The 58,957-nt window shown below is 39.6% G+C and overlaps 1 protein-coding gene and 1 pseudogene across 10 annotated transcripts; one reads left to right on the plus strand and one right to left on the minus strand.

Annotated features, from left to right (window-relative positions):
* The first annotated feature begins 2,639 nt into the window (after positions 1 to 2,639).
* Gapvd1 (GTPase activating protein and VPS9 domains 1) lies at positions 2,640 to 57,324 on the plus strand. 10 transcript variants are annotated; one of them, XM_033759041.1, is made up of 26 exons: positions 2,640 to 2,857; positions 5,668 to 6,511; positions 9,122 to 9,208; positions 10,540 to 10,674; positions 10,804 to 10,993; positions 13,236 to 13,316; positions 15,081 to 15,241; positions 18,159 to 18,288; positions 20,103 to 20,228; positions 21,268 to 21,441; positions 23,698 to 23,838; positions 24,997 to 25,131; positions 27,119 to 27,238; positions 28,663 to 28,740; positions 28,826 to 29,196; positions 32,096 to 32,183; positions 33,198 to 33,278; positions 37,240 to 37,362; positions 40,490 to 40,619; positions 42,766 to 42,875; positions 43,515 to 43,674; positions 44,713 to 44,900; positions 46,950 to 47,163; positions 50,287 to 50,359; positions 52,606 to 52,803; positions 54,478 to 57,324. In XM_033759041.1, exons 1-26 carry the CDS (start codon positions 2,673 to 2,675, stop codon positions 54,616 to 54,618), a joined length of 4,464 nt encoding a protein of 1,487 aa, XP_033614932.1. In that variant the 5' UTR covers positions 2,640 to 2,672; the 3' UTR covers positions 54,619 to 57,324. The 10 variants fall into 10 exon arrangements, with proteins under 10 accessions (XP_033614932.1, XP_033614933.1, XP_033614934.1 ...); XM_033759042.1 differs by having other exon boundaries at positions 20,139 to 20,228; XM_033759043.1 differs by having other exon boundaries at positions 18,159 to 18,225.
* On the minus strand, positions 25,412 to 26,748 carry LOC104854931 (annotated as a pseudogene).
* Positions 57,325 to 58,957: the final 1,633 nt, after the last annotated feature.

Raw genomic sequence — 58,957 nt, forward strand, 5'->3', positions numbered from 1 at the left:
TTTTTTTTTTTTTTTTTTTGGTACCAGGGATCAAACTCGGGCCCTTGTGCTTGTGAGGCAGGCAGTGGAACCACTGAGCCAAATCCCCAGCAGAGGCAGTTCTTACTAAATTGCTCAGCTTGGACTTCAATTTGTGATCTGCCTGGTTCAGCCTCCTGAGTGGCTGGGATTACAGGAATAGACCACTGCATCTGGCTCTCTTTTTTTAATTATGGAAAATTTCTAGACCAGGTGTAGTACATGCCTGTAATCCCTGTACTTAGGAGGCTGAAGCAGAAAGATGGCCATGAGTTTGAGGCCAGCCTGAACTACATAGCAAGACCCTGTCTCATAAAACCAGACACACGTGTGAGCAGGCACTCAGAGTTACAGGGGAACATCTGGTGGTGTGGGCTTGGCTTTGGTCAATCTGGTGGTATCACAGGATCCCCATGCTTCCTGGGATGGGTGGGTGAGATAAGCAGGAGCATGAGCCACTTGCTGGTGACAAAGCAGGGAGCATCACTCATGAAACATGGTGTAAAAGTGGGGTAGGCTCTGCTCCCTAGTGCTGTACACCCAGACACTTCCAGGCAAACTGAGGGGCCCCTGGAGAATGGAAATGAAGTACTGGTTCCCTCCCTGTGAGGGCCAGTCCCTCCTCATCCTTCTCTCTCTGAGGCCTCCTAGGACCTTCACATTGTAGGGAGTGCTAGGGAGTGGTGTTTCTGTCTCTCAGGGTCTGGGTCTGGGTCTGGCCAGTATTCAGTAGAAGCTCTCGTATTCAGGCATTTAGAGGGGGCAGAGCTGGAGGAAAGGCCTTGGGGAGGGGGCCCTCTGTGCCTGCCATAAGCCCATGGGTCTTTCTCTCAGGTGGCAGCTACAGTTCTTCCCATGGCTGCTGTCCCGGTCTAGGAAAGAGCTGTCAGAGTTGGGGCAGCTTAGAGCAAGTGGGCGGGAGAGGATGATGAGGCAGGGCAGGCATGGTGGCCCAGAGCAGCTGGAACAGGAGGAAGGGCAGCTGGAGTGAGGTTGCAGGATGGCCAAGAAGGGCTGGGCTAGGAAGGAGCAGTACTGGGCTTACTGTCTTGGAAGTGGACAGAAGTGGGTAGTGGCAGGCCACTCCTGAGATTCCTTAACTAGCTTCATTCATGATACAGGTTTTTAGTAGTGGCTAGACAGGTGGAGATTCAGGCCTGGCCTCCTTTGTGGAGCTCTTGTCCTCCCCCGTGCAGCCCTTGTCCTCTCCCCTTGGCTACCCCTTCGGCCTTGGGCTAGGGTGGCTACAGGCCTTCTTATTTGAAAGTGGACTTCAGCTCCCTGAAGGCCATTTTCTGCTGGTTCCTCTGCTTCAGTTGCTGCTTCTTTTCCTTCTGCTCTGCCTTGATCTCCTAAGTGGCTGGGCTTGTTTTTTTGTTTTGTTTTGTTTCTTTTGAGACAGGGTCTCCCTATGTAGTTGAGACTGACGTGGTACTCACTATGTAGCCCAGGCTGATCTCCAACTCACAGCGATCCTCCTGCCTCAGCCTCCCAAGTGCTGGGATTACAGGCATGTGTCACTATGCCCGGCTCTTTAGTCATTTCTTGACCCTCATCCTTAATGTACCTTGTGGAAACGTCTAGCAGAATATTCATAGCATTTGGTGGCAGCTGTTTGCTTGCATGCCTGCCTCATCCTCCTAGATTAGAAAGTCCTAGCATGTACTAGGTCTTGGGTTTAATCACTTACACCTGCCAATAAAAAAAAATAAAATTCTTTGAGGCACAGATTAGGGTATTTTTTTTTGTATGCATGTAGTAATATGTTTCTTATTCTTGGCATAAAATAAAAGCTGCTTTTTGCCTACATTTTATGTATTACAAAATTAGGGTTCAGAGAATGTACACTATATTGTCAGTATATAGAACTAATTAATGAAGCATTTAACAGCTCATTTCAGTACTGTTTTCATTGTGATACCTCTCATAAGTAAGACTATTAGACCAGTGATTCTGTTCTTAGCCTATGGATTAGAGTCCTCTTGAGGTGTTAAGAGCTCCCATGTGGAAGTCTGCAGAGTTGATGTGCATTTTCTATAGACTGTGGTAACATAATGTATGTCTATATGTCACCATTTTCTTTCAGTGTGCACCACGGCTTTGTAGTGAAGTAGACATACTGATAATATTTTCAAAGGAAAGTGATACAAGGGACTTAACAATGGAAGAAATTTAGAATAAGGGCTTTGTATAGTTAGTTGGGAAATTGACAAAGTATAGAAAGTGTTTCTTGGAAGCAGTAGGTTAGATGGTAATACTCGAAACTTTCCCAAGTTATCAATAATTTATTAAAATAAAAAAGTTGGACACAGTGGCATGTGCCTTTAGTCCCAGTTAGTTGGGAGATTGAGGCAGGAGTCCCTGGAACTCAGAAGTTCAGGGCCAGCCTGGGCAACATAAGTGAGAGCCCATTTCTTAAAATAAACAAACAAACAAATAAGAAAGACTGTTCAAAAATTGATGAATCATAATTTAAAATTGTTAATCTACACCAGGTGTTGTGGCCAACGCCTATAATCCAAGCACTGTAATCTAAATCTTAATGTACTCTCCTAACCCCTTTGATGTTAGAAAATAATTTCCATGATGTAAACTTTCAAAATTTTGTCTTTTTCTCTTAGTGATTGGCCTTTGAACCTTTCCCACATCTGAAGATGGTGAAGTTAGATATTCATACACTGGCCCATCACCTCAAGCAGGAGCGCTTGTACGTGAACTCTGAGAAACAGCTCATTCAGAGGCTCAATGCAGATGTACTTAAGACTGCTGAGAAGTTGTATCGTACAGCATGGATTGCGAAGCAACAGAGAATTAATTTGGATCGGCTCATCATAACCAGGTAAAGAAAAGATTTTCAGATCATATATTTTGTGAACCATTATAATTCTGTGCTGATTGTGAACTGTAACTAAATGAAGTACACACTACATACTTTAAATCAGTGTTAAGATGAGTCTTTGCTTATAAAACATGCATACTTTATTAGTTAAATGTGGCTATAGAAAACCATAGCTTTGCTGGGCATAGTGGCACATGCCTGTAATCCCAGTACTTGAGAGGCTGAGGTAGGAGGATCACTGGGAGTTTGAGGCCAGCCTTGGCTACATAGTGAGTTCAAGGCCAGCCTGAACTGCATAGTGAGACCTCATCTCAAAAAAACCAACAAAACAAAACAAAAAACCATAGATTAAGCATTAACATTTTACCTGACACTAAGTTAGTTTTGTGTCTTTGTATATGTAACATTCTGTTGCACAGAATAGTCTTACGTTTTACTTTTCTTGTATTTAAATATACATTTTTGTATTTTGATATTGTGTATCTACTTTTCAGGTTTAGAAACCATTTATACATTGTGTTAATACCTTATTTTCTGTTGTCTTAAGCAGTTTTATTTTTTTTTATAGCATTTTTAACTTTAAGAATAATAGTGTTAGCCAGGTGTGATGACGTATGTCTATAATCCCAGTTCTATGGGAGACTAAGGCAGGAGGATCCCAAGTTCAAGTCGCATCCTGTGCAATTTAGTGGCTTAATGACACCCTTTCATTAAAAAAACAAAAGACCAAAATCTAAAAACTGGGAAGCTGGGATGTAGTTCAGTGCAAATGCTCCTGGTTCAATCCTCAATAAAAAAATAAAAAGTAATGCTGCAGTATGTTAAGAAGCCAGATACAAAAGAATACTGACTGTATGATTCTATTTATATGAAATTTAAAAAGAGACAAGAGCTGGGCATGGTGGCACACACCTGTAATCCCAGCACTTGGAAGGCTAAGGCAGGAGAATCATTGGGAGTTTGAGCCATTTGAGGCTACATAGTGAGTTCAAGGCTGGACTGCATAGTGAGATCCTGTCTCAGAACACCCCTTAAAAAAAGAGACAAAGAGGGCCAGGAATTTAGCTCAGTGGCACTGCGCCTGCCTTGCAAGTACAAGTCCTGAGTTCAATTCCTGGTACTGGGGAAACAAAAAAGACAGGAATAATCTTTCAAAATGGAAATCAGAGTAATGGTTATTAATGTCACAAAGTGATACTAACTGGGAAGGGGCATGCAGAAATATTTGGGGTACTCTAAATTTTCTTTTGAACACATGAAATGAAAAACACATTTTACTGAACTTGACTTACAAGAAGATAAAACTTTTCAGAGCCAGGGATATAGCTCAGTGGTGCTGCACCTGCCTGGCAAGCACCAGGTCCTGAGTTCCATCCCTGGTACCGAAAAAAAAAAAATCAAGAAAATAAAACTTCTTAGTGAATTAAACCATAGGCACAGTCCCTTTAAAGGTTGTTTTCCTCTTTCATGTCATGTTGTTACATAACTAAAATTAACCAACTTGAATATAATTGTTTTAAATCAGACTATAAATACAACAAACAAACAAACAAAAAATAAATAGGAGGAGGAAGAAAGACTGTCCAGGATACACTGTTAAATCATTTCACAGTGCATCTTGAGCTGTGGCTCCTGGAGAGTGAGGTGCACTATCTGACTTTCACTCTTCACTGATTTGCATGTGGTGTCCTTCACCACAGAGACTCATCCTTCTTCTTTTTTGGTGCCAGGGATCAAACTTAGGTCCTTGCGCTTGCACAGCAGGCGGCAGCACCACTGAGCTAAATCCCCAGCCCTAATCCTTCCTTTTTGGTCAGTTACTCCGCAAGAACACTTTAACAATTGTTTTCTCAAATACTGTAAAATGTTAAGACTGACCAGCACCTTTCGTTTGTGTTTATATATCTTAAAAATATTTTGTCAATTTTACTGAGTACATTTATTCATTTACCACATCCCTTAAAAAGTTTTCCACAGCTCTGTTCCAAGGAATGTGTTTTAATTTTTTTTGCCCATATTAAAGAAAATAAACTTTTTATGCATTCTCTTTACCTACAGGAAAAATTCACTCTTTATTATTTGAAACTCTTCCATTCTCAGCTTCCTAGAGGCACAGATGGTCCAAGTTCAGTGGTAAAAACTTTTTTTTCCGTAGCCAAACTAGAGCAAATTTGGAATTCAGTCTGGGTATTGTTTTGTTGGTGAGATGAGATCTTACTGTGTTGTCAAGGCTGGTCTTAAACTCTGGGACTCAGCTGATCCTCCTACCTCAGCCTCCCAAGTAGCTGAGACTATAGGCATGTGCCACCGTTTTTTGTTTGTTTTGAGACTGAGTCTTTCTATACATAGCGTAGTACAGTGTGGTCTTGTACTTGAATATTTATACACTTTCTTGTGTCCATAAATAAGCATTTTTGTTTGTTTTTTGTTTATTTTGGTACTGGGGATCGAACTCAGGATTTGGCGCTTGCGAGGCAGTCGTCAGAACCACTGAGCTAAACCCCTGACCCCAACAAGCAGTTTTTAAGTGTAGCAAAATTTAAATTTAATTCATAGAGTGCAGCCATGGCAATAGTTGTTAGAACCTATAAACTGATACTTTTTATTGAACTTAATATGAAGGATTGGCCTTTTTTGTACTTTTTAGTTTTGTCTATCTTTACTCATTCACATCATATTAATCTAAAATATTGTAGTAATTGAGAGTGGCCCCATTCTTGGGACTATAATCTGCTCATATTCCCATGTTTCAATATAGTATGTGTGTTATATTATTACTGATATTATTTTGCTTGTTTCCTTTTTTTCAGTGCTGAAGCATCCCCTGCTGAATGTTGCCAACATGCCAAGATTTTGGAAGATACACAGTTTGTTGATGGATATAAGCAATTGGGATTTCAGGAGACTGCTTATGGCGAATTCTTGAGTCGATTAAGGGAAAATCCTCGTCTTATTGCCTCCTCTTTAGTTGCTGGCGAGAAACTTAATCAGGAGAACACACAGAGTGTTATTTACACAGTTTTTACCTCCCTGTATGGCAACTGTATTATGCAGGAAGATGAAAGCTACCTCCTTCAGGTTTTGCGATACTTGATTGAATTTGAACTTAAAGAAAGTGACAACCCCAGGCGACTTTTGAGGAGAGGAACTTGTGCCTTCAGTATCTTATTTAAACTTTTTTCTGAAGGACTGTTTTCTGCCAAACTTTTCCTCACAGCTACTTTACATGAGCCAATAATGCAATTGCTTGTTGAAGATGAAGATCATCTAGAAACAGATCCAAACAAGCTAATTGAGAGATTCTCTCCATCTCAGCAGGAAAAACTCTTTGGGGAGAAAGGCTCAGACAGATTCAGGCAAAAGGTTCAGGAGATGGTGGATTCCAATGAGGCCAAACTGGTGGCTCTAGTGAACAAATTTATTGGTTATCTCAAACAGAATACATACTGCTTTCCACATAGTCTCAGGTGGATTGTATCACAGATGTACAAAACCCTGTCCTGTGTGGACAGACTGGACATAGGGGAGGTCAGAGCGATGTGTACCGATCTCCTGCTGGCTTGCTTTATTTGTCCTGCAGTTGTCAATCCAGAACAGTATGGAATAATTTCTGATGCTCCCATTAATGAGGTGGCACGATTTAATCTGATGCAGGTATGCTTTTGCTATTATTACTTTAAAATCAGTTTATTTGGGTAGGAGGCATGGGAACAGAAAATAAGACAATGTTTATATCTTCTTGCCATACATTTTTCTCAAACTATGCTGAAATGAAAGCAATCATACTGGGATTTTTAAATACTGTAGTTATAAAACATTCTGTGTTTTTAAATGGAGTCCTCATACTTAAATGTGTAGCTGGTTCAATTTTCTAAAACAAGTTTTTACCACCCCAGCCCCCTTTTTTTGATACTGGAGATTGAACTCATGGCCTTGCACTTGTGAGGCAGGCGGCAGAACCACAGCTAAACCCCTGGACCCTGTTTCCCCTTTTATTGAATTCACTGTGTAGCTCAGACTTCTTTGAACTCATGGCGTTCCTCCTTTCTTAGCCTCCCAAGTGCTGGTGTTACAGGAGTGCACCACCATGCTCAATGACTATCCCTTTTCTATAATTTAAAAATCCACAACTATTGAAAGCTGAGTGTCCTTTATACCTCATTTGGTAAAGGAAACCTGAGCTGAACTAATATGAGGCTATTTATAATTGGTATTCCTTTTATTGCTAGTGAATATTTAGGTTTTGTTGTAATGTGTTTGACTCTAGGGCTCTACAGTACTAGATGTGATACACTCTTGGATTTGATACACATTGCCTTTCTAAAAACCTCTATTTTTTTCATTGAGTTAATTGTTACTTTTTTTTTTTTTTTGGAGGGTACCGGGGATCGAACTCAGGCTCTTGCACTTGCAAGGCAAATGCTGGAACCACTGATCTAAATCCCACTTTAAAATGACTTTCTTTTTTTCTTGGTACCGGGGATCAAACTCAGGACCTTGCGCTTGCAAGGCAGGCAGTGGAACCACTCAGCTAAGTCCCCAGCCCTTTATTGATACTTTTTAAGTGTACAGTACAGTTATATTTATCATTGGGATCTTGTACCTTTAAATGACAGATCTTGGTTCTCATTTTTTTCCTCATTCCTCTGCCTTCCCTTCACCCCCTCCACCCTTCCCTATTTACAAAGACTTTGTTTCCTTTTTTTTTCTTTTCTCAGTGGAACCACTCAGCTAAGTCCCCAGCCCTTTATTGATACTTTTTAAGTGTACAGTACAGTTATATTTATCATTGGGATCTTGTACCTTTAAATGACAGATCTTGGTTCTCATTTTTTTCCTCATTCCTCTGCCTTCCCTTCACCCCCTCCACCCTTCCCTATTTACAAAGACTTTGTTTCCTTTTTTTTTCTTTTCTCATATGTTTTCTTTTCCCTTACTTCCTTTCCCCTACCCCTCCCACTTTCCCTGCCTTTCTAAAATCTCTAAATGCTGAAATCTCAAATACTTGTAGATCTAGGAGTTTCATAAAGAGGATATTTTGATGTCTGTTCCTGCTATCTCTGATTATCTGAACTACTGAAGTCATGTCTTTATTTCTGCTGGGAATATTTTGATCATATTTTAATGTGTTTGTTGGTGCTGGGAATTGAACCCAGGCACACATAATAAGAATGTGTTCTACTACTGAGCTTCACCCCCAGCCTTTTATCATATCCCCCACTGTAGTGAAGAGATCAGATAGACCATCTTTGGATTTATTTTTTAGGTAATGAACCTTTTTTTTTTCACGATTCGTTGTGTCATCTTGGGGTATTCAGCGATTCACTGTATAGAAATCCCTAAAATAAAATTATTAATTTATTGGCATCTGTGAATCACATTCATAGTTTTACTTTCACCATTTCTTTTTTTTTTTTTTCGGTACTGGGGATCAAACTTGGGACCTTGTGCTTTCGAGGGAGACGGTGGAACCACTGAGCTTACTCCCCAGCCCACTTTTCATCCTTTCAGTGAAGATTGAATTTCTATTTTCAAAATGAGTGGAATGAGAGTTCCTTTCAGATACTAAAAAGATGATTCTATAGTGATATTTACTTTCAGCATGTTGTCCTTAAAGAGATTGGATTAACAGTTACTTTTGGCAGTAAGAAACTTGCTCTGTGCATTAGCATTTACTTAACTGTTCTTTTTTTTTTTTTTGATACTGAGGATTTAACTCAGGACCTTGAGCTTGCAAGGCAGGCGGTGGAACCACTGAGCTAAATCCCTGACCCCAACATTTACTTTACTGAGCAGCTTATGTTCTGTGGGAATTGTTTGCTTTTATTAGGTAAAGACTATTCCATCTTGAATGCTTGCTTTAGGGACCCTGTAGGAAAAACTTCTTCATATTAACTTGAAGTAATTTAATGAGTAATTTTTATAAATTTAAAAATTCCTTTAATTTAACATGTCAGAAGCAAATGTATTATATTTTAAATTTTCTTTACTTTTTTTTTTGATACTGGGGATTAAACTGAGGACCTTGCGCTTGTGATGCAGGTAGTGGCACTACTGAGCTAAAAACCCGGCCCTCCTCTCCATAACTCTTAATCTGACATGACATGATTGGTACACATTTTATTGGGGAGACACTATTTTGAATGCCTAATCATATTGGTGTAAATATTATGAAATAGATTTTAAGATGAGAACAGGAATGCTTTCACAGAGCAGAAGCTGTAAGTGTGTATAGCTTGTGTATGCCACTGTTTTGGGCTGCAGGTTGGCCGCCTGTTGCAGCAGTTAGCAATGACTGGCTCCGAAGAAGGAGATCCCCGAACGAAAAGCAGCCTTGGAAAATTTGACAAAGTAAGAATGAGCACTGTGCTCTGTGAAGTATTGTTCATAGAATACCTTTGTGAGGTATTAGTGAACCTGTTTTCTTTTATTTTTTTCTTTCTTTCTTTTTTTTTATTTTTGAGACAGAGTCTTGCTTTGTAGTTCAGGCTGGCCCTGAACTCACTATGTACAGCTCAGGCTGGCCTCAAACTTGTGGCAGTCCTCCTGCCTCTGCTTCCTGAGTGCTGGGATTACAATTCTGTGCCACCACGCCCAGCAGTGAACCTGTTTCCTTTATTAAATCTTGTCCTTAGATGATATATAAATAAATAAATAATACAGTAATTATATTTTTAATTAGCTACATTATTGATTTAGCAGCATTTAAATTTAGAACAGTTTGACTAGAGATTAGTTTTTTTTGAAGCAGGGTTTACTTTATAACACAGGCTGGCCTCGAACTTGCAGCCACCTTCTTCGTGTCCCAGCCTCCTGAGTGCTGGGATTATAGGCAAGTGCCACCACGCTTGCTTGGCTCACTAGAGATTACTAACTCTCCTTTATTAAAGTAACAAAGAGTTGTCATTGTAAGAAGAATCAAAGTACTATTATTTTATTTTTTAAAGTTTATTTTAAAAAATTGCCAGGTGAGCAAGGTTGGTACACACCTGTAGTCCCAGCATCTGAAAAGGTGAAGCAGGAGGGATCACTGTGAATTCAAGGCTAGCCTGGGCTCCATAGTTCAAGGCCAGCCTGAACTATATAGCAAGACCCTATCTACAAACAAATAAACAAAATTGCCACTAAATTAAATCTGTAGTTATATCAACCATCAATAATTTGTATAATTTTTAGTGTCTTTCATAAATTAACATTTATGCATTGTTTAGTTTGCTTAAAATAAAAATTTTATCAGATTTTAAGTAGGCTATACAGAACATTCAACTTGGTACTTGGTTTAAAAAATTAAAGATTATACAGTGAAATTTGCCTTTCATTTTTCATCTCTAGTCTTTACATCCTCCAAAAGGTTCTGGAAGTTACTAGTCTTTTGTGCATCCTTCTAGAGGTCTGTAATTATATAAGCAAATTCCTACATATATTCTCCCACTCACCACTTCCCTCCGTTTTTCAGAAATGGTAGGCATAGTGTGTATAATGTTCTGTAATGTTTGTTTTGCTTGCCAGAATATTTTGAGAATATTCTGTATCAATACATAGTTTCATTTCTTTAAATGTTGGATTTTTAAATAGTTTTCAAGACCTCAAACTTTTTTGGTGCTTCTCCACTTTAATCAGAAGTTTTATTCTAGTATTTTAAAGTTGAAGTATTTTACTTTGATCTTTTTCTAATTTAACAGAGCTGTGTTGCTGCTTTCCTTGATGTTGTGATTGGGGGCCGTGCAGTGGAGACGCCTCCAATGTCCTCTGTTAATCTTCTGGAAGGGTTGAGCAGAACTGTAGTTTATATAACCTACAGCCAGCTTCTTACTCTGGTAAATAGAATTTTCTCAAAATTCTTTCAGCTAAGAATGAGCAGAGTAATAGATGAGTACCTTGTGTCAGAAATACATACTATACTTGAAAAATTGATTCCACTGGCTAATGTCCTTTGCTTTTGCCAGGTGAATTTTATGAAGAGTGTGATGTCTGGAGATCAACTGAGAGAAGATAGAATGGCTCTTGACAATTTGTTGGCAAACCTACCCCAGGCTAAGCCAGGAAAAAGCAGCAGTTTAGAAATGACTCCCTACAGTACTCCTCAGCTCTCTCCGGCAACCACCCCAGCAAATAAGAAGAATCGATTACCTATTGGTAATGAGGATTTCTTATAAGGCTTTTCTTTAATACTTCTTTATTAGCCCTTCTTTGTGTTTTGCAATATAGTTTTAAATATTTTGGAAATGTCTTTCTCTTCATGTTTATTGATGGTATTTTAAATTTTAAAAGCCATACCAGATTAGTTAAGGTTTATCTGTAGGCTTTACTTTTAGCTAGACGTATTTTTCATAATTTATTGAAATCATGTCACCTGAAGTAAACTTTGGATTTTAGTGTCTTTTCTTTAAAATATATATCATTGGTTGTAAGTAGTCTTTTTTTTTCCCCCTCAGTGCTGGAGATTGAACTCAGGACTTTGCGCTTGCGAGGCAGGCACAGTACCACTGAGCTAAATCCCCAGCCGTAATTCTTAAAATTAGGTAGCACACTCTCTTCTACAAAGTTCCAAGTAATGTAATAAACAATTCTTTATGTGTGTGTATTTATGGCACTGGTGACAAACATCCAAAGCCAGTAATGGCAAATTTTTTAGAGCTTTCAGTGATACAGACAGCCAGCTGCAGGACACGTGCCATAGGTTCACCGTCGCTGTTAGCTAGGGAGATGGTTTACCACTGAACCATACAGAAAGTCCCTGACCTACAAACCTTCAAGTTGCAAACTTTCAAGAGGTGCTGTGAGCTGGGCGTGGTGGCGCACACCTGTAATCCCAGCACTCGGGAGGCTGAGGCAGGAGGATCACTGTGAGTTCGAGACCAGCCTGGGCTACACAGTGAGTTCCAGGTCAGTGTCAAGTACATAGTGAGAGTCTTGTCTCAAAAAAACCAAAAAAAAAAAAGAGGTACTGTGACTCACTGTCAGCTTACAAACAAATCCAACTTACAAGCAATTCTCTTGCAATGAAACTTGTTTATAGTGGACCTACTACTATATTCCCAGTCCAAAATAACATTCTTGTGAGTTTCTATTAATTAAATGGGAGATAATAGTTGCCATTTTCCTTTATTGTTTTTATTACTAGTCAGTCATTTATCAACTGAGCTAAGATTTTTTTTTTTTGGTATGGAGATCGAACTCAGGACCTTTTGCTTGCAGCACAGGTGGAGAACCACTGAGCTAAATCCCTGGCCCTAGCTAAGATATTTTAATGTTATAAAATAAAGCATTTCATTTTATCTTGTCATGTATTTAAGAATTAGATTTAAGCTTTATTCATCTTGTAAGTATTTGTTGTGTGTTTATATAAACAAAAAGTTAAAACGTGATAGGTGGGCCAGGGTTTTAGCTCAGTGGCACTGCACCTGGATTGCAAGCGTAAGGTCCTGAGTTTGATCCCTGGTACTGGAAAAGAAAAAAACAAAAACGTGATACATTCTAGACATTGGATAAGCACTTTATAAAAGTCATTTAATTTAATCGATTCAAACATCCTGTGAGGGTGACATAGTCACTGTCCTGCACACGAGGCACTGTGTTATACCCTGGGACACTAAGACCTTTAGGACACAGTTATCCTCAAGTTATCTGCTGGTAGGCGAGTGGGGAGAACAAGCAACCAGTGTCCTTCAAGGTACTAAGTGTTCGGTGGGGATAAGCTTGAGGGGTGTGGAAAGCCAAACTCAAGTGGCAGTGGTATCAGAATGGTTTCCAGGTGATTTTTACACTCTCCTGGGATGAATGGGAGTGAGGCAGAGTAAACCCCAGGGGAAAAGCAGTTAGACCAGGCAGCAGGAGTGTTTTAGTGGCTGCAGTGATAAGAGCTCAGCAACATTCAGTGAGCATGAGTAGTCATGATGATGTATACATCTTGAAGAATGAGATTTCATTAGAAATTTCTTAAAATTAATCAACCTTACATTTAACATGAGGTGGAGTCACATCACCAATAGGAATGTAATAGCACATTCTTCAAGTCTTTTGTTTTCTCTGTCATCCCAAAATGTTAGTTTCATAATTCAAAATGGAAAAAAATGATGTTTTACACTTAGCAATTTTTAATAGTTTGGGGTATTTATATTCTGTTGACATGAAGAAATAAATGCTTTTTGGTAAATAGATTTTTCCCCATTGTTTATTTCCTTACATTAGCTATTTTATTCTCTGTCATTCAAAAGTGTCATTAAATATGGATCTAAGGGAAAGTAAATTTCAGATGTTTGCCTAGTATAACCTTGTGTAGTTATGTCACCTGGTCATTGCATTTTTTCATATTTAAAAAGTGTATCCATTGTTCAAAGGGTTGATTTTCTTTCTATTTAATGCCTTCGCAACCTAGGACAACAGTTAGCAGCCATCACTGCCTGGGATTCCTCAGCCTCCAATCTTACTGCTCATATAACACTAGTAGCCCCATTTGGTGGGTAATAGGCTATTCTCCCTCTTCTTATGTAACCTTTATTTAAGAAATGATTTATACAAGTGTATTCCATGTGCATGTTGCTTTTGCTTTATGTAAGTTTGCTACATGAAATTTGATCGCTTGCATTTTTACATATAAAGTTAAGATTAATGGATCTACTCATGAAGTAGAATTCAAGTTCATGATTCAGTAGAAAATGAGAGCCACAAAGAAAGATGTGAATGGACCTATTATTTTAGACTTAGAAGTTGTTGGCTGCTATTGTTTTTAAACTAAAAGTAACTAAGGAATAGATATATTAGTATTATATTTCTACCTCTTTTTGTCTTTTTTTTTTTTTTTTTGTACCAGGGATTGAACTCAGGACCTCGCGCTTGCGAGGCAGGCAGCAGAGCCCCTGAGCTAAATCCCCGGCCCTCTACCTCTTTTTGTAAATTGAAGGTAACTGTTTATATTTCTGCCTCTTTCTTGCAAGGCAAGCGACAGAACCACTGAGCTAAATCCCCTGCCCTTTTGCCTCTTTCTTTAAGGAGGCAAACTATCAAAGTTTAAAGGACTTATTACTATGGAGTGCTTTCACTTTTGTGTGTGTGTGTGTGCTTTGATTATGTTATAGAGAAAGTGGGTTTTAGTATTCTGATTATATTGAATTTTGTTGGTGTTTTAGAAAAGATGAAACTTATTATAGAAGACCAAAACTCTTAGAAACATTATCACAAGCAATAGAAATCCTTCAGTGTCTGAAGGTTCTTAAAAGATACATAGGCCAGATTATTTTATTTTATTGATTGATCTTTTTTCTTTTGTACTGGTGATTGAACTCAGAACCTTGCGCTTGCAAGGCAAGCAGCTATTGATTGATTTTTTTTTTTTTTTGAGTGGTAATGTCTCATTATATAGTTCACACTGGCCTTGAACTCACTATATAATCCAGGATGGCCTTGAACTGCAGCAGTCTTCCTGCTTTAGCTTCCTGAGTGCTAGGAAGGATGGATTATTTTAGAAATGAGTAGTGCTTGTTTAATTGTAGGTAGAAGGAAAACAGTAAAATAATTGAATCATTTATTAATTTAAAATGTTTCCATAAAGCAGAAAGGACCTCATAGCCAAGCATAAGAAAATCTCTGTATCTTTGGAAAGAGGTTAATACCTTTCAAGGGGGGTAAAAATGTGTTTTCAAAAACTCTTAAAAAAACAAAAACAAAAACTGACTCTAGTTTTGTCAATAGGTGTCTAATAAAAATATATTACTTTATATGGTTATTAGGTTTCCACATGGAAGTTTCTAATGCTTGTAAGTTATTAGTATGGAAAACTTTTATAATATTTTTATTAGTATATATTTGTAGTTCATAGTAATTACATTCATTGCTGTAGTATGAGAAACTTACGACATTTAAAGTGTTTTATAGGAAAAAATTGTTATCTTAAAAAGATAAGAAGCAAGATAATGCTTTTCTTGCTACCCCAAGGTCTTAAATTGATTAGAATATGTTTGCTGCACTACAGATGTGGTCATTAGCTCTCCCTGTCTAGTGGATCTGAATCTTTATTTCTAATGATCAGTTTTGAAGGAGTTACCAAGGATGGCTTGGGGTAGAGTCTAGTTTTTAGCTTTGCTTTATTTTTTTTCTTGTCCATATTTTCACATTTTTCTTGGTGCATGTGCAATGTTCCAACACAATTAGGAAATACATTTTTTATTGTGTGCCATTTTTCATTTTGAGTTTATCTGAATTACCTTTTTTGATTTTTTTAAAGCAACTCGGAGCAGAAGCCGCACTAATATGCTTATGGACCTGCATATGGACCATGAAGGATCATCTCAAGAAACCATCCAGGAGGTACAACCAGAAGAGGTGTTGGTCATTTCCTTAGGAACCAGTCCCCAGCTTACTCCGGGAATGATGTCAGAAAACGAGGTATGAATGTATTACTACGTTTAACTTATAGTCATCAATGTTAAGAAGCAGGTTGTTCTCTTCCAACTAATGGTTACTTGATTCTATAAGTCACTGCTTATGTTCATACTGCTCTAAAAAAAATACTAGAGGTTGGGTAGTTAATAAATAATAGAAATTTATTTCTTGCAGTCCTAGAGGCTAGGATGAACAAGATCAAGGGAGATTCAGTGTCTTGTGAGGTCCGATTTGTGGTTTATAGATGGCTCTGTCTCACTCTGCTCTCACATGGTGCAGAGGGCAGATGAGGTCTCTTGGGCTTAAGGGTACTCACTAATCCCATTCACGGGTGATCTGATCATCCACCTAGAGGCCCCACCTCCAAATACCATCACTTCAGAGGTTAGAGTTTCACCATGTGAATTTTGAGAGAACTCAAACGTTTAGATTATAGCAATGCATTTAATGCATCTTCCTTATTATCTTCTATGGGCCTACCATGACATGTCATCAAATGTTAAGCTCCTTGGAAATAATGTAATTGTGGAGGAGGCCCTGCACTTTAATACATCTGTAGCACTGGAGTTGGCAAACAGACCATAGTAAGAGGGATTTTCTTAGCAATAGAAGAGACAAGAAGCTATGAAATTGTGATTTGGAGATTGAAGAGATTTTTCAGTGATCCATAGGAAATGTTTTATGTTATTTTTCTTTCTGGTGGTTTACTAGCATTGTAAAGCTTTCTACTTTACAGAGCTAAAAATTGTGTTTGTTAGTTTTGTTTTTGGGGTAGGTTCTGGGGATTGAACACAGAGCCTTTGTACTGCGTAACATCCCTAACCCTTTTTTACTTTTTGAGACAGTGTCTCATTTAGTTGCCTACCTGGTCTTAAATTTTCAGTCATTCTGCCTCATCCTCCCAAAATGTTGAGATTATAGGTGTGTGTTACCATGTTTAAAAAATTTTTAGTTGAAAAAAAATTCTTTAGCTGTTCAGGAAGAAAATGTAAGAGAAGACTAAAAGAATAAAGTCACTTTTTAAAAAGAAATAGGCTTGATTATATGAGGATCAGTTTTAAGTTGTCTATACAAAATCATGGCATAAAGGCAAATGGGAAGAAGTAGAAATCTTGACTCTCTGAAGAAAGAAGGGCCTTCTTACAGAGTGTCTACCTGAAAAGGGTACAGCATCTTTACTCAGTAGTGAATGCTTATTTTTAGTCTTTTTTTTTTTCTTTTTTTGATACCAGGAATCAAACTCAGGGCCTCAAGCTTGCTGGGCACATGGTGTGCCGCTGAGATACATCCCCAGTTTTATTTTTATTTTATTTTTGTTTTTTTTGGTTCCGGGGATCAGACTCAGGACCTGAGTCTCTTGAGAGGCAGGCGGCAGAACCATTGAGCTAAATCCCTGGCCCTTTTTTTATTTTGAATACTTTTTTGTGTTTGGTACCTGGGATTGAACTTGGGACCTTGCGCTTGCGAGGCAGGTGGTGGAACTACTGAGCTGAATCCCCGGCCCATGAATGCTTATTTAAAAAAAAAATCATTACTGGCCTGGGAAGAAATGACCAGTAGTAGTGATGTTGATAAAGTGATGGTGGTGGCTGGTGAACTGTTAAGGATTGTGGTGTGGTTGATAGGGAAGAGAACTGTCAGACTCCAGAACTCCACCCCTGCACACACAGACAAAGGAGCAAGCTGGCAAAAGCTGTCAGAATCCACTTTTTTGGAATTGTGGAATCTAATAAAAAATATAACCAACGGAATGCTGAATGAAGAAAAAACTGCAGCATTTTGTCAAGAGAGCTCTGTGACAGTTTACCTTACCATCCGCTTTCCCCACTCAGTAGCTCCCCAGAAGACAGCAGCTTGTGTTCCTACGTAGTTTGTTGGTACCTGAGAGAGCACTTTGAACTTTATTCTCAAAGAATCATGCCTGTGTGGTTTTTGGTTTTTTTTGGGGGGTGGGTCCTGGGGATAGAACTCAGGACCTTGTGCTTACCAGGCAGGTGCTATACTGCTGAGCTAAATCCCTGGATACCTGTGTATTTTGATCTGTCTGGTGGATCCCTGAAGAATCAGCTCAAAGGCTTGCCTTTATTTCAGTCACCTCTTCCTGTTCCTAGGGCTGAAGCAGCTTCTTAGTTGACATTTGTCAGAAGCATTGAGAGGCTGGGAATGTAGTTCAGTAGTGTGTGCTTAGCATGCATGAGGCCCTAGATTCAGTCCCAGTACCACAACAAAAGAAAGAAAAAGTGATGAAAGGCAAATACTTTAGTTGCTATTGCCTGGAGCAAGAGATAACAATTGAGGAAAGCATCAGACTGACTGAAAATCCTGGGGAGGAAGAGTCTGGGAAAGCACATTCTAGGAGCACAGGGCTTTCACGTATTCCAGGAACTTGGGAGGCTATATACATGCTCAGAAAAGAACTTTGAAGGCCTACAGATAAGAAGTGAAGGCCAAGGCACAGGTGCAGAATAGCTAGCTAAATGTTGAGGAAATGTCCTAACATTGCCAGTGTACAAGACTTGAAAGGTGTGGGATAGTTTTTGTGTAGGATTCCAGGTGTTAAATCTGTCAAATCACTTGCTAACTGTTAAGCTAACAACAGACTTCAGTGGCCATACATGATATGACAGCGAAAAGACACCAAAGCCTTCTAATTCTAGAATCTCAACCACTATTCATTCTATGTCTGATTGTTTAATCTCTGACACTGGTAGGTTGATGGCAAGGCATAGCCTCTGCTATTTAACTGATGTTTTTTAGTTTCCTTCATTTTAAAAGCTTGCTAGCCCTTGTAAATGTGTTTTTACCTTTAAATGATTGTTTGATACTAAGAAGAATTTAAATATGCATTTGCTGTCATTAATTTTCTTATCAGTAGCCTCTTTCATTTGTGATAAACCAAAATTGACATTGTCCTTTTCAGGTCCTAAACATGCAACTTGTGGATGGAGGACAAGGAGATGTCCCTGTTGATGAAAACAAACTCCACGGTAAACCTGATAAAACCTTGCGCTTTTCCCTCTGCAGTGATAATCTGGAAGGCATATCTGAAGGTGAAGGGTTACTTCATTCCAGGAGTTGTGTGATTCAAGTAATGTTTTGTGTTCTTTAAAGGAGCCTTATAAATTATAATTAAACCATCTGCGCCTCTCACGGAGGAGAGTAATGAAATTTTCCTCTAATGAGCTTGAATAGTTTTCTCTAAAGATTATTTCCTTAAGTTTATGAGGCTATATGGTTATATAAATGAAGAACTCAAATAGAATAATAGCAAGCATTTTCTCAGTATTAATATATACAAAAGCTTATAGAGCTCCTTTAGAAGGATATATTGCATGTATAAAGGGGAAAAACTGAACTTACTAGTATTTCAGGAGGTTCTGTGTACTTTTAATGATCTGTGTTTCTTTTTTTTTTAAATGCTTTTTTTAAAACAGCTTTATGAAATAAGATACAATGGAAATAGGAACTTTGAAAAATCATAAGCCAAGATTGTAGCTTGTGAATGTGTCATTACACATATTTGGATAATTTTAAATGTTACTTTTATTTTTTTATTTTTATTTTTTATTGAACTCAGTACCTTGTGCTTGCAAGGCAGGCAAGGTGTCACTAAGCTAAATCACTGGCTCTCAGACAATTTTTTAAAATATAAAAATATTAAAGTTTACTAACATTTAAAAGTAAAGATATCGCTTCTTAGTCTTTTGGCTAAGATCAAGTGTAAAAGTAAAGATAAATGTAATTCTTCTCTCTAACTTTTCCAAAAAAAAAAAAAACTACAGTAAGTCCCCGACTTAAGAATGAGTTCATTTCTGGGAGAATGTTCATAGGTTGGATTTGTTCATTAGTCGGACTACACCTTTGACACAAATATACAGTGTAGAGCATAAGAAAAAAAGCACACACACACACACACACACACACAAATACTGTAAATAAACTTTTACCAGTAGGTACATGAGTTACTTCTGTGATTTGTATGCATCTGTGAAAGTTCCTAATGTGAAGTTCACTCATGTCTGTGGAAGTTCACAACTTGAATGTTTGTAAGTTGAGGACTTACTGTAATGTTCATTCTAGAAAGTGTAGAATAGAAATAGAAGCATCTGTAATCTTACCATTCTGTTACTAGCATTTTTACTAGCAATTTACATGTTGACTTACATATACCAAAATTATGTTTATGATATTTTACAACTTTTTTTCTTTAATTTCAAATGGACAATGTAAAAGTTATGTCAGCATTCTATAAAAAATAAGAAAGCTTCTATGTTAATGTATTAGAAGACAATGATGGCAAACATTTTAGAAAACAAATGCCAAAATTGCAATCCAAGATCCACTTATTTATCTCACAGTGTCCACACTTCAATTAAACCTGAATACTGAGGTTTTAGTTTAGAAAAAAACAACTCTTACGTTAAGATCCTTTGTCTTAAACGAGAAACACAATAACAAAGCTTTCAGTGATACAAGCAGCTTTTTATTGAAAGGTAAAAGTTTGCATTTGGCATGCTTTACACAGTTAATGTGACCTTTGTTGATGTATGCATGCTGATAATTTGGCAAACTTTGGCCAGGCAACTTGGCTCTCTTGTCAGCATGAGAGAGTTCTGTGTACCTATTGGGGCACTTGTGCCACCACTGTTATTAGAGGTTCTGCAACAGGCAAATTTAGATTAGATTTGGATTAGTTTTTTTAAAGTCCTAGAAACAGAATTCCTGGCTCAAGGAACATGTATTTTTTTCATAATGTTATATTAAAAGAACTTTAATCTTTACTCTCTTATGGAGACAATAAAAAATTGCATGGTGGCTAATGAATGTTTTAAAAAGGTTGCTCACAGGGTAAACATTTCTTTAGGTCCTTCAAATCGCTCCAATTCAGTGTCTTCTCTAGACTTGGAGGGAGAGTCTGTATCGGAACTTGGAGCAGGACCTTCTGGAAGTAATGGAGTTGAAGCACTACAGCTCTTAGAACATGAGCAAGGTAAAGTTGAACACAGTTATACAACTAGAAAAGAAATTACCTGATTTCAAGATAAGCAATATGTTTGCATGTAAGTTGGCTTAGCCTTTTTTTTTTTTTGTCACTGGGACAAAATATCTGACATTTGCATTTAAAGGAGGAGAAGGTTTATTTTGGCTCATGGTTTCGGAGGATTTGTCCATGGTTGGTTGCCTTGACAGTAGAAATGGCAGGGCAGAGAGCATGGTTGAGGAATGCTGTTCATCCAGTGAGAGCCAGGATGCAGAGAGAGTTGAGAAGAGCCAGGGATAAGAATATACCCTTCCAAGTCACACCCACCTCCCACCAGGCCATTCAGCTATGAACTCCTCAGTGGATGAGTTAACCACATGAAGTGAAAAAACACTTTGTTTGTTTATTTTGAGACAGAGTCTGTCTATGTAGTTCAGGCTGGCCTTAAACTCACTATGTAACCTAGGCTGGCCTTGAACTTAGGGCACTTCTCCTGCTTTAGCCTTCTGAGTGTTAGAATGACAGGGGTGTGCCAGTATTCCTTGCAAAAAATACAGTAATAATATATAGTAAATATACCACCCCAGACATTTGTGTTTGCTCTCAAGTATGGGTCAGCTGGTTGATTTTTGTTTGGACTGGGCGCTCTCATACATCTACAATCAACAGTGGTTGGCTGGGGAGCCCTTCTGATCTTAACTGGGGGTGATGTGGTCAGTGGGGAGCAGGCTGGTCTAGCTAGATCTGAGATGGTCCTACATGCTTAGTAGTGATAAAGCAATAAAATATGTAACGAAGTTCAAAGACAGTTTAGAAGTCATGGCTGTACTACCATTTTTAGTATTTATTTATTTATTTATTTGGTTTTTTGAGACAGGGTCTCACTATGTAGTTGAGACTGACCTGGAACTCACTGTGTAGCCCAGGCTGGTCTTGAACTCACAGTGATCCTCTTGCCTCAGCCTCCTGAGTGCTGGGATTACAGGCATGCACCACCATGCCTGGCATGTATTACTATTTTTAAAATGCTTTGTTTTGTTTTTGATAGCTACAACACAAGATAATCTTGATGATAAACTAAGAAAATTTGAGATTCGTGACATGATGGGACTAACAGATGACAGGGACATATCAGAAACAGTGAGTGAGACCTGGAGTACAGATGTCCTGGGGAGTGACTTTGATCCTAACATCGATGAAGATCGCTTGCAGGAAATTGCAGGTAACTGCTTTTCAGCATCTCTGTAAGATTACTGTTTAATGATCCCGATCCCCCCAACATCATGTGAGAGAGTTGTTAGTGCTCTGACCAACAGGAGGTGTGTGTCAACTGTTACTGGAAATAGAGGTACTTGTGTGGAAGAAGACATTCCTTGCATACTTTTAAAAAAAATATAGGCAGTGTTTTCCCCTTTTGCCTTTTAACACCTCCCTTTCCCTAAAAAAGAAAAACCAATATTTCAAATTAGCTTCTGGTTAAATCTTATTTGTAGGGCACAGTATATGTTCTTAGTTTATGATTAACATATTCTGAAACTAAGCAGTTTATCTTAAGAGTTCTCACAGAGGATAGCCACAGAATCTCAAAATAAGATGATATTGAAATCCTCTGCAAACAAATTAATCCACTTCTGGAAGATTAATTCTGTTCCAAAGGATATCCAGTTTTTTTCTTTTTCTAAAAATGTCATTTGTTAACTATAGTTTACATACATTACAGATTAGCCGTCTTTCAAATACTGTTATATAACTTCTAAAAGATTCATACAATCTTGTCATTACCATCTTCATTTACATGTCAAACAAGTACGAGAGAGGGTGAAGTGAGCATGCTATACCTACACCGAGCTTTAGTAGTAGACGTGCATGGCCGGCTTTGTTTTTTCTGTTCCCCACTCGTTATCCCCTGCTTCCTTCTCCCCAGTATGTTTAGGTTAGTTTTATACATTTTTTAATTTACAGTTTTATGATACATCTTTTTTTTTGTACCAGGGATCGAACTTAGGATCTTGTGCTTGCGAGGCAGGGACAGTGCCACTGAGCTAAATCCTCAGCCCTTGCTTTTGTTTGTTTTTGAGACAAAGTCTATATATGTAGTGGCTGGCCTTCAGCTTACTATTAACCCAGGCTGGCCTTGAACTTGCTGCAATCCTCCTGCCTCAGCCTCCTGAGTGTTGGGATTATAGATGTTCTCTGCCACACCTGGCTCACAGCCCCTTTTGATTTTTTATTTTGAGAGAGACTCAGTAAATTGCCTAAGCTGGTCTCAAACTTGCTATTGTACTGTTTCAGCATCCTAAGTAAAGAGGATTATAGGCATATGCCTCTGTGTCCTATAGAATTATTCTTTTATTAGGTTTAATTGAAAGTAGTGGGAGATTCTCTCACTCTTTTGTTTTGTCCTGGAGATTAAACCCAAGACCTTCACACTAACCTGTATCTCCAGCCCTTTAAAATTTTTCTTTATTTTTCAGACAGGGTTTTACTAAATCACTAAGTTGCCCAGGCCTGGCTCAAATTTGTGATCCTCTTGCTTCAGCCTACCAGAGTTCTGGGATTATGAGTGTGTGCTAGTATGCCTGGGTTCATCTTGAGTACAGGCACACAATGATGTTTGGTTCTCTCTGTTTGTATTCTTAAGTAGTGTAAATACATTTCTTAATTGGTTTTGCATTACTTTGTCCCAGATGCCAAAACAGTATTGTTCTTGGCAGTAAGCTGGATTTGAGCAGTGACTATATTTGTAGTTCAGTGCATGCTGTGAGGAGATATGTATTTTCCTGCAGGCGTATTCTGTTGCTCTAAATATGTGGCTAATGTGCCAGAAGTAAACATATTTGGCCAGCATAACTTTCTGTGGTTAATCTTTCTGTTAGAGTGTTTGTAATCCCTGTAGGACTGTACATTTTAGAAAGATACTAAGAGCATTTGCTGAGAAACCCAAGTGAATGCAGGTAAAATAACCATCTTAAGAAGTGTTTTCTCTGTGGAGAATCAAAGGTGAGCAACTGGTAAAAAGAAAGTTGTGCCATTGTGCTAAGGTAGAGACTTGGTGTTTTTAGTAATGCGCTTTGTAGAATTCTTACATGGCTTTTTTCTTGTGGATAGAAGAAAGATTATATATTTGGTTTTTGGTTTATGAGATGGGGTCTTGCTGTGTAGTTCAGGCTGGACTTAAATTCATTGTGTAGCCCAGGCTGGTCTCGAACTCGCAGTAATCCTCCTGCCTCAGCCTCCTGAGTGCTGGGATCACAGGTGTGCACCACCACATCTCTAGAGGAAAGGTTTTGTTAGTTTAGTGTAACCTTTCTTCACTTCCACAATTCTTCACTTTTTTTTTTTGGTACTGGGGATTGAACTCAGGTCCTTGCCACTTGCGAAACAGGTACCGGAACCACTGAGCTAAATCCCCTGTCCCCTACTTCCACAATTCTTTCCCTCAGGTTTTGTTAATGTTTTTCTACCTGCTGGTATACAGGTGCAGCAGCAGAGAACATGTTAGGCAGTTTGCTGTGCCTTCCGGGTTCAGGGTCAGTTCTCCTTGACCCCTGCACTGGTTCTACCATATCAGAGACAACAAGTGAAGCTTGGAGTGTAGAGGTATTGCCAAGTGACTCAGGTTAGTATCCTGTCAATTTTTGCTTTTCATTTACACAAAAATTTTATACGTAAGGTACCCTAATTTCTGTATTAGGCATATTCATATTTCTAAGAATTTCAAATTAAAAATTAGGGCATTTTTCTATCCATTTCAAAATAATGCAACATTGGACTAAGATGACTGCTGCCTTCTGACTCTGTTAATTATTTTGGAAGCAATGGTTTGTAACTCATCAGGGTTCTTTGTGGATCTTTGAGTTCAGTATCTGGTGCCAACTTGTCCCAAGATAGGAGTAGCTACACAGCTCAGACCCTGAGTGGTTGACCTCCTGGTGAGCGTGCTTACTAGATTTATCTCAGGGAACAACTTGGCTCTTTAAAGATATTTAATGTATTTTTGAAAAAATTTGAACTAGAGATTATAGCCTTGAGAATTCTTATGTGTAAGTTTGTTATAAAAAATATCTGAAGTCTTTTGTGCTCTTATTTCTTAAATATTGTATTTCTATGGGCTGGGGATTTAGCTCAGTGGTTCCACCACCTGCCTCACAAGCACAAGGACCTGAGTTCAATCCCCAGTACCAAAAAATAGAACAAAACAAAATATTGTTTTTCTACTTTTTTAAATTATGATGACATCTTTGTCTTCAACTAAATGTCAGCTTCCAGAATGTAAATATAAGTAACTGTATAACTGCATTATATTTTATCTGACTTACTTGGCTTAATAATAATTAAGTTATCCTGATTTGTATTTAATGGTGCTGTACTAAAGCATTCACACATGCTAACGTTATTTGCCTGGAGACAAGTGGAGACCATAGGATTAGTTTATGATCTTTTGAATATCCATGGGAGTTGTTTTTTAGAAAATAGTTGAATTAATGTTAAACTCTTCTGTATCTTCTTGCTCTTGTCCAATTTACATATCAACCAAAGCGTACTGTATGATTAGTGATTTAGAAAAATTTCTCACCGTGAACAAGCTTATATACAGTGAAATCACAGCCTTGATTTCTGTAACACTTGATCTAACTCACTGTGCTAACTGGCCTAGACTTAGAATTCTATTTACACTGATTTTATCATATCTTGATACATTTGTTTATCTGGGCCATAAAATCTGAATTGTAGCATGTTAGCAGAGTCACTAATATGACTCCTGTTTTCTGTGTAGAGGCCCCAGACCTAAAGCAGGAGGAGCGCCTGCAAGAGCTGGAGAGTTGTTCTGGACTGGGCAGCACGTCTGATGATACGGATGTCAGGGAGGTCAGTTCCCGCCCGAGCACACCAGGCCTCAGTGTTGTGTCCGGTATGTCTGTTTTGTTTCAAGAAATAGGAATTTGAAGCTGTTCTCCTTCTCTCCCTTTATAAAGTAGGAAGGTGCTAAAGTGACATGTTTTATTTCAGAGCTTAATAGTTTTCAGGAAACAAAATTATTTCTATGGCCTCTTAAATGTTTGAGAATCAGGACCTTGTGCTTGTGATGCAGGTGGCAGAACCACTGAACCCCCAGCCCTGTAATACGAATTTTTATTAATACACATTTGTCAAAGTCTCTACAAACCAAAACCATCCTGAGTTTTGAAATGTCCATTATTATAAACATGCAAAAAAACCCAAAAAGTGTTACCAAAAGTTAGCTATTTAATTTCATGGTAAAGCAGTGTCATTACTTTTAAAAAATAAAATGCATTTGTTCTGTGACTTCTTCATGGGTTTTCTCCATTTGGTTCCTTTCAGCCCTCACTTGAGATTCCTGGCACTGAAAATCAGTCTTCAACTCTTTAATCATCTTCTCTTTCTCTGACATGATTGATTCTTTGCACCATCTTCTGAGTAGCCACTGCTGCCTTCCACTAGGCAGTGATGATAAGGTGGTCAGTGCCTGGAGAGTCCAGAGCCAGATCTGGGGAAAAGCTGTCTCAACTAGTTGTGATTCACTTGCACTTGGATTTCTTTCTTTGGAATTTCATTTTAAATTGACGATGTAGAAAATGTTTTCTGACTATTAAAATGGTTGCTACCTCTTAGAAAGGGAGGGGTGGCAGCCCACTTTCCACTCCTCCCCCCTTTTAGACAGAAGGTTTCTTTTCCTCAATCATTTTTTCCTACTCTTAAAAAAAAAAATGGTTGCCTCCACTGAGGTGTCTATACTCCTCCTCCTGGAGGTTGGCACAAGAAGAGCTGCTCAGGTGCTTCTTCTGCTCTGTGGTCTTCTGAAGGACACGTTGGTGTGAAAGTCAGCACAGCCAACACAGGTGTTTCCCATCTACCTTTTTTCTGTCACCTTTCCTGACAAATGCGCACTGCTCTTTGTGCACGTTCCTAAGAACATGGTGGTCCATATTTCTCTGAATTTGTTCATTGTTGGCACTAATTGGCACAACAGTTACATGGCAGTACTGACAAAGTTAGGACTTTGTGTATAGCTGTACATTCCAAGCACATTTCCTGCATAATTGGTTTTACTCCTGCTGGCGCTCAGTCTTGCAGTTAGGTCTTCATAGTAGAGTGTGCAATCCAACATTCTTGAGACAGCACCTTAAAGGTAAGTACTGGTGGTACTTGGTGCGGGTGTAGAGTGCCACTGTGTTTGTCCCAGGCTGTGCTCACTTCTCTGCTGGCCCAGCCCCGTTTTTGTTTTGTCTTTGGTTTTAGTTTTTTGTGAGGCAGGGTGTTGCTGCTATGTAGTTCAGGCCAGCCTTGAACTCACTATGTAGCCCAGGCTGGCTTCAAACTCACAGTGGTTCTCCTGCCTCCAGTCTTGTTTTGTCTGACAGATGGGGGATCAGTTTGGTGGCAGCAGGGGTGACTTGGTCATTTGGACTTTGGGAAAGAGCCAGACTTGCACAGTGCCAGATACAGTGAAGAAGGTGGACGAGGATCCATCGTGTTTTTATGAACCTACCTTGACATTGGACGGCATTTGGCAGCAGCAGTCACTGCATTTTTTATCCCTTTTTGTAATGACAATGAGGAAAGAGGACTTGGAAATTGCTTTACAAAGTGGCAAGAATGATGATAAGGTGTATTTGAAGCAAGAGGGAGTACTTTTGAGGAGATAAATGGCAGTATATCTTTTACTGAAATAAATTTTTAAAAATTTAAGCATTTGTCATATATTTTGATCACCCCTTATGTATTTGGGCAGTAGTATGATAAAGGATATAATACTAAACAGTTTACATATATAGGCACATGTAGGATATATACAATTTGGAAATGTTTAAATTTTTCTAAAATTAATACACTTTTTGTGTAATTATTTTGTTTTTCTTGCTGTTTATTTTTTAAAGGCATAAGTGCGACCTCCGAGGATATTCCCAATAAGATTGAAGACTTGAGATCTGAGTGCAGCTCTGATTTTGGGGGTAAAGATTCAGTCACTAGTCCAGATATGGATGAAATAACTCATGGTAAGAAGAAGAAATAAGACTCACTTTTAAATATGTTCACATCCGTGGTTGAAACTGGTACTCTTTTTTTAAAAAAATTTATTTTTATTGAGACAGAGTCTCAGGCTATTCTTGAACTCACTTGGTAGCCCAGGATGGCCTCAAACTCAGAGTGATCTTCCTTCCTCAGCCTCCTAAGTGCTGGGATTACAGATGTGCACCACCACACCCTGTGAAACTAGCACTCTTAAACATTGGTGTTAATAATATCAATTAGGACCGGGGATTTAGCTTAGTGGTTCTACTGCCTGCCTCGTAAGTGCAAGGACCTGAGTTCGATCCCTGGTACAAAAAAAAAAAAAAAAAAAAAAAAAATCAATTAGTTTAGCACTTGGAGGCATAATTTGTCAAGGCATATTTAAGATCTTAAATGTTCACATTCCAAATTTGGCCAAGCTTCACTTTTAGAAATCTGTCATAAGGAAATAATTTCATGTATGGACAAAATCTTATGCACCAACATGTTCTTTGTAACATTTATATTGGCAGAAAATTGGGAAACAACTTAATGGAAAAGATAGAATAGCTAAGTAAATTTTGATGTAACCACCTTTTAGAATTTATGCACATATTATTTAGATGGAATAACTTGGAGAAATACCCAAAATATAATATTACATGAAAAATTTGACAGACTTTTATATACAAGATAATAAACATACATTGCATAGTGGGTATTGACATATCTTTTCTTTTTTGCACTTCTTTTTGTTCTATGCTAGGATTTTAAAACTCAGTGCTATTGATGTTTTAAGCCAGGTAATTGTTTGTTGTGGCAGCCTGTCCTATACATTATAGGATGATATAAGTAGCAGTAAAGCAACATTACAAGCTTCTACCAGTAGTGTGTACCTGCCACCCCAACCAACCAAACCAACCAACCAGCCACCCTTGCCAACCAAAAATGTCCCCAGACATTTCCAAGTGATCTTTGGGGGTAAATAGCCTTCAGTTGAGAACCACTGTTGTGAAGCAGGAATCCCACAGTGTGGTTTCCATGGACCACTGAGCATCCTCAGGATGCTTTTGAGGGTAGGGAAAATGCAAGGGCAAATTGCTTTGTTCGTTTGTTTGTGGGCTGGTTTGTAGCTCAGTGGTGCGTGCTTGCCTCGCGTGTGTGAGGCCTTGAATTTGATCCTCAGCACCAAACATGAAGAAAAAGTAATAGGAACATGGGTGATAGACCCCATAAATATGAAAATCCATAGATAAAAATGTGAAATAAATTTGAAATAATCAGAATTTGATATTTATTAGTTTCATTTTCTCCTGGTTTGCCTTCAAGTCCTGGTTGATCGAAAGAGAACTGTTGACAACATTAGACTCTTCACGCTTCACTCTGGCTGAGTTCTGGCTTAGTCTCACAGCTTGTCCTCCTGTTCTAGGTGCCCATCAGCTGACCTCCCCTCCTTCACAGTCAGAGTCTCTGCTTGCCATGTTTGATCCACTGTCTTCACATGAAGGTAAACTGGTGAAATAGAAGAGGGAAACCAGATCCTTTGTGAACGCCTTAAGTGGATGTTAGCTACAAAGTTTTATGTGTTGCAGGGGCTTCTGCAGTGGTAAGGCCAAAGGTTCACTATGCCAGGCCATCACATCCACCTCCAGACCCTCCAATCTTGGAAGGAGCAGTGGGAGGAAACGAGGCCAGGTTGCCCAACTTTGGTTCACACGTTTTAACTCCAGCTGAAATGGAAGCATTCAAGCAAAGGCATTCTTACCCTGAGAGACTGGTTCGCAGCAGGAGCTCTGATATAGTATCTTCTGTCCGGCGACCTATGAGTGACCCCAGCTGGAACCGACGTCCAGGGACTGAAGAGCGAGAACTCCCTCCAGCTGCAGCCGTTGGTGCTACTCCTTTGGTGGCTGCGCCTCACTCATCGTCCTCATCCCCTAGCAAGGACTCCTCGAGAGGAGAGGTATGGAATCCAGGCCATGTAGAATTTGCTCACTGAGTGTTCCATCTGCTGGGTTCGCTGGATGTTGGAAATGAACATGCACTCTGTAAATCCAGAATTAATGATGGGCTATATCTTGATTGAAGATGATCTGTCAGTCTAGTATGTCTACCACTATAACCATTAGGAAACCTTTTGTTTTGTAATAATTCTATCTTATATACATATGACACTTTTTAAAAACTTACCTGCAAACAATTTTGTATTTAACTGAACATACCCCACTTCCCCCAGCAGTGGAGATTGAAGTTAATGCCTTTGCATTTTGAGCTGTATCCTCAGCCCTGTAAATTTTTTTTTTCATATTTTGAGATAGGGTATTGGCAGGTCACTAAGTTGCCCAGGCTGGGCTCGGACTTGAAATCCTACTGCCTCTGTACTGTTGGTGTGGGCCAGTACATCCAACTTTATTTGCATTTAAAACTCACATTTAACTATCCCTCTGAGATGGTTAGAGGAAGTATTATTGTTTTATTTTTAAATAGTCACAGAGTTACCCAAAAAGTTGGAAGTACAATAGAAACACACTTCTTCCTGATTTGAGAATGAGTTGCCAACCTGCTGCTGTCTCTCTTGCCTCTGAAACCTTTAGTGTGAGTTTTCTACAAGCCAGTACATTCACCCAGACTTCAGCATCAGGAAAGGAACGTGATGAGTCATACCTTCTGATTCTCATCCTGTTCGTGTGTGCACAGTTGTCTATAGCAGTTTAGTTCCTGGTCAAAGGACCCCACAAAGAATTGCATGTTGTTTTCAGTTGTCATGTTTTTTTCAGTCTCTTTCAGTCCAGAACCATTCTTCAGTTTTCCCTTGACTTTTCTGACCCTGACACTAGAGTATGTTCTGTAGTGTTCCTCAGTTTGGGATTATTATTTTCCTGTAATTAGATTTAGGTTATTCATCTTTGGTGGGACTTTCATTAATACTATATTCTTTTCACTGAATCCTACCAGGTACCACAGAGCTTTAATTTTTCTCATTACTGTAATATTCACTTGAACGTGATGTCTGCTAGGCTCCACCACTGAAAAATTACTGTTTTTCCCTTTGTTAACAAATATTTTTATTAACATTCATTAATGTAGGGAGATACTTTGAAAATATATAACTCTCTTGCCGGGCATGGTGGTGCATGTCTGTAATCCCAGCACTCGGAAGGCTGAGGCAGGAGGATCACTGTGAGTTTGAGACCAGCCTGGGCTACATAGTGAGTTCCAGGTCATTCTTGACTACATAGTGAGACCCTGTCTCAAAAAAAAAAAGAAAGAAAGAAAATATATAACTATCCTGTTCTTTAAATTTAAAATTTTACCTGGTTACTAATTCTATCTGTGGTCTCCTGGTTTTCTCTTAGTCAGTGGGTTTATTACTCTGTTTGATTTCAAGCTCAGTTATATGTGATCTGGCTAGTGGGAGCCCTGTCAGGCTTGTTTCTGGGTTCTTTAGACAACCTCTCCCCTTCTTTGAACATTTCTCTGCTTCTAGGCACAAGATATTACAAGCTTATATCGTACTTGGTCTGCTCTAATCCTAGAATCAGACCTTTCTCCAAGGAGCTCTGGTTCATTTTAGCGAACAATAGCTTTTAGAAATTAAAATGAATCAGTGCTCATCACTGTAGGCATGTTGCTGTTTCTGGAACCTCTCAGTGGACAGAGCTGGGGAGTGTGTGCATGTGTGGATGTGTACACATTTATCTGTGTTCATTTCCATATCTTTCTTTCTCTTTAAATATAGAGAACCACAAACTCACACTGACGTGTTCAGTCTAGAAACAAGCGTGTCTCTGTCTTTCTTTCCATATTTGTAATTTCCTCCTCTAACGTTGAGAACCTTGCTTCAATTGTTACCCATGTGTCCAATTAGTTGGCCTGTGTATGATCTGTTTCCCTGCCCTGCTGCTGACTCTCACTGGCACAGAGGCCTCTGCTCGAGGTCTTATTGTCTTTCCATATGCGTATTCCTAGAGAAGATATTTTTAATCCCAGTTTTGTAGATGAAAAAATTAAATTTAAGAGATTTGTCTAACTTGATAGGTTGAAAAAGGAGTTAGTCTTTTCTTTGTAGCCTGATGGAGTTGATAATAACTGTATACTATAATCATGTTCAGAACCTTTGCTGTTGGTTTGGTCTGGGTTTGAATCTCAGCTGTGCTAGGTTGTATAGTTTGGAGAAGATAGGGAGATAACCTCGATTAACTCAGTATTTCTTATCTGTAAAAAGAACTTAATAATAAGACCTACCTGCTAAGGCTACTGTGAGGATTACACATACATATATGTATGTATGTGTGTATGTGTATCTTTATGCTCAGCACTTGGCACGCAGTACACACATTGTTTTATTTTGAATACCACTGCTACTATCTCTACTACTTTAGAGTTGATTTGTGCTGTACTCATCCCATATTTTGTTGTTGTTTTTGTTTCTTGGTACCGGGGATTGAACTCGGGACCTTGCGCTTGTGAGGCAGGTGGTAGGTGGCAGAAATCCTGAGCTAAATCCTCAGCCCTATGTGTGTTCTGTTTTGTTTGTGCTAGAGATAGAACCCAAAGCTTTGCGCATGCTAAGCACATACTTTACCAGTGAGTTACATCCTCATCCCCTCCATAATTATTTTTGAGTACTTGCTCTACACCAGATTTGTGTTAAGCATTCAGTTTATAAACAGTAATGGGATACACTCTGATGCTGGAAAGGTATACTCCCCTGTTCTAGAAGTTGCTTGCATGGTGATCAGAGCAGTTTTACTTGAAGGCAGATAGGACTGGTGTTTGTATTTCACAGACTTACTGAAATCCTTATCATATAATTTATCTTGGTTCTTAACTCCAAATAAAGCATCAAACTTTTTCTACAGACTGAAGATCGCAAAGATAGTGATGATGAGAAATCAGACAGAAACAGACCTTGGTGGAGAAAACGTTTTGTTTCAGCCATGCCTAAAGGTAATTTTTATATAATTTTGGAATGCCATCTTAGCAAGAAGCAGCAAAGTTCTGCAATCTCTTACAAGAGCCAATATCTCAATTCCTTCGTGAGGCTTCTGGCTTCAGTTTTTACTGTTTTGAGAGTGTAGAAAATGGTTTCACTCAGAAGAATGCTAAGGCAGAGCTTTAGAAATGTTCTTGTTCTTTGCAGGAAGTAGTAGCATTTCAGAAATGGAAGTCGTCATGCTAGTCACTTTTAAATATCATACACCATTCAAGTTAAACATACAGTACTTTTGACACATGTATTGCTATTAATTATTGTAGGAAAATGGGGTGCTCTTGGTAATTTAACATTGAAAATTCGTCATTTCTGGAATAAATTTAAGCTTTTTATGTTTATGTTCATTGTATATGTTTATACCCTAAGTATTAGTGAGTGTTTATATTGGGAGGTAGTTGTATAAAATAGCTTGCTCTTTTGGTGAATAGCCTGGTATCATTTGAGTTGGTGAGAGCCTCTCTTTCTGAGAGGAGAGATCATCCAAAAGCTAAGAACCTCTTCCATGGGCCTCCCACAGTGCTGTGGCATTCAGGTACCAAGGAGAGCTGTCTTCCTGCCATACTCAAGCCCACTTGATAGGGAGATGAGAACAAGACAGGACTTTTTTGTTGTTTTGTTTTGTTTTGAAATAGGGTCTTGCTATGTAAACCAGACTGGCCTCTAATTCGTGATCCTTGAGGCAGGAGGTTTGAATGTGCTGTTTTTCAGAAGAGGCAGTGGTTCTGATTTGGTCCCAATGAATCTCTATTAAATCATTCTTCCTACAACAGACAACTGTAGAGCAGATTGTGAAAGTTTCTTTCAGAACCTTTCAGTGATATTTTTAGAACAATTATCAGTCGACACTTGGGATTTCTTAGCTTTTAAAATTTTCAGCCTCCTTTCACTTAGAAATGTTGGCACACCAATTAACTTCCGAGTAGTGCAGTATGTTATATATCACACTACTGACTTTATTTAATTTCCAGCTCCTATACCATTTAGAAAGAAAGAAAAACAAGAAAAAGACAAAGATGATCTGGGGCCTGACAGATTCTCAACACTCACAGGTTTGTAGACCATGGACTTCCTGGCTCCTTCATTCCCAGAGCACATATTTCATAACACTTTTTCTTGGGTACCATAAGCGTTGCCTTTTTAGAAGAGTTTGTCTGTGTGTGTACAGTGGGGAGTATGTTCTTCATAGCTCTGTGGCTTCTGGTTGGTGGCCACAGTGACTCTCAGTATGCTCTTCCTGCTGACTGCCACCGCCATCATCATCCTCATTATCATAACTTCGGTTTATGATGAAGCCCTGATCCTGATCCTCCAACTCGCCGTCTAGTGGGATGACACAGTGCTTGTGGGAGAGTATGGTGATGGTTTTAGGGCTGTGCATGCCATATTTTTGGATCATTGGTTGAACAGTTTTCTCTAACACTGACCATAGAATTCTAAATTTATTTTCTCTATAGTTTTTGTTTATTCAGGATCACATATGAAATCATTTTATCTGATCATTTTCTTTTTTTTCATGATAAAGTGTTCAAACAATGTCATAAATGTCAATCATTATAATAAAAGTTTTATAAACTTTACTAATTTCTTACAACTTGAACCATTGTAACATTGCTGGCTGACCCAAGGAAAATACAACCAGGGATTAGGTTCTTTTAGGTCTTCCCTTGCCACATTATAAACAAGGAAAGAATTTGAGAGGTGGTGTTAACAACCCAACCCTGAGTTTGATAGCTGGATATTGTTGCCTAGGTGCTGTAGAGCAACTAGAGGGAAGTTCACTTCTCACCTCCTTTTTTCGTATTTTGATTTTAAAGTATGTTATCGTACTATACTGCTGGGTTAAAATAAATATTTTTAATTAAAAAATAGGATAGATTTCAAATGAACATCCTTCTCAGAGTTCAGCATGGTGTAGGTAGCATCCTATTTTAATGCATATTGTTCTAACGTCCAGCTGCATATATTTAGGTGTCTCCATGTCCCGTCTAGCCGTTCATATTTAGGTGTATCTCCATGTTCCAGCACATACATCCCTGCTCTGTCTGATATGGTGACATCCCTGGAATAAAGGGTTTTAAACAGCAGAGATGTGTATAAGGCCACACTTCTGCTAAGAGCAGCCCAGTCTTCCCTGTTACTCAGCAAATACTTGCTGACCATCTGACTCATTCCAGGCACTGTGCTAAGTGTTGTTGGTACTAATTCAGACCACACATGACCTCCATTTGTCAGGACTTTACCGTCAGGTTGGGGAAGAGTGGGAAAGATATTATGTCTTTGACAAGGTATTTATGTATCCTTTCCATGTTTGTCGTTCCTACTGTTAGAAGAACACAAGCATATAAAAATAGAATTACTCTGGGTGAAATCACTTTTGTACTTAAAATTAACAGCTTGAGAGAAATTATAAATTATTAAGTCTTTGGGCAGCATATTCTTGATTTTTGAAGCTGAAACTAGAAACTGGATATTTTTTTAATAAAGTAATTCATTTTCTTTGGTTATGGTTCAAGTAGTTAAGCTTATCTACTGGTGCAGAAATATGTACTCAGTCCTAAATACTAACCCAGTTATCGCTGAGTCACTCTAAAATGTTGTGAAAGGTCATATGCTAACAGTCTAGCTATAATCCTACCCAACTATTACCTTTTTCATGTTTTCAGTGTTTTTCCCTTTTTTTTTTTTGTTTCTGGGGATCGAAATCAGGACCTTGTGCTTATGAGGCAGGTGTGGTTCTCTAAGCTAAATCCTTGGCCCTCCCTTTTTCTTTCTTTTTTTTTTGAGACAGAGTCTCGCTTTATAGTACAGGCTTGCCTTGAGCTCACTATGTAGCCCAGGCTGGCCTTGACCTCAAGGTGATCCTCCTGCGTCAGCCTCCCAAATGCTAGGATTATAGACGTATGCTACCATGCCCAGCTTTTTTTTTTTTCTGTATTTTTACATGGTTGTGCTTTCATGACTGAATTAGATGATGTATGTAACTTTGTATTCTGTTTTGTTTTGTTTTGGGGTGGTACTGGGATCAAGCCAGGGGCCTTATGCATGCTAGGCAAGCATTGTACCACTGAGCCATACACCCCCAGCCCTTTTTATTTTATTTTGAGACAGGTTCTCGTTAAGTTGTCCAGGCTGGCCTGAAAGTTGCAATCCTCTTGCCTCAGCCTCCCACGTAACTGGGATTACAAGTATGTACCACCACACCTAGCACTTTTATTTTTTTACCATGCGTCATTTTATAACCCTCTCCCGATTTCTACTAGGTATAGTTGGATTTTAAATCATTTTTTATTGCCTATAATCTGGTTCTACTACAGTGTAAACTTACTATTGGATATGTAAATTATTTCTCAATTTTCACTATAAAAAGTGTTCACAGATTTGTATATAGAGCATTTTTTTGTTTTAATTATTTTTCTGGGATAAATTAAGAATGATATTAAGAATTTTGTTCATACATAATTTTATGGTTCACAGTGTTTAGCCAGATTATGCTTTCCCTTTTTTAGACCCATCATCAGCACTCAAAATCTTTACTCAAAAAAGTACTTTTCTTCCGAAACAAGATTCTGTGATGATAAAGGTTTTTATTAGTTTACATCTGGAAAAAGATCAGTTTGATTTAAGAATTGCTTGTCATTAATTCAAATACTATTTTAGCAAAAGTCTTAAATTACTTGGAAATCCTCTTCTGCTGTAGATAAATATAGTTTTACAGAGACATGAATGTTAAATATCTGTTTCATGCAAACAAGAAGAGCCCATGAGCATACTGCTTCACTTTGTGTGTCGATTTGCTGTGCTGTCAAATGGGTTAATAGCATCCTCTCTAATATTTGGTGATTAATTGAGATAGTACAGTTAAGGTGCTTAGCACATTTTCTGGCATATGATAGATGCTCAATAAATTTTGATGTGACTTTAGAATGATTTAAAAAAATAGGATTCTAGCCAGGCGTGGTGGCACATGCCTGTAACCCCAGCACTTGGGAGCCTGAGGCAGGAGGAGCGCTTTGAGTTGGAGACCAACCTGGGCTACACAGTGAGTTCCAGGTTAGTCTTAACTACATAGCGAGACCCAGTCTCAAAAAACAAAAACAAAATAAATAAATAAATACAAATAAATAAATAAAAAATAGGATTCTACCAGATGTAGACTCATTGGTTACCTTTTATTCCAGATCTCTCAGAAGTTTGTGCTCCACTAGGAAACTATTTTGTCCTGTAAATCTGTTGCATTTCTCTGCTTTGACAGCCTAGTTAATTAATGACTACCATTTTAGACTCCAGGAAAACATTTTTGAAGTGCTGAGTCTGTTGGTGGGAAAACAGTCCTGTCAGTAAACAGAGCTACACTGTGGTTGTGGTAATCTTGTCTGTGCATCCCAGCTCCTGTTCCAGCACCCCCAGAAGCCTAGATTCTCTAGGAGTGCCTATGACCCTTTGGCCATTGCATGCACAAAAGCACTCTGTCCCGGCAGCTGCACTGGTGAGATCTAGAGAGACAGAATGAGTATCTGTGGCTTTCAGATGTCATATAGAGAAGGATTCATGGAGAAAGAATGAAGAAAGGCATTTGTTCATTAAAAAGGGCTTAAGTCTTAAGTTTGAATAGTTTTTCTTCTCCTTCAGCATGGAGATGTCTGATTAAATGAAGTCTGCATATAAAAATGCATTGTTGGAAGTGTTGGAAGTTCTGTTGGCTTGAATTGCTAATAACAGTGATTTGAGTGTAAGCCTTTAGAAACCTGTCATCCCTTCGGTCTGCACTGAACTTTGACACTGTTATGCAAAATTCTGGTGATGATGAGAAGGTGGAACAACTCCTAATTTTTCTGCTTTGGCAAAACTTGTAGCCCTAGGCAGCTGCATGGTGCCTCTTAACATTGAGATATGTGCTCTTTTTGAGTCTCACCTCCTAATCCGCCTTTGGGATTATGCTACTGGTGTCATACTAACATCAGAATCGGCACAAAGCCAGAGAGCTGATTCTTACTTTTCTTTCTCCTGCAGATGATCCCAGCCCTAGGCTCAGCACACAAGCTCAGGTCGCCGAGGATATTCTGGACAAATACCGTAATGCCATTAAAAGGTCCAGCCCCAGTGATGGAGCAATGGCAAACTATGAAAGTGCAGGTGATCATCATGCTAAAGATTCGAATACTGATTTTTTTATTATAGTGATAAAGGTAGTCTGAATTTAAGTAGTCTTTAAAAGAAAGGGCCGGAGATTTAGCTCAGTGGTTCTGCCTTCTGCCTTGGAAGTGCAAGTTCCCAAGTTCAATCCCCGGTACCAAGAAAGAAAGAAAGAAAAAAAAAAGAATAGCTAGGAGAATCATAATACTATTTCAAAATTACAGATTTTGTAACCAAACTAGATTATGATGTTTCTCCTTGTATTCTCCTGCTAAGCCTGGGCACATCCAGATCTTCTGGTGAGGTGGAGCTGTTGCCCATGAGTCTGGGGTGCCTGCCCAGCAGGAATGGTACATGCTTTAGTGGGAGGGCGTTCTTTTTTGCTATCCTCAGAATTCTAATTTCATCTGTTTACATCCTCTGGACATTGCTGCAGCAGTAGATTCCCAGGACAGTTTCTCCATTATTGCTTGGTACTTAGTTTTAAAGGATTCTATATGCCTTATAGTAGAATATCAATTAGCTGCCAGAAAACTGGTATAGTCCTCAAGGTTAATTAAAGGGAAACAAGTGTATAAATCATTAGTAGTATGCAGCATATATTTGTACCTGTGTGTTCAGAGTATGTTCTGGAAGAATTTTCAGCAAACTGGTAACCAGAGTTGGCTCTAAGAGGTGTGAGAAGAGAGGAGAGCTTATACACAGAATTGAGAAATAATACAGTGCACCTTTGACTTACAAACTCAGTTCGTTCACACACAAACTCTATTTGTTCTCAAAGGCTGGTTATAACTCAGGTTGGTCAGTTGAAGGCTCGGGCTCTTTTACACAGTCTTCAAAGTCTGTCTCCTGTATACAGGCAGATCTTAGAGTCCTTAGAGAGACACTGGCCCAGGATTTCTCAGTTAACACCACATGAGAAAGGATAGAATGTGCCTTCCAGAACTCTTTAAGGGTTAGATCTTATCTGAGACCATCTGGAAGCACAAGTGGCTGGTATTGAGTGGTAACTAACTCAAGACTTTGGTCATAAATTAAAACCAAAATTCTAGGACTAGAGATTTGGCTCAGTGGTTTTGCTACCTGCCTCACAAGCACAAGGACCTGAGTTCGATTCCTGGTACCAGAAACAACAAATTCTAGTCATAAACCAAGTTGTTCATATGTCAGGCCAGTCGAAACTCAAGGGTCCACTTTACAGTGAAGGTTTGTATACCATCAGTGTAGACTTACACATTTATTAACATTTTGTCCCATTTTCTGTTTTTTCATGAAGCATTTGAAGTTGTCTTCTAAGACTAAGGACATTTTTTTATGTAAACATAGTATCTTTAGAGCCAGGGATTTAGCTCAGTGGTGCCACACCTGCCTCAAAAATGCAAGGTCCTGAATTCCATCCCTGGTACCAACAAAAAACAACACAGTATCTTTATTTTTTTTGTTTATTTGTTTTTTGAGACAGGGTTGCACTATGTAGTTGAGACTGACCTGGAACTCACTATGTAGCCCAGGCTGGTCTCGAACTCACAGCGATCCTCCTGCCTCAGCCTCCCAAGTACTGGGCTTACAGGCATGAGCCACCATGCTCGGCTATTAGATTTGGGAACTTTTTGTTTCTTTTGATTGTATATATGCGTGTATTATCTATTCATAGTTAATTAAAAACATAACAGCTGTGAGAGCCACAGACCTGGCCTTGACTGCATTTGTGAGGGTCATTCTTGGGCACTATGGGCAGGCTGTTGGGAGCAGAATCAGGAGACCCAAATGCTTGGTCCACCTGAGCCATTTGGCCACACACGTTAGATGAGATTGGGCTTGTTTAGGATGTTACAGCCATAGACACCACAGGATTTAGAGCAAGGGATTTTCTGACGGGGCAGGAGTCTATGTCTATAAAATGACAATATTGTGCAAAATGATTTTTGAGATCTTTTAGTTGTGTGGTTCAGTGATTCTGATGATGGAATATTAACTTTATTCACATTTTCACTGTTTGGGGTTAAGATTGGGATAACAGGTAAAACTCTCTTCTCAATGCCTGCTCTCTTGATACATTATCATTGCTATGGATAACTTGGTTAAATGTTTGGTTTGTTTTCTTTCTCTCTGTTTTTCCCCAAAGGACTCTTTTTTTTTGGTACTGAGATCGAACTCGGGACCTTGTACTTGCGAGGTGGGTGATGGAACCACTGAGCTAAATCCCCGGCCCCCCAAAGAACTCTTTTTTTTTTTTTTTTTTTTTTTTTTTTTTTTTTTTAGTTAATTGAGTTTATTGGTACATTTTAGGTAGACAGTACAGTTACATTCATCATTGGTATTGTGTACCTTTACATGACAGGTCTTGGTTCTCATTCCCTTGTCCCTGCCCTCCCTTCACCCCCTCCTACTCTCCCCGTTTAAAAACACTTTGTTTCCATTTTTTCATTTTCTCATATTTTTTTTCTTTTCCCTTATTCCCTTTCCCCTACCCTTCCCATTTTCCCTACACCTTTAGCCCTTTTCTTCCTATTTTACATTGTCATTTATCTCATTAGGATCTTATGTACTGTTATAGTTTTTCACACCAGTGAAATTGTTCGGTATTTGCACATGTGTGACTTATTTATTTCACTTAGGAGTATATCCTCAAAATGTATCCATTTTCCTATGAATGAATCTAATTTCTCATTCTTTATGGCTGAGTAGTATTCCATTTTATAGAAAAACCACATCTTTTTTATCCAGTTTCCAACAGATGGGCAAATGGGCTGTTTCCAAGTTTTAGCTATTACAAACTGTGCCGCTATAAACATAGGTGCACATATATCACTGTGATTGCATTCTTTTAGTTCTTTTGGAAAGATACCCAGCAGAGGATGGCTGGGTCAAATGGAACCTCTAGTCCCAGCTCTTTGAGTTATCTCCATATTGATTTCCATAGTGGTTGCACCAGTCTGCACTCCCACCAACAATGGAGAGGGTTCCTTTCTCCCCACAACCCCGCCAACATTTGTTATTGTGTGATTTCTTGATAGTAGCCATTCTTTCAGGTGCTAACTTTTCAGAGTTGCTCTGAATATCTCCTAGTATCAGAATATTCAAAATTAACCTGGTTATCCTTTTCTTGGGGTTGGGTTTTGTTCAGAGGTCATTGGTGATGGTGAAAGTGCACATGATTCTCCTCGTGATGAAACGCTACAGAACATTTCAGCTGATGATCTCCCAGACTCTGCAAGCCAAGCAGCCCATCCTCAGGATTCAGCTTTCTCTTATAGGTATTTCTTTTGTAGGACTTTTGAGTTTGGACTTTTTCATCATCACTGCAGTCACAATTCACTAAGTCACTTAATAAATGTATAAAACATACAAATAAGAATGAAATGCTGCTGGGATTTAGCTCAGTGGTTCTGCTGCCTGCCTCGCAAGCATAGGGTCCCGAGTTCAATCCCTGGTACTGCAACAACAACAACAAAAGAATGAAATGCTGTTTATTAAGAACACTTGCTTCCCTTGTAGATATTATTTATCAAAGGCATTAATTCAGGGATTCAGAATCCGCATAACTGACTTAAGTGAAACAAGTAGCAGTGCCCCTGCATATGCAATGCCACTGTTGGTGTGTGACACAGCTGCGGAGGACACAGGTGGTTAGGAATCATCCTGCACTGGGATCAGCACAGAGTGACAGAATCATTTGTTGTCCCAGTAAACCTCCTGGAGCCCTCTTTTTGCCATCCTCTCTGTTCCTTGGATAGGCCTCAATTTCTGTCAGGGCTGGAGAAAGAAAATGACTTCCAGATTATGAGATGTTTGCCTTTGACAGGGAGCCTTTGCTTCCCAGAGAAGGAGCACCTGCTTTAACGCCCCAGTTAGTGTAATGATGTGCCCATTATCCAGATGCATTTTGACCTACTGTAGTTATTTCAAAGTAAAGTCAAAATAGCATATCATTTTATTTATAAATATTTTGAAACTATTTTTTTTCTACAGTAAAATTATGGAAGAGTAGCCAACATAATTTTTATTTTCAGCCACATTTTATTTATCATAAGATTTTTGAAACTGTATTATATTTAATCAGCTTGATTTCTAAATTATTCATAGGAAGAAATCCAGTAGGGAAGGACTCAGAGCTAGTCATCAGGTGGACAGGTGATAGCCCGTAGAGGAGGCACACTCTCTGGCCTTTCTTTGGATGGCCAATTTGGACATTCTGCTCCATGTACACAGGCCCAAGAAGGACCACAGGCTGCAATGCGGTGGAGGGTGGCCCCTACCTTACGAGAACTTTGCCACTGGGTGGGAGTAGGTGCTTCAAGCAATTAAAAGTTAAAAAGAATCCACTTTCAGCTCAGCATGAAACACTTCCAAGTGGCAGAGCAGTAGAAAGAGCTTCTTAGCAGGGGTGAGTTTGTCTTGTGGCAGGACCAGCATTTCTCAAGAGATACAATAGAAGGTGTTCTCACTTTAGGTGCGGTGTGGCATGAGTGATATCGGTGTCCCTCCTAACCGTGGCATGTATTCTGTCCTGGTTCCCTTCTGTGCTTGCTGTACATCTCAGCACATGATAGGAGGTCAGAAAGGACTCGATTCTAGCGGCAGTAAGGAGTGGTTCCTTGCCTCAGCACTTTTATAACCTTGCTTTCCGGGTTTTAGAAGCCTGTTGCTTGAGTGAGGTGTCAATAAGTTAAAAAATTGTCTTTTATTTTATTTATTTATTTATTTTTGTTTTGTTTTATGAGACAGGGTCACACTACGTAGGTAGTTGAGACTGACCTAGAACTCACTATGTAGCGCAGGCTGGTCTCGAACTCACAGCGATCCTCCTGCCTCAATCTGCCGAGTCCTGGGATTACAGGCTTGCGCCAAAATGCCCAGCTTCAAAATTCTTTTATTTTATTTTTTTATTTTTATTTTTTTCCATCTCTAAGGAAAGTTTTTAATGTATTGCACTATATGTCAGACTGCATAAGAGAAAAATAGCTTTTATTAAGTCAAGGAAAGTATTTATTTTAGATATATAATAAGGATCCATTATAGCTATATCTATAATGTATATATATATTATATATATAAAAATATATATCTATATCTATAGATATAGATATATATATAAGGAAACATTTTAGATATATAAATATTAAACAGATAATTTATTTTCTTATCAATCTGATCTTACAGCAAAATTCTTTTAAATGACCATCTGAAACATTTAAGTTGTGAGGTAGCATATTAACCTGTATCGTAAATATTCATAAATTAAGACTACTTCTGGCTGCTGTAGCTTAGTGGTAGAGCACATTGTTATCATGCACCAGGCCTTAGATTTGATCCCCTGCAATGTGGGTGCACACATGCACACAAATACACATGACCATGCCTGGATTTTAAAAATTAATAAATTCTTTCTTCACTTTTCAGAGATGCAAAAAAGAAACTAAGACTTGCTCTTTGCTCTGCGGATTCTGTTGCCTTCCCAGTATTGACTCATTCAACAAGGAATGGATTACCAGACCATACAGACCCAGAAGGCAAGTTGCTGCAAATAGTTTAATTTTTTGTTTACATTTATGCTTGAACCATACAGCATTGCAAATATTCAGCTGTTCTACTGCACAGACATTCCATGACTGAATGTCTCTTTTCTTTCGGTGCTAGGCATTGAACCCAGGGCCTTACACATGTTAGGCAAGCACTTTACCACTAAACTATGCTCCCAGACCCCGCCATTTTTTTAAATGACAGGCTCTTGGCAAGTTCCTGGACTGGCCTCCAAGTTGAGGTCCTCTAGCTCAACTTTTTGAGTAGCTGAGGTTATAGGCAAGAGCCACCATGCCCAGATGAATTGACCTAATACTTTTTTTTTTCTTTTTGGTACTGTGGATCCAACTCTGGACCTTGCACTTGCGAGGCAGGCAGCAGAACCACTGAGCTAAATCCCTGGCCCTCGACTTAATACATTTATGTTAGTGTTGTGTAGTTATTAAGGTCACTTTGAGTACTGCTGGTTCATTAAAGTGCTAAGTGGGAGTGGCGCTACTGATTAATCTGCATGATCCATGGTACAATAGAACTAATAACCCAGATGCTCACAGGTTTCACAGTTTATGTAAGCCCATGGAAATAATAACAATTTTGTTTTGTTTGTTTGTTTGTGTGTTTTTATTTAGACAATGAAATTGTTTGCTTCTTAAAAGTTCAAATAGCTGAAGCAATTAATTTACAAGATAAGAACTTAATGGCCCAACTTCAAGAAACAATGCGCTGTGTGTGCCGATTTGATAATAGGACTTGTAGGAAACTGCTGGCATCCATCGCTGAGGACTACAGGTAATGCCCACAGCCTTTTCAGCTCCTCAACCTGACTTCTAGCTGCAGTGTTTTCCTTTTGGTCCTTCTTTCAGAAATGAATCTAGGTTTACTACAAAGTTTGTGGCTATGTTTTTCTGAATGTAGATTTCTAAGCAACACATTCCAGAAATGTAGTTATAAGTGAGCTACATTCACTAATAGAGAAATACAGTTTACTACGTCAGCTTTCTTTTTTTTTTTTTTCGGTTTTTTGAGGCAGGGTCTCACTATGTAGTTCAGACTGCTCTGAAACTCACTGTGTAGACCAGGCTGGTCTCGAACTCGCAGCGATCCTCCTGCCTCAGCCTCCCGAGTGCTAGGATCACAGGCGTGCGCCACCACACCGGTGCTTACTTCAGATTTCTACAAAAGCAGATAGAGAGGTTTGTCTCAATTGTGAGACCGGGATAACTTTGTTATCTCTTTCATTTTTTTTTTAGGGATGTCAGGAAAGACTACTTGTCTGGGCAGAGAAGCAGCAGTAGCCCTAGAATTTGTTACCTAGCTTTGGCTGCCAGCGTTATGCTCATGGTTATGGGAAGACTAACTGAGATGCCCAGGCAGTGCAGCAGCTTTGAGGCTGAGGAGATGATTGTTTTAATGCTACCTTTACACTGTAAGCATATAATTGGTGAGGGGTGTTTAATGGCCGTGTGTTTATTGCTGTGTTTTGCTAGGTTTTTAGCAGTCAATTCCTGCTAAGTATGAGATCCTACCAGTGTGGAGATCATGCTTCAATGTAAAGTGGGCCAAGTGTGCAAAGGGGCTTAGTGACATTTAGTGAGTTGTGTAGCTAACTGGCCCCGTAGCTACTTCGGATCACAGACCTGCGCAGTGCTCCATTTCTTGAGGTTGGAGAGGAACAGTCCCCAAGACACTTGACTGTGTCCCCGTTTGCCAATTTGCAAAACCAGAGTCAGTGAAAGTAAATTAAAAAAAAAAAAAAATCAAGACTCAGATTTGTCAAAGAAATGTGTACTTTACATGTCTCCTCCTGCAAGGCATTTTTCCTTTTAGGAAACGAGCCCCATATATTGCATACCTCACTCGTTGTCGACAAGGGCTGCAGACTACACAGGCTCACCTGGAGAGGCTCTTGCAAAGGGTTTTGCGTGACAAAGAGGTGGCCAATCGATATTTTACCACTGTCTGTGTGAGATTACTGCTTGAGAGCAAAGAAAAGAAGATTAGGGAATTCATTCAAGGTAACTAAATACCTTTTAATGAAACCTCTTGCCCTGCTGACGCTGGTTTATTGTGAAGGCTGATTGAGCGAGGGGCTGCTGCTGGGCTGGTGGGAGGCTGAGCAGTGTGGGGCCGCCTCTACTCCTCTCGCCACGGGCATGCGCGGAGGGTGCCGAGTGTACGGGCCTGAGGTAGAGATGGTGGCGGGAACCGGAGCCGCGGGGTGTCATGGCCCTAGTGGAGCCGAGGGCATCACGGTCCTGTTTCCCACTGTGCGGTGGCCGGAAGGACCATAAGTATTTAATTCATATATTTAACCCCCTTCAAAGAGATTGAAACTATTCTGGAACAGCTGTTTGGACCTTCATTATTAAAAGGTCTGTTTATTTTAGAATAAATTTTATTTTATCCCATTCCCCTCTTACACTCTGTCCCTACCCTATGTACAAAAGCTGTGTTTCCATTTTTTTTTTCTATTTTCACTTTTTTTCCTTGTCGCTGCCTTCCTTTCTCCTTCCCATGTTTCTTATTGGACTTTTTTTTTTTTTTTTTTCCTGGTACCGCGGATTGAATTTAGGTCCTTGCGCTTGCGAGGTAGGCAGTGGAACCTCTGATTAGACTGTTGATAAAAATTTCCTGTTCTTTTGCTTGAGAAAGAGATCAAATAAAGGGATATTTGTCTGCCTTGGGAGGTGGGCAAGAATCTTTGCTTAAACAAAAGCAAGTAATGAAACCTCTTCAGCCATATGTTACTGGGAAGAATGTGAAATTTTATTGTTTTGCTCTGCTAGTTTGTGTAAATACCTGCATACCATAGAAAAGCTGCTTAAATTAAAATTGATTCCAGTTTACTGTTGTGAAAAGAGGTGACTAACAGATTTTTAGGATTTAAAAAATTTTTTTATTTAAAAAATTTTATGCCATATTTTTATGTTAGTGCATATTGGTTGTACAGATTAACCTTTCTTTGTCAGATTTGTACATGCACATAATATGCTTTAATCCTTTTACCCTGTTACCCGCTTTGCCTCACCATTCCTCCTAGTTTTTATATTTCGAGGTGGGATTTTTAATGTGTATGATGTATTTTTATCATATTTATCCCCCTTTTATGGGTTATTAATAATTAAATTTTGTTGTCAGTTCTCTTAAGTTGCATTATTTTCTCAGGCTGAATAATTTTAAAAGCAGGGTAGTTGGTAAAATTTTGCCACACAGTATTCCCTATTTTCAAACACCAGTACATAGTGTATGTGTGTATATATCACGTACACAATGTGTATATCTCTATACATGTGCATACAATGTATATGTATACAATGTGTGTATGCATACAATGTGTGCATGTATACAATGTATATATGGATACACAGGTTCTTTTTTTTTTTTTTTCTCTAGTACCCGGGATCAAACTCAGGAATACATATTTTTAATAATAAAAACTTCTTACACTTAAATGTTTATAGATTTCTTACTTTGTCAGGTTTTCATGATTTGGCTGCATAGTTCCCTAAAATAAATCACATTCAAACACTGTTGGCTTTAAGAGTGACTGAAATTGTGCCTCTCCACTGGTCTCTTTTGTCCATGATGGGTATGTCCCACGACCCCCAGAGAATGCCTGAGACTGGATGGTACTGAGCTCTGTACTATGCTGATAACTCAGGTGGTTCACATCCTGGCTGGATGAAGCAGAGTTTTCTTCCTGCTACTCAGAATGGCGTACAATTCAAAGCTTAAGAATTGTGTATTTCTGGAGTTTCAGTACTTTCTGATTAAGAATAACTGAAACTGTTCATATGGGTATGTGATTATATGTACCCATTTATGTAAAATTTCACATGAAGTGCTTTTTTTTTGGTACATTTTAGGTATACAGTACAATTGCATTCATTGCTGGGATCTGGTACCTTCACATGACAGGTCTTGGTTCTCATTTTTTTCCCCTTGTCCCTGCCCTCCCTTCGCCCCCTCCTCCCTCACATGAAGTGATTTTAAATCAGTCCTGTAATACATTTTTTACGATTATTCATATCATAAATTTTAAAGATTATTATTTTGCATTGGAGACTTTCAGAAACTCACAGCAGCTGATGATAAAACTGCTCAGGTAGAAGATTTCCTGCAGTTTCTTTATGGTGCGATGGCCCAGGATGTCATATGGCAAAATGCCAGTGAAGAGCAACTTCAGGATGCTCAGCTGGCCATTGAACGAAGTGTGATGAATCGGATTTTCAAGCTTGCTTTCTACCCTAACCAGGATGGGGACATACTTCGTGACCAGTGAGTGCTCCTGTGTTGAATGTGTGTGTTGGACCACATGGGCTACAGCAGGTAGTCCCATACTTACGCAAGTGGGTGTTTAGTATCTCATAGCAAAGAAAATCTATTAGGTACCATTTTTCTCTCATCAGAGCTACATGATAAAAGAGAATGAGGGCTGGGGATTTAGCTCAGTGGTTCCAGCGCCTGCTTCTCAAGCGCAAGGGCCCGAGTTCATCCCTGGTACCAAAAAAACAAACAAACAGCAACAACAACAACAAAAAAAAACCAGAGAGAATGACAATACCTGGTTTTCAGAGCTGTGGCAGTCAGACTAGAGGGAAGATGAAAGTCTTTTTGGATGGCACTGCTGTGTACTGTGCCTCAGATGTTCTTCCTTGCCTCTGTGTGATGAACTCTTAACACTCAGATCCCTTCCCTGGGAAGTAACCTGCTTAAATCCCCTCTGGGCTCTCTCAGGTCTAATACCTTTCTTCAGCACTTTTGCAGTTGCCATTTGCCATTTGTTTGAATCACAGTTTCGCATTGCAGCACTACTGTACATTGGGTCCACGGGAGGTTTTCATGTACTAAGATGTTGAGCAGCATCCCTGGCCTCTGTACTCTAGATGTCCAGCCAGTTGTGACAATTAGAAATGCTTCCAGACAGTGCCAAATGTCTCTGAGGGATGAAATTCTCACCTGTTATTGATCACTGTTTTTTGTGTGAGCGTGTGTTCGTGCATGCGTGCGCGCGTGTGTGTGTGTGTGTGTGTGTGTGTATTTGAGACAGGGTCCCACCCTGTAGTTTGGGCTGGCCTTGAACTCACTGTGTAGTCCATACTGGCCTGGAACTCATGGGGTCCTCCTTTCTCATCCTCCCAAGTGCTGAGATTACAGGTGTGGGCCACCATGCCCAGCTGATCACTGGTTTGTGTGATTATTTGAAAAAAATGCTTGTTCCCCTACTGGATTTCCCCCCTGTGACTTCTGAAGAAAATTATTTTATTCGCCACTATGTTAAAATATCAAGCATGGTGCTTGGCTTCTAATATGTGCTCATTATATATTTACTAGGAATGAGCAGTTATATATTTGAATATCAACAAATAACCTGGAATTGTGTGGTACTGAATATGAATTATATCTCAGAATTTATTGTGGTATTAGGAACCGAACCCAGGGATTTTGTACTGGGCTACATCCCCAGCCTCTTATCTTTATTTTGGGACAGGGTCTTGCTGAGTTACCTAAGCTGGGCTTAAACCTGAGATCCTCCTGCCTCAGCCTCCCAGCTTTTTTAAAAAGGGGTTTGAATGTAACTCAGTGGTAGAGTACAGAAGGCCCTGGAATGAATGAACATGTGGATGGATGGGTAGATAGTACTCTTTCAAAAAAAAAATTCTAGAATAGTAACTTTGGTTATTTTAGGGTATTGAGGGTATGAAGGATTTAGCAGTTTTGTACAGATTGAACCCAGGGCCTCATGAATACTCAGCAAGCACCCTACTGCTGAGCTACACCCCCAGCCCTTCATATATTTTAAGAGATTGGACATACATACGAGAGAACTCACTTTCTGGTGAAATGTGCCTGTCTTGGTTTCATAGTCTCAGAGGTGTATCCTACCCCAGGCCCGCATTATATCCACAGCACTAGATAAATTTTATTTGCTTCTTTTTTTGTTTGTTTGTTTTGTTTTGTTTTTGAGACAGGGTCTCACTATGTAGTTGAAATTGACCTGGACCTCACTATATAGCCCAGGCTGGTCTCAAACTCACAGTGATCCTCCTGCCCCAGCCTCCCGAGTGCTGGGATTAACGGTGTGTGCCACCACACCCGGTTTACTTCTTTATTTTTAAGTTGTATTAGTATACATTTGCAGTACAAAGTGTTTCCATTAATTATTTGTGCACAACGTATCACAATTCCTTTTTCATCCCCTCCCCTTTTCCCTCTCACTCCCTCCATCTCTTGATCCCTTTCCCATTTGAAAATGATTTAATTTATCTCCCTACTTCCTATTATCTTTTATTTTGCTCTTATTTATATTTTGAATTTCTCAGAGAAACCATGCAATATTTAAGTTTGTGTGTCTTAATTATTTCACTTTTAACATTATGGTCTTAAGGTACATCCATTTTCTTAGAAATGACTCAAGTCTTCACGCAGCATTGTTCTCCATTGTATAAACACCACATTCTTTATCTGTTCATCTGTTGGTGGACATAGGGGTTGCTGCCAAGATTTGGCGGTTATGAATTGTCCACAACACCAGATGTTAGCATCAGGCATGAAATAAAGAAAGTTTGGCTGGGGATGCAACTCAGTAGTAGAGAACTTGCCTACGATTTACATATGAGGCCCTGGGGTCAAACACCAATATAGGAGGAAAAAAAGGAGGTGGGGCTGAATTTATAGTTACAGCAGCAGCTTCGAAGCCAGGTACTCCTCCCCACTTCTCTGTGGCATTTCTACAGGCTTTACAGAGGGTGGAGCAAGCATGGTGTCTGGAAAGAACCCTAAAAGCTGGGAAAATGATTTAGCCCTCATGACTAAGGCACCTCTTTTACCTCTTCAATCCTAATTATCTCCATTACAAAATGAGGCTTTGGCTGGATGGTACAGTGACGCATCTGACAGCAGTGAGCTTTGGTTTCTGGATCTTGATCCTTTTTACATCATCTCACCTTTTCCTCTTCTCTGCTGAATAGTGTGTCTTTAGACTGCTCTTCCAGTCTAGGAGAGGAGGGCTTTCCTTCTGTCCCTGCACCCTCTCAGTCCACTCAGCATTTCTAAGCAGACCCTAAGTAGGAGGGGGTGGCACAGTACTGGGGGTTACATCTCCAGCCTTATTTTTTGGGGCAGTGTCTTGATAAGTTGCCTAGGTTGGCTTTGAATTTATAATCCTCCTGCCTCAGCCACCTCTGAAGCAGGGATTGCAGGCATGTACCAGTCTGCCTGGGAATGTGGGCCATTTTTGGCAAGAGTACTTATGGCTAAGAGAGAATCTCAGCTGTAATTGTAATCTCTATCTAGAAATTGCTCTGAAATATTTCAGCGTTTTTGAAAAAAATTCATTATGTGTATTGTGTCATATTTTTTGAAATGTATATTTACATCTGTATTTTGGGGAATTTTCAGGGTTCTTCATGAACACATCCAAAGATTGTCGAAAGTAGTGACTGCAAACCACAGAGCTCTTCAGATACCAGAGGTACTTCGGGTTTATGTGACATGGGTGATGTTAATAAAGCTGTCATGCATGTTGTCAAGGAACTAGAGTACCGCAGAACACAGAACACCTGTTTGTTTTGGTACCAGGGATTGAACTCAGGCCCTTGTGATGGCAAGGCAGGCAGCAGAACCACTGAGCTAAATCCTGACCCCATTTTTTTTTTTTTTTTTTTTTTTTTTTTGAGACAGGGTCTCACTATGTAGTTGAAACTGACCTGGAACTCACTATGTAGCCCAGGCTGGTCTCGAACTCACACCGATCCTCCTGCCTCAGCCTCCCGAGGGCTGGGATTACAGGCGTGTACCACCACACCTAACTAGAACACCATTTATATTAGGTGTTCTTCACTCCGTCACATACCCAATGGGACTTCAGGGGGATGGAAATGGACCTCAGTAGAGGAGAGTCAGCCCTTCTCTAGAATGACTGGGCCTAGCAGAACTTCTGTCCCAGCCCTGCACCCCTCATGCTGCCTCAGCACCCTGACAGTCTGATTTCTGCGTAGCCATCCCATTTAAAGAAGGGCCTGGCTGGTGACCCTCCAAAGAGAGTGAGAACTGTTGTTGGGGAGGAAATAATGGCTCAGGTTACCTTTTCGTTACTGATATTGGTGTTTTCACCTGGCACACATTTCTTACAAAATAAGTAAACTGGAAAGTGTCATCTCAGCTTTCTGGTTGTGTTTATTAAATTTCCCACTAATGGAACATTAACTAGTGTAAAATTTTTAACTGTCTTTGGTTTTTTGAACCTTTTGTTTCTACCACTATAAGAAAGATACGTATTAGTTTTTTGTTTTGTTTTGTTTTTTGTTTTTTTGTTTTTTTAAGACAGGGTCTCACTATGTAGTTGAGACTGACCTGGAACTCACTATGTAGCCCAGGCTGGTCTCGAATTCACAGCTCACAGCGATCCTTCTGCCTCAGCCTCCCAAGTGCTAAGTGCTGAATTAAATTTTATTACAGAACAATGAAAGTGTTCAGGAAATTTAATTGGTTAACTGCATATATTTTTAAATGAGACAGAACAATACATTATTGTAACTATTACACAACAATTACAGTTCTACAAATAATCACCCTTCTAAGAAAATTGTATTATATATTATTCAACAAAAAATTCTCATTGAGCATTTTACATATTATATATGTATTTATGTACATATGTATGTATGTATATATGAACAAAAAGTAGCCAAAGTGAAAAGGGGCCTTAACAGCATGTTTGTGCCCCATTTATCTTGTTCAGACTTACAGAGAGAGATCTGGTTGTGTTTATTAAATTTCCCACTAATGGAACATTAACTAGTGTAAAATTTTTAACTGTCTTTGGTTTTTTGAACCTTTTGTTTCTACCACTATAAGAAAGATACGTATTAGTTTTTTGTTTTGTTTTGTTTTTTGTTTTTTTGTTTTTTTAAGACAGGGTCTCACTATGTAGTTGAGACTGACCTGGAACTCACTATGTAGCCCAGGCTGGTCTCGAATTCACAGCTCACAGCGATCCTTCTGCCTCAGCCTCCCAAGTGCTGGGATTACAGGGGTGCACCACCACACCCGGCTCCATATTAGTTTTTAAATTATCTTTTTTAGTAGTTTGTGCTTTTGGAATCAGCCACTAAGTATACAGAAGTTTCATTTTAACTATGTAAGAAATATAATTGTTTAGGGCGGGGGAATTAGCTCAGTGGTACAGCGCCTGCCTTGAAAGCACAAGATCCTGAGTACCAAAGATCCCTGGCACCAAAAAAAAAAGAAAAAGAAAGTTTGAAATTTTCTGAATTCTAAGTTCTATGTTACTATATATACACTTTTCTCTATTAATGGATACCTAAGTTGCTCTGTTTTAAAATGCAAAGCAAGCCGGGCTTGGTGGTGCAGGCCTGTAATCCCAGCATTCAGGAGGCTGAGGCAGGAGGATCGTTGTGAGTTCAAGACCAGCCTGGGCTACATAGTGAGTTCCAGGTCAGTCTCACCTGCATAGTGAGACCCTGTCTCAAAAAACCAAAAAACCAAAATAAAAAAAGCAAAGCAATTGTATAAAAGTTTAAGGGGCACACTGTAATCTTGGGTGGAAGGATAAGGAACTACAGTATGGCTTCATTGAAAAAAGATAAAAGCAATCACCTGGCCCCTGCCTCCTCACATGGAGGTGGCTGTGGTCTCGTGCCCTGCACTAATGGCTGCTGAGTCTGGGATCTACGTGTTGTATGTGTTCTCCCTTAGGTTTATCTTCGAGAGGCACCGTGGCCATCTGCACAGTCCGAAATCAGGACAATAAGTGCTTACAAAACCCCCCGGGACAAAGTGCAGTGCATCCTGAGAATGTGCTCCACAATTATGAATCTCCTGAGCCTGGCCAATGAGGATTCTGTCCCTGGAGCCGATGACTTTGTCCCCGTGTTGGTGTTTGTGTTGATAAAGGTGGGTCCCTTGCTGCGTTTGGTTACTGAGTGTGTGTGGCAGCTTGAGAAGGGTGGCACAGGGCTTTCACGTGGTGTTAGAGACCCAGGCTCTTTTCAAGTCTTAAGCTCCGTGTCACCCAGAAAGTGTCTAATGGCAAGATTTATTCCATTCAGTAGTTAGGGTTTTCAAAAGAAAGGACAGGAGGACCAATTCTAGACAGCACCGTCAGCTCTTAAAGCAGTGCCTCAAATCTGGGTTGGCGCTTAGCATGCAGTCACTGAGTAAGTGAATGAGGGCAGTGTCTTGGGTTTTGCATCATCTTTCATAGTGTTTGTTAGGTAGACCATCTCTCCTCTCTGTAGCTTTTTATTTTGAATTTTACAGTATTATTTGGACATGACTATATCTTGTCTTTCTTTGACCTTTAAAATTAAAGTTTTAATCATTTAAACAGTTTACTTTTCACTCTTGTTATTTTTGTTTTTTATTTTTAATTTTTTAATTTTTTTGGTTTTTTGAGACAGGGTCTCACTGTATAGTTGGAACTGACCTGGAACTCACTATGTAGCCCAGGCTGGTCTCAAACTCACAGTGATCCTCCTGCCTCAGCCTCCTGAGTGCTGGGATTACAGGCGTGTGCTACCACGCCTGGCCCACTCTACATTTTGAGTACACATAGTCCCTCACTTGTGTGTTCCAGCTAGCACAATCCAGCCATTGATGTCGTTCCTTTTTTTGTTGTTGTTCCCCTGCAAGGCTCAAGATCGAACCCAGGGCCTCATACATACTAGGGAAGCACTGTACCACTGAGCTGCATCCTCTTGCCTCAGCTTCCTAGATTATAGGCATGATTATAGGTGTCTGCCATCATGCCCACTAATTCATAGCACTGGTGATATTTTGCACTTCTCACCTTAGAGTCAGAAACTCAATATATCAGCCATTGCTCCTCTCTCTTTTGAATATGATCTAACTAGTCCCCCTGTAAGAGCCAGGCTAAGCTAATTTTAAGGAGAAAGGGCCTTAGCTTTTTCTCCTAAACATCTAACTTGTGTCTTTTCTTTCCACACAAAGAAAGTGAAAAAAACAGGAATGTTTTGTTTTCCCTTTTGCTACAGAGGACATGTTTCCCTGCTTGGCTGATTCTACCTGGACTTATCAACCAGATGTAACTCACTTTGCCTGCAGTGTTTGTTTTCTTGCCTGTGCTTCTGAAGTTTTGGAATATGGAGTTAGAGTATGGGGCTTAGTTCAGCCTCCTTGGAGATCAGTAAGACTAGGTGACTTGCCAGGATGGAGGGATCTCAATAGTTCAGCTAGGATTGGAACTGAGCTGTTGTTACTCAGAGTACCTGTTACTTACAGACTACTTCCAAAAAGCAAGTCAGACTTTCTTCTCCTCCCTCCCTCCCTCCCTCTCTGTATTCCTTCCTGTTTTTTTTTTTCTTTCTTGGGTTTTTGACATAGGGTCTTGCTGTGTAGCACTCAGGCTGGCCTTGAACTCACAACAGTCCTCCTGGTTCGGCCTCCCAAGTGCTAGGATTACAGGGATACGCCACCATGCCTGGCTCAGAGCTTTTTTTCCAGAAGAACTAGTATCTCCCAGAAGAACATTTGAACAACACTTAGTGAGGTGGTTGTACCAGAGCCCAGCATCTGAGCAGTCTACTCTTCTGTTTCTCACTTCTCTAGGCAAACCCACCCTGTTTGCTGTCCACTGTGCAGTACATCAGCAGCTTCTACGCCAGCTGTCTGTCAGGAGAGGAGTCCTACTGGTGGATGCAGTTCACAGCAGCAGTGGAGTTCATTAAGACCATCGATGACCGGAAGTGACAGAGACCAGGGCCCGCCACGGCAGCAGACTGTTAACGGGGCAGACAGATCTCTAAGAAAATGAAGCACTGCTTCAAAGGCTGAAGATTGTTTTGTATGATATTGTACAGTGTTCAGACCTTTTAAAACAGATCTTTACTAAGCAGATTAATGAGCTAACAAGCAGGTTCTCTTTTCTTTGGGCTCTTTTCCTTTCTTAGTTGCATATTTTATTTTCTTGTCCCAGGTAGAGAATAGTACTTCAAAAAGGGACCACATTTTTCAGGTATTTTGAAATAACAAAGACTAGAACAAAATCTCTTAGGAAATTCCGAGAATTTCATTCACGGATACTCTATTCTTTCCTTTTTAAAAAACAAAAAACAACAACAACAAAAAAGTACACCTCTTTTAAGATGCTGTCTTACGTGCATCTAATGGAAGGAAAATATCAGCTGCACTGAGGATCATAATAGTGGTGCATTTGTGGCATTATCTATAAATACACTTACCTAAGTTGAAAAGCTAAGAAGGAAATGTAAATATAATATATATTTATATTTGATGTAATATGGACCTCTTCAGATTCTAATAAACAAGGACTATTGTTGGTAGTAGGTTGTGACATACCCTTTTGTGAAATGGTTTCCTTGACAAAATTTAAGCTGAGCTTAAAAGCAAAATACATAAAACATACAGAAATATTTATTAAAGGGGGAGATAGTTTATTGCACTGGGTAGAGACCCTGATAAGTCACACAAGTGTATCTCTCGGTGGCCGTGGTGACCCTGCATGTCAAGGTGGACTCTGATTACCTTGCATTACGCTACAAGGAACAGTAGACATCTAGTACTTTATTATGATACTTCTCATCTGAAATACTGAGTATACTATAGAAACCCCAGACAGCTCCTTAGTAACCTTTAATTGTAATCTATTTTTGATGATTATTCACATTGAATGCATAGACCAGGAATTCAGTGAATGTCATTTTTTAAAACTAATTTGTATTGTCTGCTCTAGTGATACAAGTTTTACTAGTGATAAACTATTTTAATCAACCATACTATTCTTACAGAAAAAAAAAAAATCTATTTTGGCAGATTTCTGTGCCTTTATTTCCCTCTTCTGAAAAACAAGTGTACGTTTCAGAGTTTGATTTTCATTGTGTATTGATAACTAATCAGAAATGGGCTTTGGTGCCTGGGCAGCTGGCCCATGAAGCAAGAGCTCCAAGCACAAGTCCCATCTTCGGCCACCAACTGGCCACCATCACTTTGTATGTTTCCTAAATTGTAGCTTCTTTTATATCACCTGCAGCCTCATGTCTTTGAGTCCCTTGTTGCTGGCAGCATTTTCTAAGGGAACTGTGATCACCAGCCTTGAGCAGGTGCGTACAAAAGCTGTCTGCTCCCCTCCCTGCAGCTCTGTGTCTCCTCATGATGGAAGGAGGTGGGTTTTCTTCATGTTTCCACCTCTTCCCATTCATTTATTTTTAAATGCCAAAATAATAAGATGGATAGGAGTATGGATGTGGTTTCTTGCCTGTTAGGGAGAGATAAAAGCCAAACTAGTACTACAGAATGTCCCTTTGAATGTTAGGTCAAGAAACCCTTCTACAGAGTAATGTGCTTCACGGGCCTGGGTGTTAGAAGTCCGATCCCAGCATAAACACGTTGCAAGACACACTGTGTGACGTGACTTCGAGACCTGGAGGGAATCGATTCACTTCAGCATTTGATTGAAAACTGTTAACAGAAGACCTTAAATAGTTGGAATTCACTGTTGTGGGACTTGACTCATCAATCAAGGAGAGATTTTTTTTTTTTCTTTTCAAAGGTAGCGAAATATATTCCATGTTGTTACTGTGGAAATAAATATGAAGATGTGGACATCATGCCAGGGCTCTTTTCTGTGAAGAGGAGGAGGTGGATTTGGGCTGTGGAGCTGCCCTGGAGGCAGGAAATGGGGCTTGGCATTGCCCAGGCCTGTGATGAGGTGGCATTTGGCCTTGGTGCGGTGCTGGCAGGGGGAGCACAGTAGGTGTCTCAAAGGAGCTCAGTTTCCCCCTGAAAACCTTGTCAGAAGCAGGGAGGGCTTCGGCAGTAACCAGTTTACAGGTCTGACCTCATGCTAGGCTTTCTGTAGGTGTTGGCTTCTGGATTCAGGAAGTAGCCACTGTAAGATGTGCAAGACAGCATGACTTGATTTTTGTTTTTTCAGGAAAGAGAAATAATTGTTCTTCAAATGTTTCTTACTACCTTCTAGTACTTGTTTTACATGAATGCAAAAGTACAAAATCACCCTTGGGAAACCTTCAGTAGCCACCAGTTATGACAGAATTTGCCAAGTTAATGGTTGTCCGATGGGTAGATAGTGGCTCAGCTCACTGAAGTCTTACAGAATTTAAGAAGTTATAACTTCTTTTAAAGAAAAGAAAAATCAGTGTAGTTTTACTAATATTCTTCTGCAACTAATAGAAGTTTAGATGGAAGATTATCTTTCCTTGTACAATTATTTTTTGGGGTTTTTTTGTTTGTTTTTGTTACGGGGGAACTTAGGACCTTATACTTGCGTAGCAGACGGCGGAACCACTGAGCTAAATCCCTGGCCCAGTACAATCACTTTTTAATAAAATTGGTAAAAGTACCTGGGCGTCGTGGTGCGCACCTGTGATCCCAGCACTTGGGAGCTGAGGCAGGAGGATCGCTGCAAGTTTGAGGCCAGCTGGGGCTACATAGTGAGTTCAAGACCAACCTGAACACATAGCGAGGCCCTTGTCTCAAAGAAACAAAAAGAAGGGAAAAAAGTAAACATTTTGTTTTCTCTCTTCACGTTAGGTAAAAGCCACATTAAGTGTGTTGTTTTGCTCTTTCTCTATCAAGACCTGATTAGAAAGCTTTTTCTGGGGGCTTGAAGGTAGCTGTGATGCATGGTTTTTCTTTTCCTGGTGTGTCCCAGAAAACTTTGTTTCAAGTGGCTGTCACAGATCCATGTCCACAGGCTGCATAAGCAAGAGAACAAAAAATGTGGCCCACACACTAAGCTGTGTTCTTGCCACGGGAATCTGAACCCAACACTGTCCAACCCAGGCAGCGTGGCCCTGTTGCCGGCCGTGGGGTTCCAGGCTGGGCCAAGTGAGATTCAGCCATGTGTGTTACATGTATGAGGTCTGAAAATGACTTCATCAGATGTGACAGGGTCTGGTGAGGGGAGGCAGGAGCACACTTGGCAGACTCACTAGTGGCCCGCCTGGATGTGATGGGATTTGTTGCCGTGGCTGTCCTCAGGTTCAGAGCAGGTGGCCTCCCACTCTTCTGCCTCTGCTTCCCTCTTCTGTGTCTTTGGAGGAAGATCCGTTTTCCCTTTGTGGATCCTTTAAGCCTAGTGAGTTGAATTATATGTAATCGCTATAATTTGGGTGGGGAATGCTCAATCTTTTTGAAGTGCAAAACATGTTTAGTAAGTGGACTAAGCAATATTTGAGATACTTTGAATGCCAACATGCTTGAGAGCTTTGCCAGTAATGACTTAATGTATGTGGAATGTAGGTTACTAAGAAGCAGAGTGTCAGGACTGCTTTATTACTCATGAGAACACTTGGAGAAATGAAGGTGGAGTCTGCAGCAGAGCTGCAGAATCCAGGGGAAGCGGCATGACCTACAGCGGAGCCTAGCAGAGAGAGGGCAAGCTCAGGAGGGAGGGAGGGCGGTGGCGGGGCCTGGTGCTCCACAGACCTGTCTCTGCCGAGGAGCAGCCTGCCTTGTTGATCGTATCATCCTGTGCTTCCCCATACTAAAAAGCCTTGTACTGCCTCTCCTTGAAACTGGTAACATCTTATATAAAACTTGCTCAGTGAGCCTGTGCCATCTTGTATGTGAGCAGGAACCCATCCTGTGTCCCAGTGTGATTGCTGTGTATGGGCATCGTTGTGTAAAACTGATTAAAAGGGAGAGCAGTTTCACTCACTGGACCTTAGCATCTCTGAAAATTTGACTTCACGAATTCATTCTTGTCTTTTTTATCTGCATATCTAAGGACACTTGCCCAAATGGCACAGGAAAGAGCTATAATTGAACCACAGTCACTGACAAGACAGTGAACAGCTACTGTCTAAAGGTTCCTGTCTGACCTCGGTATTTGGTGCCTGTTCATCAGCCTCAGTCCTAGACACCAGAGTGTTACCGTCTAGTCACAATGTTCACGGGAGCCTTCCCAGACCTGAGTGGAGTGAATTTACTGTTGGATCAGAGCCCTGGCTCCTCTGGAGGCCTCCCTTGAAAGTGACAGTTCTTCCCCTGTATTAACTGCACGTGATTCAGAAGAAAACTTTTTTTTTTTTTTTTTTTTTGACAGGGT

This window comes from Fukomys damarensis, unplaced genomic scaffold, assembly GCF_012274545.1.
Source record: "Fukomys damarensis isolate Sample0158 unplaced genomic scaffold, DMR_v1.0_HiC HiC_scaffold_36, whole genome shotgun sequence".
Taxonomy (NCBI): domain Eukaryota; kingdom Metazoa; phylum Chordata; class Mammalia; order Rodentia; family Bathyergidae; genus Fukomys; species Fukomys damarensis.

What these genes read in the sequence shown, in the direction of transcription:
- Gapvd1 (XM_033759041.1), top strand. Translation starts at nt 2,673, where the DNA reads ATGGTGAAGTTAGATATTCATACACTGGCCCATCACCTCAAGCAGGAG. An exon ending in GAAGAATCGATTACCTATTG is followed by an intron (nt 10,994 to 13,235) that starts GTAATGAGGATT and finishes TTCGCAACCTAG; the next exon opens with GACAACAGTTAGCAGCCATC. An exon ending in TCTGGAAGGCATATCTGAAG is followed by an intron (nt 18,289 to 20,102) that starts GTGAAGGGTTAC and finishes ACATTTCTTTAG; the next exon opens with GTCCTTCAAATCGCTCCAAT.